At 37.0% G+C, this 60,948-nt stretch overlaps 2 protein-coding genes across 4 annotated transcripts in view; both read right to left on the bottom strand.

Moving 5' to 3' along the window:
- Positions 1 to 13,860: 13,860 nt before the first annotated feature.
- LOC121294948 (myocardial zonula adherens protein) lies at positions 13,861 to 35,527 on the bottom strand. 3 transcript variants are annotated; one of them, XM_041219192.1, is made up of 15 exons: positions 35,158 to 35,516; positions 33,913 to 34,002; positions 28,061 to 28,147; positions 27,132 to 27,290; positions 26,773 to 26,865; positions 25,817 to 25,930; positions 24,758 to 24,910; positions 24,047 to 24,172; positions 23,524 to 23,652; positions 22,660 to 22,757; positions 20,601 to 20,706; positions 20,047 to 20,130; positions 19,284 to 19,390; positions 14,898 to 15,126; positions 13,861 to 14,373 (listed from the first exon to the last, which is right to left on the bottom strand). In XM_041219192.1, exons 1-15 carry the CDS (start codon positions 35,224 to 35,226, stop codon positions 14,230 to 14,232), a joined length of 1,788 nt encoding a protein of 595 aa, XP_041075126.1. In that variant the 5' UTR covers positions 35,227 to 35,516; the 3' UTR covers positions 13,861 to 14,229. The 3 variants fall into 3 exon arrangements, with proteins under 3 accessions (XP_041075126.1, XP_041075123.1, XP_041075124.1); XM_041219189.1 differs by lacking the exons at positions 13,861 to 14,373; positions 14,898 to 15,126 and adding an exon at positions 17,665 to 18,955 and having other exon boundaries at positions 35,158 to 35,527; XM_041219190.1 differs by lacking the exons at positions 13,861 to 14,373; positions 14,898 to 15,126 and adding an exon at positions 17,665 to 18,955 and having other exon boundaries at positions 35,079 to 35,165.
- A 6,899-nt stretch (positions 35,528 to 42,426) lies between these two features.
- The window catches only part of LOC121294737 (cingulin-like protein 1), a 29,796-nt gene continuing 11,274 nt past the window's right edge, over positions 42,427 to 60,948 (bottom strand). Inside the window, exons 7-19 of the mRNA XM_041218786.1 lie at positions 60,164 to 60,305; positions 59,564 to 59,776; positions 53,848 to 54,054; positions 52,953 to 53,057; positions 52,601 to 52,753; positions 51,637 to 51,807; positions 48,708 to 48,869; positions 47,943 to 48,032; positions 45,775 to 45,858; positions 45,086 to 45,210; positions 44,580 to 44,688; positions 44,237 to 44,400; positions 42,427 to 43,977 (exon numbers count right to left, since the gene is read on the bottom strand). Of these exons, the coding sequence (XP_041074720.1) occupies positions 43,863 to 43,977; positions 44,237 to 44,400; positions 44,580 to 44,688; positions 45,086 to 45,210; positions 45,775 to 45,858; positions 47,943 to 48,032; positions 48,708 to 48,869; positions 51,637 to 51,807; positions 52,601 to 52,753; positions 52,953 to 53,057; positions 53,848 to 54,054; positions 59,564 to 59,776; positions 60,164 to 60,305 (1,840 nt within the window). The 3' untranslated portion in view covers positions 42,427 to 43,862. The remainder of the gene's footprint in view (positions 43,978 to 44,236; positions 44,401 to 44,579; positions 44,689 to 45,085; positions 45,211 to 45,774; positions 45,859 to 47,942; positions 48,033 to 48,707; positions 48,870 to 51,636; positions 51,808 to 52,600; positions 52,754 to 52,952; positions 53,058 to 53,847; positions 54,055 to 59,563; positions 59,777 to 60,163; positions 60,306 to 60,948) is intronic.

Below are 60,948 nucleotides of genomic sequence, written 5' to 3'. Positions count from 1 at the left end.
TTTTCATTTTGTTTCTAATTCTGTATCCGATGATACACATAAAGATATATAATAAGATATAAAACATCCATGCTTTGAGTAGCCTGCTTTCATTTCCATGCTGGGTTCCTTTATTATAAATTAATGCCATTTGGTTCCAATGAAAACAGCCTGCCAGATTACATAATATTTAATCTTCTCGGCAGTCAATCACGGAGGCAGACAATAAAAATGATCAAAAGGAAGGATGCTGTGTGCTTTTCTATTTGGTTTTATTTTAAGGTTGTTTAACAGGACCCTGTGTTGTTTCAGCTAGATCTCAATGGAAGATCTATGTCGTTAATGTATTTAGCCATTAAGAGTATTCAAGATGAGATTCCAAGAGTCGCAAAAAGTGTAACCAAAGAAAAAGGGCTACACATGTTAATTGAACATTTGTGTTAAAGCCCAGAAAACATAATATAGCCAACTATATGTGATGGACAGGCTCAGTGTTACAGTCATTTACTAAATGAACGTCCTACACCAGCACAGATCCAAGTGTAGAACCAAGCAGCTGTACTGTATGTTAGTGGAACAGTGGGGAAGCAATGTATTGTTGCCTGGTACCTGTAAGCTCCTTGACAGATTCCAAGCACTCCATGGTTACAGTACAGGTGCCATGCATGTGGATTGCAGTTGAAATGCAGGCATTACACAGTTGTAACGACTGGCACGTGCTTCAGTGTTCAACAAAAACGCTGAGCATCAAAACTGAATGAATAACTACTAGGATTGAAATCACCTGTATGCCATTCTTGAACTCTGTAAGCCCGTGGTTATGAATAGAAAGGCATCATTGGAAATGCCAGGTTTGTTTTATCGTCGCATTTTGTGCATGGGCATTGCAACACTAATATTAGCATAATGAAGAGGTAAAAACATCTGTTTATAAAAGGTTTTTATTTTTTTTTTCGTGGGTTTAGAAGAAACAAATCCAGGGCATAAGGTGGGGAACAAGTTGCCTGAGGGTTGTTTGTGTTACTAAAACTAATGCACCTGGGAATAATTAATAAATAGGCAAACAGCTATAAGCACCACAGTATTTCAATGATTAATCACCAGATCAGACCACTGGATATATAGATAAGGAGCTGCAGTACACCGTGTTCCAAGCCAGACTGGGTAAGTGGAACACTTTGAGCAGAAAGCATTTCGGGCCTACAAGCTTCTGATCTGGTGCTGTTAAAAAAAATCTGAACTTGACTACAGACTTTTTAGCGGTCGATATTTTTTCACCTGCTTCATTTTTCTGCTATTGTACCTAGAGTGTAAAACCAAGTGTTTTTATAGAATTCAAGATCTAACACAACATGTTTTCAACACATCTTGGTGTTTATTTGTAATTATTTGAGAATACTTTCAGACACACAGAAAACACCTAAAAAAGCATCACAGTGTAAATAAATACTAAAATGTGTTTAAAATCTGTTGCACAGGAGTCATGTTTATATTCTTTTACAGTACCCCCTGGTCTCTATAGTAACCAAGTTTCTTGAGCCATTCATGTTTTTATTTAATGCTTTTGTATTTAAAAAAAGCCTTCAAACACTGTTTGTTATAATGACATAAGGCTAATACATTAATTTAGTTAAATGTACCATTAATGCAGTGCTTTTCACTATAATATATCTCCTAGAAGCATTTTAAAATCCCTATCCCAGTATCTTACATGAGTCACCAATTAATTTGATTCCCATGATTCCTAGCAACAAATCTGCTGTCTGTACTTACAGAAATCAAATATAAATGGTAAATCTGATAAGACTCACTCCTCTGAAATTGTCATGTATATTTTTTTCTTAACACTTGTTCTGTCTGTAGATATTATAAAACCAAACAGACTAAAGTGTAGTCCAGTGATTAAAGTCCAGGGCTTGTAACCAGGTCACCATTTCAAATCCCACCACTGACACTGACTGACTCACAGTGTGACCCTGAGCAAGTCACCTAACCTCTTTGTGCGCCATCCTACGGATGAGATGTTAAATCAATGTCCTATTGTAAGTGACTATATATAATAGCTACAAGCTAACACATACTAATGGAGGCAAATATATTTCAGAAATAAGAAGAGAATAAATGTTGTATTTGAGTAAAGTTAGAAAGGTTTTAGGAGGAGGGAGATGAAAGTAAATCGAGACTAAAAGGTGAGAGAGCCGAGTTCAGAGGGTAGGATCGGCTGGGTAACATCTGTGCCGATGCTGATAAAACTTTGATGCAATTACAGCCATCAGGAAGTTTTTATATAATGCTGTTGTTTTTAAAACTATTAATTCTTTAGGCATGTGTACTCAGTTCTACAAAAGCCTTCACAATCGTTCTACTCACTGTATGAAGATTGATGAATTGTGCATTTCCAGAGCAAACAACACTTCCTTAATTGGACATATTTAAAATAATCATGTGTACTCCCTTTTCCTAAAGCTCATTCCTCACACAAGCCAAAATAAAGGAAAGATTTTGCCAAATAAAATGATTAATGGTTCATGTTTGCTTTCTCTTTCGTCTCTGCTACTTAGAAAGTTTTTTCTGTACCTATAAAACTTCTGTATAAAACTCACCTCAGATTTGCGAGTCAGTTTCAGTCAAAAATGGTAAGACAGTGAACCAGGCACTCAGCAGGACTGAACGGATTGCTGATTTCCATCTCCAGTTTCCCAGAAGGAAATATAGATGGTAATCATTGAGGGTTGGTCAAGTATCCCTCCAGAGTAAATTATTCAAATAGAGGAATTTGCAGACTAATCATGTGGAATCAGTGCATACAGTGGCCTTCCTCACTATCGTTAGGTCATGGCAAGTGTTTCTCATTTTTATACAACCCCTGTGTCTTCAAAACACTATCCTTATTGAAAAACAAAAAGGGTTTGGCTGTGCATGAAATACAATTTGAAAAGCACAACAGCTGGATGGTGAGATAAACAAATAAAAAAAACATAAACATTGCTGTCCCAGGGTTGCTATGAAAACAGCTGTACAGAACCATAGCATGGGAGAATGAAAGCCCCCAAAGACCTGCACAAAACAGCAGCGAAATCTAAGCTTGCATCCTGAGGCTGGGCCTGAGAATGAGCAAATAAATGGACTGCAATCTCTGAATGGTGACGAGCAGGACTGCCCTCAAAATATCATAAAAAAACACAACATACTAAGTGAAAAAAAGACACATGTATTTACCTAAAGATTAAAACTAACCTCAAAAGCTCTTACAAATTTACCTAAGGCCAGAGTGAGGTTAGCTCTATGCTGCTGATGATGTGTTTTTGTATTAGTCTGCTCAGTGTGAGAATTTGATTATTTTCATATAGCAACAATGTCAAAAAACGGCTGTTCACACAGTGACAAATACATACTATATATAGTCAAGCTGTGCCGTTTCAACTCCTGTGTGGTTAGTTGCATGTAATCCATTGCTCAATTCACGGCTGTTCCCAGCAAAAGCAGGGTATGAAAAGTATATTCGAAAGGGTAAAGATACCACAAGAACACATTGAAAAGCAGAGGTAACCAGATCTGGCAGGGCATATGGCGCTAATTAGGAGAGAGCAGCCTGGTGACATTACAGTCACAATATATTTACAAGGATGTTTTTGGCTATACAGAATTGTCTTTCTCTGAGAATAGGCAGATACATGTTTTATTTCAGTGGAATATATTAATACATATGCATGATTGAAGCATCAGCACCGCATTACCTCAACTGCTCTCTGGGTTCTTGTCCTAAATGAGCTGGTATGACTGTAAAATTAGACCTTATGTTACAGGCGATCCCAGACAGTACATGCTGTTGCATCTCTAATGCCAGAAACAATTGCATTTCAACATCAAATACAGGGACACATTTCTCTAAAACTAGGAAATGTTACAAAACAAGAAACAAACAACTTTAGCATTTATTTTATCATCCCTTAAATGAACTGTCTTGGTTGCTTCTATGCTTTTATTTAGTTTTCTGTTAGAGCTGGTATTTGTTTTTAGTTTTTTTGTTTTTAATCCGTGTTTGTTTTAACAAAATGTTTTGATAGACTGTGAGCTAATTTTATTTTGAAATGTGTTTTTGTTTTCTTCACTCTGATTTATTCTGGACAGGGCATGATTCATATAAACTTAACAGAAGCCTACTACTACTGCTGCATAGTAAACATCTTTATAAAGAAAAAGAATACAGCATATTAAATATAGGCAGGGCAAGTAATATCAGAATACAGTTTTTTAGAAGCCACAATAAACAAGACAAATGCAGAATACCAACACAAATATGTACAGTAGATACCCAAACATTAAAAGCCTGGTATTTCACACAGCTATATACTTATAGTCATGCATACCACCAACAGTGTATCTTAAAACCAATGCTGCAGTAACTAACCAACCTATAGAAAGTTAATTAAATTCTGAAACATTGGCATCCATTATATATATTGGAATAAATCAACATTAACACTGGTGAATTTCAATCCCCCCCAAAGGGAGATGTGTGTGTGGGGGGTGTCTTGCAATACATTGGCAGAAATAGTGTTGCAAAAAGGCTGGCATTGATCTCACTCTCTGTTAACCCGATCTCCCTGATTTCTACAAGTTTCAGTTCCTAGTTTTGGCAAGCCTTGCCCTCAAAGAACAACTGATGAAAAAATGGGGTAAAAGGGTTCCATTTCATCAGTTTATTTATCAAGTTCTTTTGCCACAGTCTTCCTGAATCTCGTCCACCATACATTCCCTTTGTGTCATGTGGAACTGGTTAGTGACTGCCCATTAAACTCAATGGGCTGACAGCTTCATCCTATTTTGTGTGGCGTGTTAACAGCTTGAATGTAATATGGAGTAAAAGGTCTGCTCCAGCGCCAGAGGAGTGCTGAACCACATCCGCGAAGCGCAGATGCTTTAAGGTACTTAAAAAGTTGATTCAATAAAAAGCAGCATGTTCAGAGATTAAAGGGGACAAATTATTTTAATTTCACCTTCAAATCTGCTGTTCTCACTCATGAATTTCCCAAGATCAGACAGTTTTCATTTTTCATGAACCTGGCCCATGTTTACACTGAAACACACAAAAGGCATACAAAATAGCTGAGAAAGTGATGGACGATGTGAGGTCCCCCAGTGAGCTAGAGGGTACAAAACTTCAAATAACTACAACATCCGAAAGCACAGTGGTTTCTCCGTCATTTACAATGAAAACATTTGAGTGTGTGGCCCTCCAGCCCTTCATCCTTCATGTCCCATTGTAAAAGCTGATTAAATAGCTTGCAGGTGTCAGGGTTAAATAATATTCTTTGAGAACCAAAGCACAGTCCCAGCTGGCTCCCTCGTTCGCCAGTTCTCGTTGCTTTAGTATCATTGAAAATATTCCTCTGGGCCTGGCCCAAGTAACATAGCAAACAGGATGAGTAAGAGAACAGATGTAGCCTTCTCACTCATCGTGTTTAACATACCTGCCTCCTTGAGTTACCCAACATAACTGTCAGGCTGTGCTTGTTGTTTAATCCCTGGTACACTTTTGTGCTAAAGTTGCAACACAGACAGTGAAATCTTTTAAGATTTCGGACAGGTTTCCGGCCTTAAAGAAAAACATTGAAAAGTATATTAAATCTGATTTCTGAACACCTCCTGTATAACATTTGGACAGACCTGTTATTTACATCAGACTATACTAGAGGTGTCCATTGTGTATCTGTGGAGACCAGAGGAACCTCTTCCAACCAACTTAATCTTAGTCAGTCTACTTAGTCTACTCGCTACTGTGCTCCTCGACCTATGGGATATCCTGCTTTCTGTGGGAACTTTCCACAATTCGCAGTACACAGGAGGTTTTTGTTTTTTTTGTATTTCCAGAACATCTATTTCTAAAGATGTTTCCCCTTGCTGGCTTTGAGTCCTTCTACCAGCACCTCCTAGCTTTCTGCAGGGAATGGGATGAACATGCAGGTAAAAAGAGATATCACCAGTAGCTGTGATATTTGACAAACAAGGAATTCATAAACATAATAGAATCGATTTAAAAAGCCAGGACCATAATAAGATGTAGTCCAGTGAACCATAATGTCTTCAGCAGGCTCGACTGTCAGCAGAAAACTTCTCAATGATTGTGTGGTATCAAGGTGTTCAGGTTGCAGTTCACACAAGTCTGCCCCCATGGAAAACAGTGACAGTCACACTTAGGGATGATACATTGTTTTATCATTATCTGAAAAATTACCCTTTATCCAGTTTCTTTAAAAAAGGGACCTTATTGTTTGTTAGAAGAAGTTTCTATGGCAGTGAGGAATAGATTAAGGTCTGAGAAGCCACTGAGATAATTTCTTACCCTAATTAAAACTTACAAGTAGTACTTTCAAAATACCAACCTAGGCAAGCATAGCCTTATTATACAATTTGTGTTCACTTTACTAGTAAGGGGTGAAAGGGGACACCATAGTGTAAGCATTATACAGCCAGCAATATTTAACAGAACATAATCTCTAAAACTACTTGACCCCCCTTTTAGCTAAAGTGCTAATTCAGGTAGATTGAGAAGACGGGAAAGCTCTCCTGTGGTTGATTTGATAAAGACCATATTGTTCCCAGAACGAGCTGATCGACGTTGTCAGGGAAACCTAAGAACCCTCTGGAGTATTGTTAGGGCCTGCCAGAGTTAGGATCAACTGAGATACAGTTTGTGAAATCTTTTCCACTACGAGCTGGGAAGTGCCAGACTGAAAGGGATAGCCACTCAGATTGTCTTGAGTGCGCAAATGTTTGACATTTTTGAGATTTATATCATGAACAGATGTAAGTTCAAAATGAATCGTTCCCTGTGGTAACATTAATCCAGCGGGGCGTGAAGATTATGTTGTGCCGTTAAAAGCACTTCAGTAACTGTCAATGTTGACATATTTCTTTTCCTGAAAAACCAAAAACCTGAGCAGTCATTCTTAAGAGGCTGCCATTGCCTTTCTGTGAGTATTTTATTTACCACCTGACAAGAAAAAGGACGGGCACATAAGTTAAAATTTCCCTTTTGCACGGAAACCAGAGAGATTGTGATTGTGGAAAGACGGTTTGCGTTTGGAAGGCAAGGTGGGTATAGGAATGAGCTGGCTGCACTCATATATATCTTATGGGTCCTCTGCTGTCAGGATTTCATTGTCAATGTGATTTCAGCAGAGCATTTCAATGGATGAGTTCATATTACCAGCTGCCTATGGAAAACTAAACCAGAGACTTCAGGACTGGAGCACAGGATGTGTAGAGTGTCTAGGGGCTCAAGTGCTATTCCCCATTGCTGCAGAAGATTTTCATATAAGTGCTCTTTTTCCTAGAACTATAATTCATGACACCTGTAAAAAAAATATATATATATATATATATATATATATATATATATATATATATATATATGTATATATATATATATTAGATGATTGGATGAATAGCAAGGGGAATGTGATTAATAGTAATTAAAAAACAATTTAAGCAGTTTGCTGCTAAATAAAGTTTTTTTTTCTTTCAAATAACCACAAATATTTTGCCAGATGTGTTAGAATTACACAATCCTGTCTTTCAAGATAGCACAATCCTGTATCTTTGCATCTCAGTCAAGAATAAAACCAGTCCATTCATCAGTCCACAATAATAAGGAAAGGATTATTCCCCCTGATAATTAATTGATATCTGGTAAGTGGTGTCAGTGAACTTCAACCCCTAGTGACACACACATTTCAAATATTGATCTGAATATTATTCAAGTGGCCTCTGGACATAATTTACTAGTTGTGTGACCTGGGTTGACACTAAGTGCTGTTAAGGATTCACATCTTTGCTTGCTAATGTAGTTTTGTGCTGAAAGCTCCTGTCATCCACCCATCATTTCAGCGAACGACCATCACTTCTTTAAGTCACTGAGGCTAAATCATTAGAGTGCATGCCAGCAAGGGCCAATCACACTCACTGACTGATCATGTGGTACAAGACGACCCATTTTGTGTACTCATTACTCTTAAAGCCTAATTTAAAAAAATACACATGAATAAGTACGTTTATTGCTGCCAGTCTCAGACAATTTTTTAACATTAGCAAACGTTATAATTGCAAAAATATGTTCTAGGTTTTTGGCAATGTACTGTAGGAAAGCCTACGTTAATATTTGCTTGCCAGTAGTTTTGACAGAGATCATTTGAACAAACAAACAAGACACACTCCTATACACTATCTACTCGAGCCTGCAGTCCCTGCTATATACAATTGTGTATATATACATTTAATACAAATGTATAGATAAAATATATTTCAAATTCATATTGTGATGTTTGTAGTACATGTCTGCAATAGTTATACAATAAGTGTCTTGACACACTAGAATACAGAACCCTTTATAGAACGAAAGGCAGCTTATCTCTTACAGTAGTCAACCAGGGAGAGGCGTGTTATAATACAGTTGATCTATTACACAGGACATAGGAATCTACATTTCCCTATTGTTTGATTACAGTACAAAGCAGGAGTATTTGTAGCTAGCAGCTGATTTCTTGTCCCCTGTACAAACATTTGCAAAGGAAGTTTGCTATGGCACAATGAGCAAATTACTTATTAATAAAGCATCTTATTAATTAAAAAAAAATGCATTATGAATGCCAAAGGCTTTAGGACTTCCTTTGGCTGAATAGAATTTTAACTATGCAAAACAACTACTCGGGCCAATAAGAAGACAGATCTATATATCTATACATTTGTATGTGTCAGATTTATGAAGGGGGTCTATTCTAATGCTATACAGAGTAGCAGATCTAAATAGTGCTGCCTTTTAATTCTGTATAAATCCCACAAGTGTTTTCCCACAGGGTTGATTTACTTATCACTTTGGAGGCTTCAAAAGGGAGAAAATACCCATTTGATTTAGTGCTAGCTCCAGTTCATTATATATAATGAATAATGCACCTTTAACTGGTGATTAGCACATAACTTCTCTGCATCACCATCGTCTCTCAATTTTAAATCTGTTTAAAGCTAACCTAACTATAGTAACTGTCACTGACTTTTCAGATTTTGCTTTTTCAGCCAGCAAACAGCATTGGGATATCTAGTATTTATGAGGGCTTCAACTGGGCCAGGATTACAGCAGTCCATATAGTAATGTTGTAGCTATGTCTGTAGCTGCTTTGAGGAAATATATGGCAATGGTCATCTGGAATAAGAATAATAAATATAAAATAAATAAGCGCTCCTATTCGACTGCAGGTGTCTTTAAAGAGTGCTGCGCAGGGGGTATGTTGACTCTAAATGAGGTTTTGAATTGAGCTGGCAAACTTCCCAGTAACATTCTCACAGATTTTTGGCCATGGTAAATATGCATACATGCAAAGTCATAGAAAATGTAACCGATAATAGTATTGGACGCTTTGCCTACTACAGTACATGCCCCCTAAAATGAATTGAGTGCTTTAAATTTATAATGTCTGGCTTGATTCCCTGAGTAGCTGTAAATTTACACTCGTGGTACGTCTCAAATCGCGTGTAACAAAACAGGGTACTGAACATGATTTCATTTCGGCTGATAATATTTACATATTATTTTCTTAATCTGATTGAAGAATGCATACATATATATATATATATATATATATATATATATATATATATATATATATATATATATATATATATATATATATATTTAAACAAGAACAAAAAACCTGAATGTATTCAAAACAATGTATGTAGGAGGCAAGTTTGGGTCCTGTATTATAAAATGATTTGGTTAATTGATTAAATATTACCGTACATATCATGTAATTGAATCATCAATATATAGCACTAGCAGATCAGATCCTGCCTGCCTGTAAGTCAGTACTAATTCTGCTGTGTATTTTCACAGCAGTGATTTATTTTACTCTCATTAAAATTATTCAAGACAATAAAAACAAGGTGGAGTGAATTTCACAAAATAATTAAAATATTTAGGGGATAAAGATGGGTTACTTTGGATCATTAAAATAGAACACCATGTTTATGTAAACACATATGAATATCTAAAACTTGTTTAATAAACATATTCAGCTTTTGTCAGGAGAAACAGACAGATAGTAAGTGAACAGGATCTTGGTGACATTGGCAATGTCATATGAAGCATGTCATCTCTAGGGTCTCTGCCAGATCAAGAGTGTTGTGGCTGAAAGACATTTCCATCTGTTTGGAGGCCTGGGTGAGGTTTTGGTTTGCCCTGCAATTTTAACAGCGGTTTAAATTACAAAACGATCAGTTTATCAAAAAGGGAACTATAGGATAATCATAAGGAAGATGAAACTGTACTAACCTATCAATCTTGGGAAGTAGATCTTAATAGACGAGATGACACCTGGAATTATTTTATTTGAACATGTGTGTCTATTGTGCATTTTATTTTCCAGGTACAGTGTCTATGTTTCAGGAGAAGTGTGACTAGGGAGGCTGTCTAGAGCACTGTCTTGGGGTGTGTCTGCAGGTAAATGCAGCATTTCAGTATCAGGTGTTTACAAAAAACAAGGCAGCTTTTTCTAAAACATTAAACCCATAAAAAATAACTGTCAATTGTTTGAGTTAATAATTTCTCACCTACATTTTATTGTCTATATTCAATTCCATATTGTACAGCATATACACAAGGTGCATATTTAGTGTGTTCTAGTATGATTTTGTGTCGCAGCAAAGAACCACATAAACCCAATTTGTGCAATAAATTTATGACTGACAATGAAAACAAAGGAAAAACAAAAAACAATACAAACCACAACAACAGATATTGCTGCTATTTTATACAAAATTAGAAATGGGAAGTTAAAGATACTGTTATGTCAATACTGTACTGGACTATAATCAATACAGGATTTATTCTGTTGCAATAAACCAAGTTTAAAACTTACATTTTCCTGTTGGAAACATACTATTACAAAATCATACAAAATATGTTAAGTCTTTAGTTTCTACCCCTTGCCATGTCTTGATCTCAGTGGTCCCAGCGATGCCGGCTTCCTTCAAGTGATGAGGTGTTGACAGTCATGAAACTATGTTGCTTAAAGCTGTGCCAGCAGAGACAGGGGACTGCTGGCATGTTGGCAGCCTTTTGGCTTTTAAAGGTTGAAAATCTCTGCTGGTTTAACCTGTTCATGATTGTCATAACAGTAGAAAAGTCTGCTTGACAAAAAGTATTTAGTCCTATTTATACACTGCTCACAACCTGTGTAAAACATTGCTGTGCACCTCTTTTCACTTCATGCATGCCAGAAACACAATGCATAAAAGGTCGCAGCATAACGGGCTTTTCTGGAATACAACCCATAATGAATTCCACATGAAAGGTGTGAGCATATAATATTTGAATGAATACAATCAGATGTTGAAGAGTGTTAATATTGTGTGATACCAACCAATAACCAAAACCTAATATAGCGTGCAGCATGTTGCAGATCCAAGAAAAAAACAAAACTCAAAAGCTATCAAATTGTTCTGAGGTAATTGTTGTTTTGTGTTGTGCGCATTATATATCTCTGCTTGCAGGTGTGATCAAGTAGAAACTAAACGGGGAATATACTTGCATAGGTGCATGCTTAAAAGTACAGCTGTCATCACGTGATTCAGAAAGCAGTGATTTCAGGAACATTACCGCCATCTGCTGAGTAACAAGGTAACTGCACAACACTGCAGTTGTTACCAATTACAGTACTTAAACAGAAAAACAAAAATACTTTTTACTTGCTTAACGGTTTCCTTTTGAGAATGTCACCTATGCAGCTTATGTGAAAAATGTCAAACACTCTGTGCTTTGGGTGTCCACTATTGTTGAGGTCTTCCTGTGTTTTTAACTTGAAAAGTTGCATGTAGGTCACAATTTATTTCAAGGTTGTGCAAAGAAAATACAACATGCCCTGAAACAGTCCTAGGTATGAACAGAGCATATGGAGCTGATAAAGATACAGCTGTTTAATGATTTCATTTTCACATGACCATGAACTATGTGACCTCCATACTGAAGACATTATGAACAATACAAGCAAAATGCTGATCTTTATTTCATTTTATAATTCAGTGTTTATATAACATGTCACTTAACCACACGCTGTTAGACACAGTTTTATTTCGCAAAGCTTGATGATTTTTATGGACAGATAAGACATCTGTTTAGTCATTTCCATTAGTCTACAGTCTTTAAATTCTGTCAAATTCAAATTTAAATTAATTTCAAATTAGAACTTACATTGTCTTGCATGTTAGTTTAGCACCAGACTATTAAAAAAGTGTGTTAATTCTAACTTTAAAAATATATGGCCATGCGAAGAATCAAATCTGCTATTTACCGCTGTACACAATGAACAGTAGGTGACTGGCCTGCCAATATCCCCATATACATGACTCAGGCAAAAACTATTTTCTGCCTACATTTTCACATTATGATGAAATTCAATAGTAACAGTTATAATTTTATATACATCTGTTTTAACCAAGACATGCCCCAAAAACAACTGAACATGTTATTGAAATGTCAAACATGCAGAACAATAAAGTAGCAAGGCAGTAACATTAAAGTACTGGATCTAGCAATCGTTAATTGAATTAACCAACGCTAAGAAACCAACAGCCCTGATAAGCCTCCATAAATTAAGATAGAAATGTTAAAGGCTAGCGTGACATTAATCTGAATTATGACTGGTTAGGCTCTTCACCTATAAATTACCTCCTGATGTAAAAGCAGCAATATTACTTAAGCATGATCACATAGGCCGGATGCTGGAAGCTTCAAAAGAAATGTAATACTTAAATTTGTATCAGTCACCATATTTCTATAAACACGATAATTAAGACCAGTATTGAAGGCAGATCCTTTTAGGCCTTGCTGAAATATTTATTATTGCAAGTCTGAAAGATATATCTGGGTTCCATCACCAGAAATGTCTAAACAGTGTCCAGATGTTTATTTAAGCTGCTCCCACAGTTCTTATGTCAATTATCAGGGGTTATCAAAGAGCATCACTGGCTATCTCATCTGAATTCTATATTCAGTGGTTTCTTCCTTCATTAAAATTAAAAGAAATGTCCTCATATCGGAATCAAAACAACACACAGAATTATCAGAAAAGGTCAATAGGATTCTTGTCATTTGTATCAGTGTCAGGGATTTAACTGGAAACTATGTAATCTAAGTGAATTGGGAACATAAGCAAAATGCATTCCAGATGTTAAACAAAAGTTTGTGATCCAATTTTTCTAGGTGTCTTAATTTCTATTAACAGGCATGTATCCAGGGTTCTGAAGACAATTCTGGGCAACCTCAGCATCATTTTAAACATGTTTGATTTTTTTTCTTAACAGCTGCAATAGTAGAAATATTACTGAATAATGAATGTAGATAAAGTCATTGTAGAAGAGAGGCCACCTTGCCCTGGATACTCACACTTTGCAAAATGACATCTACTATACAACAAGAGATATCCTACACAGGACATATTAATGTATTAATGGAGATTGTACTCAGGAATAGCTTTATAACTAAAAATTGTTGTTTTTATGTAAAACCTAACTTTTACCCCCCCCCCCCCCCCGGGTTATGAAATGCTTCAGTACAGAATGAAGTGCTGCAGGTATTGTATTGTGATAAGAATATTTATTTAGAACTAAAGTACAACCAGAAAAACTTGTGCCGTTTTGATGCTTAAACATTGGAATTAGGTGTGGTGCTCTATGCATGGGATGGCATTTGTACATAGGCTACTAGAATGTTGGCAAACACTTCACTGTGATTGGTTAGTTTCTGATATGCGATTTATAATGGCACATATTGGTGGTGTCTTGCTTTGTAACAAATCAAGGGTGACAGGATGGCAAACACATTACAAAAGGAAACTGTTCTTTTATTTAAATATTCTTGCAAAAAGGCAATACAAAAGTTTTTGTGTTAGTATTATTTATACAATATTTTCAATCATATTAAGTAATGTCAGGTTAAAACATATGTGGACTTTTCTGAGTTGCAGCATTAAACTCAAATGCTTTTGTAATAATAACTTACCCAGCTGTAGTTTTACCTCACTCCTTATTTTATAATAAGCAAATAAACACAGATAATGTTTTTATTGCTGAAAACAGAATACTTCATAGAATAAAATACGTATTTTAAATAATGTTTAAAGTTCATTTCCATAAGTGCCTGAGAATCTCTCAAATTCCAGTGTGCCAAAAACAAAGCATGTGCATTCCTCTGAGCTAATCATCCTCTGAAGAGTGAATGTCTCCATCATCATGAACCTCTCTGTATTTCACCATCGCTTCCCCTTCAGGGTTGAAGGGCACCATTCGGACATTCAGCTTTTCTGCAAGTTTCTGTGCAGCAACCTTGGCTTGCACCTCCTGCAAGAAAAAGCAGCTGTTACCTCTTTTAAAAAAAACACACTTAGTGAAAAAGAAATCTATTTTGATTCAAGTATAAAATAAATAAGCAATTAAAACAAACACATTAAATGACATGCGAGAAATGGGTTATTTATTTCAGGATGTAATTTAAGCATTACTTTCCGTTGCAGGATATCATTCATAAATTCTGCTCAATGAACAAATATGCATTGTTGCCACTGAATACATTTCAAGCAAACAAGTTTGTCTGAATATTTCTCTCAGCGCTATGATGAAATCCAATAGTCTTACATTTTTTACAGTGTTACTGATACAATTCTCATTAATATAGAACAAAGCAGAATACTCTTATTCGACAGGTAATAAAGGAGACTTCACTATTAGGGAAGTAGTGGCTTATAACAAATAAATAAATATAGCCTTTTTTTAAAATCAAACTTGTGAAAACAGAAAAACACACATTAATAGTTGAGTTAAACTAGGAAGATCATTCAAGTAGATTTGTAAAGAGGTCACCATACCTCGTATTTCTTTTTCTGTCTCTGCTGCAGTGCTGCAGACTCCTCCATGGACAGCAGCTGGGTTGGCAGGTGGTGAAGTGGAGGTAGTCTGGATGCTGTGATATCATCAAGGTGTTTCTTGTCTCGGAGGAGTCTCTCTGCTGGAGAAAGCTGGGACTCAGGTCTTCTTGGAGAGTGGCTGGGTGATGAGGAGCCAGCTGAAGAAGACCCATGACAGCCAGAGGGCAACCTGTAAAAAAACAAAGAAACAAGCAAAGGTAAGTAATATGAAGCCTAGCTTTTTTTGGAATGCAGTCACAGCAATCTATGAAAAAGTATCTATAAAATAGGCAAACTGAATAGACGACACCCTTGGCTGTATTTCCAAAAGATGTCTTTCTATGTGTCAGACCTTTTTAATAATATTACTTAACCTACAGCAATACAATACCAGTTTTGACACAGGACAATACTTACTGATTTGGTTTAAATTTAGATTTCCTAATAGCTGGATTCTTCTCTGCCTTCTCAAACACTTCAATATAATGAGGCTTTTTCTGTGGCTGATTTATTCCAAAGGGATTGCTATTCTGTCTGTTGTCACCAGCGGAAACCGTTTCCTGCCGTGTGTCACCAAGGCCAGCCATGACTTCAGTTTCATCTGCCAGCGTGACCTTTTCAAATACCTGTGCAAGTTCCTCATCATTTTTGAGGGCAGAGTTTATTTTCACATCATAAACTGGTTGACCTAGAAGAGCAGTAGTTGCAGTCTCCACATTTACCCGAGCCAGGCTATCTGCTGGTGTATCACAATTGTTTTGAGGCATGTGAACATCGATACATTCCGATATAGTTTCTGCTTTTGCCAATGTACGTCCACTTTCTTTTGTATATTTGCTTTCAGTGTTATTCCTATTAATAAATGTTTTTAAAAGCTGCGTTTGTGAGGTACTGATGTCTATAGCATTGTGTCCATGTTCTTTCTCCATTATAGGAGTCTTCGGCTGAAATCTAGACTCAAACTCAATATTCACTGTAGACAGCATATCGTTTGTCCTCTCCAAATCTTCAATGTGAGCAAGGGCTGATCGAACTTTTTCAACAAAGTCTGAAATCTTCTTCCCTTTATCAGGGAGAGTCTGAACAAATCTCCTAAATGAAATAAACCATGAACAAAGATTTAAGGCATTTAAGGGACATTTTTTTTTGTCACAGAAAACCTTTTAAAAATGAAGGATGCAAAAAGACCAGAATTTTGTACCTGCCCACTCAGTTGTCTGATATTTAGCTACATATGTGATAGAAAATGTCCACTCCCCAAAAATCAAAGAAAGAGTATTAGAAAAGGCACCACATTCAACTGAATTTAAAGCATTGCTTCTTGTTATATTTTACCTGAGAATTACCAGTTTCCTATATAAACTGTGTACAATCCAAGTCAAGAAACGTACACTACATTATCTATGCTGTATTCATGGACCATGATATTTCTCATAGTGAAAGCTTGCATAAATACCTTGAATTCAGTTCGTTGTGATGCCATACTGCTACATCTCAAGCTCTTCAGTGCGTCTTTAGTTAACCATTGCACTGTGATAAATACATTTCACCTACACAGTAAAGAGATATAGCAGTAGAACAATAAAGCACGTGTGTTTAAAACTTTTTTAAAAGCATTATATTTTGTAATTTCAATGATGGAAATATGACTGCTATTACACAGCAGTCTGACCCACTCCTGGTTTTGTGATGCGTTTAGTACTCAAGACGGAGCATGTTAGTACAGTACATCAAATGTGCAATAAAGATACTGCTGAACAGTTGCCTCCAATCTACCGCTTACAATTTACAGCTTTTACTGTTGGGTATTTTTGTACCAAAAAAAAAAACAGGTTTCCGTGTGTGTGTGTGTGTACATCTGCGTGGAGGGACGTGTTATGATTTTTTTGTTCATGTTTTTGTTGATGTAATTCGCAATGGATATATGATGAACACATCTAAATCGTGAACATATGCAGAATCTTTCTTACAAATAAATGATACGCAAAGTGAAATGAGTTAATAGAAAACTCGGGTGTCTGTGTCTAGAGCGATCCGTTCCTCGCACACTTACCTGTTTGACAGCAGTTTCACTTGACGACTGAAAATATCACGGAGTTCCTCTTTGCTTTTATTGTGCAGATCGACCAGATGACCCTGCCGCTCAGTCCACGAAGCCGCCATCCTATTTTTTAAAATCGATGTTAAACACAGAAAGCAATGAGAAATAATCCTGTTTCTGATTTTGTTTCTCAACGTTTGAAAACATAGACTGGCGGCGCCATTTTACAGGAACTTCGTCGCAGATGTAAATTTCATCAAACTTTATTGACAAACTCTGAGCGTCATGTCTGTTTAGGACAAGAAGCAGAGTTCGTTTTGTTCAATTGAACTGATTTGTTTGTAGGATGTGGTGTGTGTCCGTCCGTTATGTTTTAAAGAATATGAATTGATAAAGAATAAATTTAGAAATAATAATACTTTAAAATAATTGTTAAATACAGGGAAGCAGCTTAAAAAACATACGGGCAAATGTATAAAAAGCCAATATGTTTTGACTAAAATAATAAAATATAACACGTTTTTGTAAAAAAAAGTATTTTTATTATATAGTTTGTAGATACACATGCAATGATAACATTGCTATAGAACATATAAGAAAACAATTAATCAAGATGATGCAAGATGTACCTAGAATTATATATTAAACACAAGATTGAAATACACATTATTTACATGCTTTCTCAGTTATTGTAAAGTAAAAAAAAAAAAATACTGGTTACAAGTTAAGTTTAATCTTGTGAGAGGTATACCGTATTAAATATAAATATTGTTATCAATGTCAACATAACTGTTACTGTACAAAAATGCAGATGTCATTCAACATTATGTTAATATTCGTATTGCATGAGGTTATACTTAATGTTGTTTTGGAAAGCATCAATTAAACATTTTCTGCTTCAAACTGAAAACATGGATATCATATTGCTGAAACAATACCAGTATCAGATACCAGTATTAAGGCTAAAATAGCTTTCCCTTTAAAGTACTTTAAGGAGTATTTTGACTTATGATTGAATACTGTAGCTACACTCTTTAAAACATGATTCCATTGCTACTTCCACCTATCTTTTCTGCCTAGATACAAATTAATTATACTATTGCAATTTCTATACCAGAGTCACATGCTTTCGTAAAATACAGGGGCTTCAAACAGGGACTAGAGTATTTATTTATTTATTTATTTATTTATTTATTTATTTTTTTTTTTATGGTTAAAAAAAGTAATTTCTGAAAAACTCCTAGGTTTACACTGTCAAGCTGGATGAAGATTAGGGTTGTGTGAAACATGAACCTGGAAACCATTTGAAGCAGCAAACTACAATTAAAATATGTTGAGCTCCACTGAAATATTACTTCAAATGCAACTTAGAGGTACTTTAGCCAGTCAAGCTGGCAAGATCATTTCTGTGTCTTTGGATTGCAAAGCCAAATATTAAGGTAACTGCCACGTTAAGTTTAATTCCCCATATAAATAATGATAAACACATATATTCTCAGACATGGCCCTTTGGTGACCTGTTATAATACCTTGGTGCACAAAGGGTACTATTTTAATAATCCAGAAAGAGGCAGCATATCAACAGCTGATGTGATTTGGATCATTAAAACAGAGCTCTAAGACAGTTTCACTTTGCTTATATTTTGATGGCACTCAATTTGAATGCAATCAACTTTTTAAAGATATATAATCAAAGTGTCTTGCCCTGCATCAAAATAGGTGTGTTATATTTATCAAAAAGTCAGAATTATCTAACTGTTAGTAAACCAAGGTAAACACATGTATATATAATATTTAAAGCAATAGTTCAGTGCAGTTGAGGATAACAGTCTTGGAAGAACCACATGTTCATTGCTGTGGAGTCTTTCCTGTGAGTTCCATGAGTCTCATGTACGGTGTGTATGTCCTTGCTGGGTACTTTAGTGCTCTTTGTGTTGGTTCTTGTGCCTGGGCTTGCAGCTGTGCTTGTGTTTGTGTGCTGAAAAATAAAATAGATAATCATCAGACTGTTCTCTTTACCACAGTGGATACAAATGGTAATTCATTAAACATATGTATTAAAACACATAATTATACAAAGTATGCCCATTACATTCAGTAAAAGAAAATGCTAAAGAAAGCTGGAATGTTCACTCTGTATTGTAAATACATAGCTAATGCCATACACAGTACAGCCACAGATCCACACAAAACCTATATATAACACTACAGGTTATGCACCACCATCTACCTTATTTAAAATGATTATATCACTCTCTGCTTAATAATATATAAATCTCGCAAAAGCACGTACAGTATTTTCCTACCTGTAAGGGAGATCACATTCAACTCCAGTTTCCCTAGTTTCCACACGAGCTCTTGGTGTATTATTAAGAGACATCAAATAATTCAGTTTGTCTTGCAACTCCTTATTCTAAGAAACACAGCAAAATAATAACATCAGTGGAACATGCTTGGGGCAAACATATTTTTATCCTATTAACTCACATATTTAGTTTTTCATTTTTTCAAACCCTAAAGAAAAGCAAGTGACACAAACCTGAATTGTGGATGACTTTTACATCTTAATGCAACAGTAGCAAAATCTTAAATGTTCCATACTGGTACTCAAAGACATGAGATGATAATTCCCTGCGTAAGACTTACAAATAAAACAATTTTAAACAGGCCGCTGCTTTCCTCCTGTAACAATCGCAGAGAATGAGTAGGAGTGACTGTGAAATTGCTATAAATTTTATCCAGCAGGTGTCATTAGAAGGCTAAATTCTGAGAAGTAATGTGAAGAAAGATGGAAATCAAAAGGAGGAAATTGGAACCAGATTAATTAGCACACTTTGAACTACTTTCGCACCTGGCGAGAGAAAACAACAAATGGAGCCTCCTGTTTCCAGGTCATGGGGCCCTATTATCAAGCAGGTGCAAAGGCAGATACTTATGCACTGATAGACATCAAACTATTGTAATTTTATTTTAGTCCATTTTTTCCCTACTTCAGAACAGGGCCTGTGGAGATTACAGTAAACAGACAGAAGCAGCTAAAACAAAAAAAAAAAAGCTGGCAGACCTTACCTCACAGTCCACAACTGATACTCTTTCCAGTAGTTGTTCTATACACATGTCTTTTTGCTCAATCTGTCTCTTCAAATTTTCAATCTACATGGCGAATGATAAAAAGCCTTGTTACATTGAAAGGGAGTCACATTTGGGGGGGGGGGGGGGGGGGAGACAACTAATATTACGTGGAATATTCTATCACGGGGATCATTTTTTGCTGGAATAGGTAGTAAGTGTGGCAAACAATCGAATCTAAGCAAAAACATCAATAGAGACTCACACTCTGTTGGAAATGTCAGGTGGGGATATTTAGAACTGAACTGAGCTGAACTGACCTCCATGTGTGTTCTCAATGATTCCCTATTGTGTTCGATTTGATTGGATTGTTTGCCACACTTTCTACCTATTCCACAATATTCTGAAGAGGGGTTATTGTGAGAGAGTGAGATGGGGAAGCATATCAGTGTTGCTCAGGCTTCAGTGCACAATGCTACACTTACAGGTTTCAATAGTAGAGAGCAACACTAATATGCTTCCCCGCAATCAGCCCCAGTTGAACTGCTCCTCACCTCCCCAATCATCTGCTTGACTTTCCTCTGCTGGTTGTGGACCAAGTCATCCAGGTGTTTGATTCGTTCCCTCAGACTAGAAGCCTCCTCCTCCAGCAGCTGGGACCTGAATAAGACAGACTTCAATCAACAACTGCACCTCTACCTCCCCACCCACATAAAGCAGCACTAAGCTGGCAAGTCATTAACACAATGAGGAATAGTATTTCTGTGAAATGACACACACTCTTGAATATCCTATTTGTTTAGTACAGTATGTAACCTATTTCAATAGATACTGTAAGATTCTGTATATTTTGTATATTGAAATGTAGGTTACTCCCAAAATCAAAGATAACACTGAGTAGCATGCATACAGGCACCTTTCAAACCGCAAAATAAAATCCTATGTAAGGTTTAATAATATTAGGCTTTCACTCAAAAAAAAAACACTTCCAGTTTACCTGTAGGTGGTGTGTGCATTTGCAATACTGCTCAAAAATTGTTTGTACATCTTCTAGTATTTAATTGGAGCTGAGAGCAGCTAGGGAGGGTGTTACACGCACAAACAGGAACAAATAACCTGGCCAAGACTGACAATATGATAATGAAGTCACAGTAAAATGCTGCACAGCTTTTATTTGATAGACTAGCTGTCAAAATGATGAGGTGATGTGGTATGGCTGCAGAGCATGGGAAAAGGCCATATGAGGTTTGGGTTTATTGCTAGAAGATTGAATGTCATTAGTCATACAGTTTTTAACAATAGAGACCCGTGAGGGTCATTTCCAGTTGTGGATAGATTGTTTTATTGGCTCTTCTTGTTTAGCGCTGTAACAACTGCTAAGTCAGATTCTGAGCAACGTAAGTCTGACTTCTCATTTGCTGAACCACAACGGCCTCCAGTGTTGCTAAGAGACAAGACATTTCAGGTTTGCCCATTGTTTTAACAGTACCATAGGTGATCTATAACAACCTCAAGTCTCAGATCTCTATAAAGTTTGATGTTCCATAAACAGGTCCTGATGGCTGGCTTCTTTAAACCTTTCAACCCTGAAATATTTTTATCAAGCTGAAGAATGTGAAATGAAGGCTCTCCTTTATTGAGTATACATGAGAACAGGACAACATTTCTTTTTACATATATTTTGGTAAATGGTACTTTCAAGTCGTGTCAGTGCTTTAAGATAAGGTGGGACCTTCAGCACCCGCCAGGACTGAAAGGGTTAACAGATATCACAAGTAATTATTTAAATAATAAATACAGACTTTAATAACTCACAAAGTCTTCATTTTTTCAGACTGTGTTTATTCTTTTGTAGTTCTTATATCTACCAGTGCCAAACAGCTGGGTCAGACTCATAACATGTTACTAGTCCCAGGCACATTTTCCCTTCTGCAGTAATTTGTTTTGTGCAGAAACATCCAGAAAAAACGTGGAATTTTATTTTCCCGTTTTTACTCTGGAACCTTTATAGAAACATTATGTTCTGTGATAAACGCCCCATCACGCCAGACATGGTTTTCCAATGAGGCTTTAAAAAGAGAAGCAAATAGAGCAGGAGGGGTCTGAAGATGATCTCCGAAGGGTTGTTTCTCTGTGGTCGCTATTATTGGCTTTCATTCAGTTCTGTGAGATTCAAGAGAGTATCCACAGTAGATTGTTTGTATGTGAAGAAAAAAACAAATATGGAGTATGTGTGATGATGTGTAAGTGGTGTAAATAAATAGATGAATGATACCAGATGAGTGTGCGGGGTGTGTGTATAAATAATAGCCAGAGTATAATAGTAAGCTTCCCAGATGAATATATCTTGTACCCATTTTTTCATCATTTGGTTCATATTACCCTGCCCATATAATATACATTTACAAGCAGATGAGGACTGTTTTAAATAGATGTGTGTGTGTGTGTGTGTGTGTGTGTGTGTGTGTGTGTGTGTGTGTGTGTGTGTGTGTGTGTGTGTAAAAAGAGGAGTATATACAGTATAAACTGATTTATTATCAAAGAAATGCATGATTTAAAATAACATTTAAAAAAAGAAACCTCTTTGGTATAAAAAAAAAAGTTTTGGTCTACCTCCTGCTTTTCTCTGACCCGTCAATCTCATCTGTCTGTCTCAGTCTCTCTCTCTGCTGCTCATTTTCTTGTAAGCGCCTCTGAAGTTGGCTTTGCTCCTGCAACATCGAGAAATCTATTAACTGGAGGGACACTGCATTGAACTGAGAGCCTGAGGAAGAACAGTAACACTTTGATTATCTGAACCTCGATTATCCAAACACCTCGAGAATCCGAACAGCCCGTTATGAACCTTGTGTGCTGTGATCTTCTGCCCTGTTTTTTTATAAAATGCACTATTCAGCCCTCAATCTGTGGTATTTACAGAACAGTGTAGTGCTGTTGGTTATATATTTACAGGTACAGGGTTGAATTAAGTATTTTTTTGATTGGGAAAGGCATGTAAAAAAATGTCACTGTCATAATTCAATTATCCGAACATCTCCTGGTCCCAGTTAGTTTGGATAATAGAAGTTTTACTGTACTCAGATATTTCTTAATACATTCATTAGTTATGACAATAAAAAAACAGGTGATCATAAAACACATACTGTTTTTGTACTGTAAGGCTATCAAATTATGAGCTGTATTATTATAATACTGTATCATTCACATTCAATTACATTTTCCAGAAAGACTCGCACTACAAGTTTGGATGCATGCACTGACTAACCTCTTTATCTATGTGTGTATATAAATAGTAAGCTATTATTATATATACACAGCGGAATCTTCTATCCAAGACGCCTTGGTTACTGGCAGAGTATCCCTGAGCATTTTCCACTCCCACTCCCCTGCTTACAGAGATGTTTTCCAGATATTTGTGCACAGTGCCTGTGTAGGTTTTACAGTGTTGAATATGGGTTGACGGCAGTCTGTATTTACCTCTCCCATGCAGAGGATGAGCCGATCTAGTTCACCAATCCTTTGGTCTTTGTCATTAATCTTCTCCTCTGCTATTCTCACCTTCTCATTGGCCTCCTGAATCTGCCTAATATATTCATTGGCTTGGGCCTTTGCAGGGAAAACAATGTGTTTATGTTAAAATAATAATAATAATAATAATAATAATAATAATAATAATAATAATAATAATAATAATAATAATAATGACATAAATGGTCATCAAGTTTATTTACAAGCTGACAGTCTAAGGAAGTTTCAAATACTTTTGTAACTACATTGGTAATATACACATGGTATATTTTGAATCTATCAAATTTTGGTAATAACTGCTTGTTATTGAACTGAACTTCCCATTGTCTGCCACAGGAGGGGGTGAATTCAATGCATAGCAGAGATGCTTATTAAACAGGTCTGGCTGAACAAACCCAATGATCAAGACCAGCTGGCAAAACAATATCAAAGTCAGTCTCATAATTACATGCTGGAAACAATGATACTATACCTGAAGAGCCTCCAGTTTTTTCCTGTGTATGCGGTGCTCCTCTCCCAGTTTGTCTTCATATTCATTGTAAAGTTTTCTGGTCATATCTTGGAGCACCTGAGAATTCGCCTCTTGGGAGGATTCTACCTAATGCATGCAGTAAAAACACAGTTACACATTGCACAGTCTTGGGAGTGTTGTAAACAGATAGTAGCAGCAAACACAAATCTATGTCATAAAGCAATCAATGTAATTCTAATCACCCTATTAAGAAGTATGTACATTACCCTATAAAGGAAGAAGCAGTGGTGCAGGATTACTGTAGTCACATCTCACAAAGCACAAAGACTACATTGTTCTGCATTGTTTGCAATTGCATTCTACAGCTGGTTCCGATACTCTGAAATGCATGATCAGAGGGTGTTTAAGAACAAACTCTGCAAAGTATGCTGAAGAAGTGGATACAGAAGCCAAGCAGGTAGGAATTCTCTCATTTCTCCCATTCCCTCCAACACTGTAACGGAGCTGAACTGGCTGCCTGCTCATATACAGTCCCTCTGCAGTGCAGGGCGGTCAAGGCGTGAACTAAGTGTGTGATTGTCCAATATATTATCAGATACATTGGGACATTTTAACATAAAATGACCTCATGCTTTTTTTTTTATCAAAACAAACATTTTTTGTGTTGCTTGGTCTTGCAGATAGGATTGTGGATGTTCTACTCTTTTGTACCTTGAGTTTCAGGGTCTCGTTTTCTGCCTGGGCTACCTCCAGCTGTCTCTCCTTTTCTTTCAGTTTCTCCACAGTATTGTCATAGGACTCCTTCAGACTCTTCATCTCCTGTCTCATGTCGTTCCTCTCCAAGCTGCTGTCCACGAGGGACTTCTGGAATCGACAAACAAATTGCTATGAATGGCTGCATGGCCAGCTTTCTGGATCACAAGTGTCTGACAAGCAAGTGTCACGTTCCTAATGTTTTTCTAATGGCGTTGACTGTGGCAGGGGTTTGACCCTTTTTGGCCTGTTTTCCCTTAGTTGGTAAACTATTGAGATACAGTTATCCTTTATACTTTGGATGTATTTTTTTAAAGCTATAAGGATGATTTTTTGCACTCTTTACAAACCATAATCATAATTCTGTCAAAGCCAGCGGCCAGTTTTATCTCAGCTTGTGAAACAATAAACACAATCTCAAGTCTGCTTTCGGATTTCTGGCTTAGCCAAAATCTTATTAACATTCTTCTACATAAAGATTTATGACAAGGGGCGCAAATCCATTAAAAACATTCCAAATGTTTAATTAGGCGTATCCCGCTGGATACTTTTAAAAAGTACTTCTACTCAGGTTCCTAAAGTTTTATGAAAGTTTAAAATATATAGTTGCCATGATATGCTAAAAATGATGCACAAAAAATTCACAAAGATCTAACTCAAGTATTCATATACTTTTTTTTAAAGCTGTTTTGATAGATTAAATTAAGTTTCAGATGCATGTAGTTTTCTAAATTGTTATGAAAGAAACCATCAACAGCCGTTTACTGTTAACAGACTACAGATTCAGACTGGTACTACAAAATAGTACCAACACAACTGGTTCATACTATTGTGGTTTAATTGGTCTTTTAAAAACTTGCAATAAAAACTGCTTTAACTCGAAACTTATTTGGTTTGGAAGAACAAATTACACATGCCAACAAGTTTCTAATTTATGCAGGAAACAAAACTGATTTTGTGTTGTTCCTGAGCGCTCTGACAGTGGAATATGACAGAGTTATTAATCATGTACTGCACCTGCAAATCAATTGACGCCGATGTGAGCGAGCTGCTCATCTGGTCGTAGCTTTCAAGTGCTGCTGTCTTCACCTTCACTTCAGACAGCAAGGACTGCTGCTGTGAATTCGCAACCTAAACAGAATGCATTATGCCGAATTATACCGTCCAGCTTCAGGCAACGACAACACACAAGGTAGCTGCATAGTTTTCAGCATCAAAGTCAAGTCGAGTTTTTCAGCCACACTAGAGAATTTCTTTTCTGTTTTTGACATATTCTGGATTGTTTATAGATTGTCAGGTGGAAACTGGTGTCAGAGGCTTTTAAACCAAGGCTGAAACTCAATAGCTCATTTCACAACACTGCAAGCTAAATTTACTGCTGTGTGGCTTGGAAAAGAAGCTACGATGGCATTCTCATTAAATCAGGAGTCTGAGTCTGCCAATTGACAGCTTCAACCATTCATAATCCTGGATGTATGAGTGCTGTAAGGCAGAATGAAGATCACTGATTCACTGTATTGTAACTACCCTGGCGATGGCGGCATCTGGATTGTGTTTGTTTGTCTTGTTTGTTATGTCTCGTTTAATGTTTTGTGTATTGTACGGATACCGGGCACGTCTTTAGTGTGTGTGCGTGTAGTGGGCAGATCCCCCGGAGGTTGTAGTTAGGAGGGGGGATTACCGTGCGCGGGAGAGCGCGTGTGGACTTGAATGGAGGTGGAACTGTGATGAACAGAGGGAAAGGTGAAAGGTGCGTCTAAGGTCTTCAGCACCTATGCCCCGTCCTTTTATTATCCATAAAGGTACTTTTAATGTTAACAAAATAACAAAAAAGAACTACTGGGGCTTTTTTGGACAAAAAAATAGTCTCCAAAAATACAGCACTGACTGGAAGGACATATTATCATTAGAAAGCTGTTGATATTTTGTCACATTGTGGCATCACAAAAGAATCAACTAGAAACTTGACTTACTCTTATGTCCTGTGAAAGCTGTTGCATTTTCTGCTGTATTCCTCCAAATTCTCCATACATTCTCTCTCTAACCTTCTCCAAGGAAATTCTCACCTGTATTGAGCAAAGGAGAGCAAATGAAAAATACTGTTACACAGAAAGAAAGGGAAAAGGACGAGTACTGCTGGCATCAGGACCACTTTACTGGTCCCATAGTATTTAGGATGGTGGGAACAGACGGTAAGTACTTAAATACAGTATGCTTTCACTGACAAGTACAGTAATGTGTAGGTTGTTTTCAAGAGCAGAGCACATGTTAATATAATACAATAGTTTATTATGCAGCTATAGTATAACTGAGCACAGAGCAGGGCTCTCACCTCTTTGATGTAGTTCATCTCCTCTTTCATCTGATTGGCTGACCACTCACAGACCACTACTTCCCTCTGGCTGTCTGCGTCGGGCCTGTGTACCACCCCATAGACCATGCCCCTCTTGTGGGGCTCTGACGGGGCTCCATTCGACATACTGGAGAGATGCTGAAAGGCAGAGTCATGTTGTCACCGGACTGATGAATATGTGATGCATGAGAAGTGCTGCTGACTGTAAGAAAGACAGGACGCCAGTACCCAGTGGGCACAGGTTTCACACACACACATTTTCTACTCTCCTTTACAATTGTTTGTAACCTATTGTATTGGCTTCACATAAAAGAACTGTATCAATATTTTAGAGATAATGCTTCAGGTAGCATTACAAACACCACCATGGTGGTGGTTCGCCGTCATGCTGTGGGTGGTAATAAAAACTAATGTATTTTTGCATCCTTTTGTATTATGAATTTAAAATATAATTTATTCAAGCTGATTTGAATAATTTCTTACCACAAGCATGCAAGTTGAATATTAAAATATTTCTTGAAACACTGGTTTAGCATCAAACTTGGTAAGAGAATCAAGCTCCCCTTTGGATATTTCAAATGTACCAACCACAAATATCACAGTCAAGACTACAGCCAGACAAACACCCCAGCTGCCCTTTTCCATTTTCTTGTGTTCTATAAAAATGAAGGAAGGATAAAGAACCTATTGTTACTGCTGTATAATAAAGGCATTAAATTAATACCCAAGTAGGACTAACATCCAAATAGCTTAGAAACTAGGACTGGTAAATGTAATAATATCATATTTGGAACAACAGTTAGAGCATTGTATTGATGATTATATGGATGTGCAATCAATCTTTAAAAAAAATATAAAAAACAGAATTTTGCCAAACCAACAATACCAGGTATAATGAGAAATAGTACCAGTACGGGTGTCTCAATGATGGCCTTTCTCTCACTGTGGACATGTCCATACTTCCTTCTCCTGGTCGGGGTGGCTGGCTTCTCTTCCTGTAGTGCCATGAAATAACCATAGGATTAGTCTAGAAAGAAGAAAAATCCTTTAACTTCACAACAACCAATTCTTGTTTTAAAAAGAATTAACATCCAGAGAGTATGAGGACACTTGGAGAGCACAGGGAATCTTTTGTGTGGTCTGTTGTGGCTGGCGGCCCTTTTGTTCCTGTTGATGTTTTAGTTTTGTATGACCTACAGTGTCCTTTCTTGCTTGTATCTAAATACCCTCTCTCGTCATACATGCCTGTGTTTGTCTTTCTGTTCTTTTAATTAGATTTGTTTGGGATTGTTATTTTTGTTGTTGTTTGTAAATACAGAAATGTCTTTACTTTTAGTGGCACTGTATATAAAGCGAGCGTGCCTCTGGTGTCACAGGACTCAGTACAGGTATATCAAAATTGTTAACATGTTTTGAGCAGCCACACCAGGGAATGTAATGTTGCTATAGTATTTTGTTGTTTATTTACTTTATTTTGTAATTTGAGGGTTTTTTTTATTTTTAATGTAGGATCACAGTGAGTCATAATTCTCAAAAAGAATACATGTGTTCTTTAAAAGGTACCTAAATACAATTTTTTTAAGTAAGCAAACTACTGATTTTAAATATGTAGTTAATAGATAATGGCCATCATGAAGTTAATGGCCGATATACATTGTTTAAATTAATCTGCATGCAATATTGCACAGTTTTATCAAGCAATATGCTTTCTAACTAGATAACTCCTTACTAGCAACTTCATACCTGTGAAATCCCAATATGCTACACTGCTAAAGCATCCTTCCTTACTTAAAGATGAACAGCCAAACTAACGGATGTTAAGTGCAAAGGAGATGGAGCAGATTACAAGCTAAACAATAAAGTAAGAAAAATGAACTTAAATAATGATCTTTTTTCTCATATTAAAAGAGGATACCATTTCAGCTGAATAAATATTTAGACAATGGAATCTCTTTGCTCTACAGGATTAATCAGAGTAAAGCAAAGGTGAGATAAAACCAGCAGGACAATAGCACCAGTGTTTGAAATGTTTCAAGCAAAGGAAAATAAATGCTATCTTAGTCGCACAGAACTATTATTGTTTCATTTTCTGATACTTGATTAAACAAAAATAAATAAAAAAGGACACTACAGACTGACTTAAGCTACAATATGAATACAATACTTAGCACACAGTTGAAATCCTACTTGGTTGGAATTTAGGTTGAAGATCCTGTTTTTCAGTATATTTTACATTTGAACTTACTATACTAGTACAATAACCATACTAGTAAAGTGCTCCCTGTTCATAACCTGTAGTCCGGAGTGTGTTTCTCCAAATAACAAGAACGCAATTGATAGTGAAATGGAAGCCATGAACATGCTACCATATACATAACCAATGCTGTGATATAAAGGGCTGCCTGTGTATTTAAATGAGCAGTCACTCAGACACACTTAATATAATGTCTTTCAATTTAATACAAGTGTATGTCTTTTTTTAAATTTCTCCATATGAGCAATTCATTATTAAATGTAAAACAATTAGTAATCTGTTACATTTTATTAAAGATGTTTAAGTTCCCAAGATCACCCTTAAGATATTTTTCCCCTTTTACAATCGGGGCGTACAAAACAGAAAGCATTCACCAAAGAAGACAAGCGTTAATTAACATTTGTCTGTCTGACTGGTAATTCGTGCTATATTTGCATTGATATTTAAATAGCCTCTTAATGTTAGAGATCCTCTGAGTCCAGTTGGATGAGCTGGCACAAAATCCTGAACTTTGTAACACTCAAATGTAAAGCTACATGACAGTATAACAATGAATGGATATAGTGTCTGCTCCACACGCTATGTGCAAGCAGATGTTTACTGTTTCTAATAACATTGTCATTTAACACACCAGTGTGTTCTAAAATGCATAAGCTACAGGCAGCCTTCTAAAAATGTACAAAATAAAAAGACTTGCAAAGTTAATGATTACCCTTTTATTGGGATTTATTCGAAAATGGAAACACCTGATTTAAAAAAAAAAAACACACACACACGTCAGAAGGCTCTGTCACACACAAAGCTGCCTTTGATATCTCTTTAGTGTATTGTATTGTAAAAGATGAATTGTCACACAGCTAAAAGGAGGGAAGCTCATATTCACTATTGTAGAAAAACAACAACAATGAGGCACATGAAGCACACATCTGTCTATGACAGAATACCTGTGACAGGCCACAGCCTCTTACCCCCAGGCACTGCTCTCATGTATTCAGATAACTCTTTTATTACATGATCAGATCACACACTGAAACTAAAAACAGGTATTGCTCCTAAACATGGATAACGTTGGTGTCTCTTGCTTGCTAAGCTCATTCATTTCATATGGCTTCTAATGTACAGTGTTGGCTGATCTACTGAGCCACCAGTTCCATGTTTGTACCTGGTTGAGAAGCAGTTGAGACTTGACTGGAGATCTGCAGACTAAATCTGTCCAGAACTAACCCCATGCAACTGCTGAGATCTGATCAGAATCCAGGGTGACACGGACATCTCACAATCTCCAGAGTCATTATGAGATGCCTCTCCTCAACTGAACTAGAGGCTGTACTTTCCTTGGAGCTGTAATTTCCTTGAAAGGATCAATAAAGACCACATTAGTATTCCTGTTCCCAAGAGACCCTCTTGTTTATTATTTGCATGTAAATGAATGTGATCTGCAACCACCTACTCTTCAGTGTTCAGTTACAAGCCATCCTCTCTAACCTGCATTTGCTGTCTCATGCTATTGTCACTTATGTAATGTAATACCCAACTCATTCTCAACACAAGCTAATTCTGCTCGCCCAGCTTTGCTCAGTGTCATCAAGCCCACAAGTTTTTTCTTGTTCGCTTGTCATCCTAACAACAAAGTCTTTTTGTTTCATTCAGCTGCAAAAAAAAAAAAAAAAAAAAAAAGCGTAGGCTTCTGCAAAGGTAAAATATAATCATGAAGAACATTGGAGATGTATGAAGTACAGGACTGAAAGCACTATTTTCAAAACCATTAACAAATGCACATACTGTTCATACATGTTAAACACTATATCTCTACAATATACTGTAACCTACTGTTTTATTCTAATTTATACAAATTATTTTATACAGTACCAAGGGTAACTTGTTTAAAATGCAAATGAAATTGATCCAAGTTCACCTGGACAGCACACAAACAAAACGCTTTAATGTTTACGAAACAGCATCTCATTGTTTGTAATGAGAGGGGTGTAGAAGGGTGGCTTCCTGCCAAACATTTGTACAACCAATAGAAAGGTGAAGCCCACTGTATAATATGGTTCATGGATCAGCGGCCATGTTTTCTCCCCTTGCCAAAATCTTGTCTACACCAACTTAAATATTTTAACAACTGTTTGTTCTTCTGTTTGGTTGTGCCCTTATATCCTGTCATGTGTGTAATGCACAACTTCTTTCCCAGCAAGCTATTTATAAACTATTATAACAAAAATATAAAATAAGATTACAGGATATACTAACTGGCCATTAACAAAAGAAGAAACTATTCAGCTGAAGCATTTGTGTTGGTAAGCTAGTGGTAAACAGTTTATAATTAAAAAGGTACAGATTATTTTTATTCAATTTTATCTATTCATCCACTTTTTATTTTATTTAAATCTAAATGTATTGGTTCATGTTCAGTTTAGATTTAGTCATGCTGTACTGTAATAACAGATAGCCCTTATCCACATTTCCTTCATTCTGTGCTTCTAGTTATTTTTGAATGACTAAACTATGCACCAGAAATGACTTGCGTGAAATACCTTATCCAAAAACTATTTCAAACATTTCTTGTGTCATGAGATTAGTCGGAAGGTATTTCACAATGGTATCTGTAATCAAGTGTTTCAATGCCGTGTGTAAGTCAAGTATCTTTCTTTTAGAAGCTGAGTAGGAAAACAAGCCTAAACCTTTTCTTAAAGGAGAAGAGTTTAGATAAAAACACAATACCCATTTTGAACAGTACCTGCTTATACCTGAATGGGAGCAAAGAGTCATCAGAATCAACCTGCGCACACATGCTGCTGCTTTGCAGTCCTATTGGTAACTTGGCATTACGTCTGCTAGCTAACATCACAACCTTGGCAACAGTGAGCATTGTCATTAGGAAGGAAAGAAATCAGCACCAGGATAACTCCACCTTGGACGGCTGCATAATTCACAATGGGGTAAATCCTTTAAGGATGGGATGGTATCTACAGCCAGCAGTCAGCTTGTTTATCTCAAAACCTTTACTATGAAATACAGACATATCTTCCAATGCCAATGTAAAGAATAAACTTTCATTTCATTCTAACTGCAACAAATGATTGAAGACAGCACACTTTGCCATAATCACCAAACAATGCACTTGATCCCACCTTCCTTAATAAAATGTTACTGTGGTATATTGTCAACAGTCAAGTCTACTGTTTTTAAGCATATCCAAATTTGGTTATTGAATAGAACAGCATAGGGAAGCATTCTACAAAATGAAACCCCATAGGATCATTAGCTATGTGCCCTCCCCAATGTATGCAGCAGAATATGAACAACAAACCTTTCTTCAAATTCATGTGACAGTCTGATTATAGGATAAATAAAACACTGCTTTAAAACAAAGGTAGCCATTAGAACTGTTAAAGTCACTATACACATTGCAACATAACTAAAATGATTAACCCAAGATCATTAGACTTCCCCTTTAAAAGAGGAATTAATCCAACAAGGTGTTGATTTAAGACTGGGAACCAGAAAATCCTAGCAATGTAGAAGCTACAGCAAGGGAAAGATATCATCAGACTATTGCATATATGACACTACACAAACATTAGTGGGTGTTCTCTCAGTTTCAGTTCAATCTTCACCAGCAAGTCACATTTTTGGACATTCTCCCAGACTTTACCTGAAAATCAATTAAATTTGATCACACCCCAGGCCAGACAAAGTGAAACACTCTACCTTGCATAATTCTGTAAGCACATCAGCAGAAGTTTATGAAGTTAATGGGTTGTAATAATGAATGTCATGAGCAATATGTCCTCTTTGCTCTGGTATACATGCCTCATTAATTTACATCCTCTCCCTAACTTCATCCTTTCAGCATGATACAAGAAATGAATGTAAACAGCTGGCTGGCAACAACTGGAGACCAATTAGGTTCAAATTGACTGCCGATGCCCAAGAGCTGTAAATGTTAAATTCTCATCATTACTGCTTCAGCCTCAGAACATTTTTCTCCTCTGACTACTGCTGCTCTGTTCTTTATCAAAGTGCTTTGAATGTCACTGATAATTCAAAACCTGTATAGCGAGTTTTCATCTGTTACTGGTTTAAATATGCAGCTGTAGCAGGGAGGAGGTTGGATACAAACTGGAGGTCCGCACAATGCTAAAGAGCCAGGCTTGTCTGCATTCAGAGTTTTAAAGCTTTTAACCGCATCTCATCTCACCAGCAGGGGGCAGACTCTGTAATGGCAGTGTAACACACAACACTGCCCCTTACACAATTCATGGTTGAAGGATCTGGATAACACTCAATTGTAGGGTATATTTACACTGATTGGAGTCCAGTTCAGCACAAGGAAGTAGGTTCCCCAGAGTAGGTGGCTTCAACTTTTGACAAAATGCTTTTTGACCAATTAGGATACTTTGAATATGTGACCCGCTGATCATGTGACTAAGCAAGTTGACTGTAAGTTGTTTCCCAGAAATACACCTTGATAAAACCTTTGCTTTTGTTTAGATTACTTACATTGTCTGTTTTTCCTTTCTTCGTGGCCCCATCCTTTACCGGGGAAGAGTCGTGAGTCTGGAGAGTCAGTCGCATGGTGCGGACAGCCCTCTAGAAGACATTAGGAAAACACTGGTTAAATGCTAATCCCCATAGTTACATTATTCTATTAGATCTAGTAGTGATAATTTATTTGTCATTCTGTGCAAACATTAACGACCTGAGATGACAATACAATAAGAGCGACCCTACACAAAATGTATTATTGTGCTCTTAATTCGCAGGTTTTAAACTTGGACTCAGCAAGTATTTGTTGTATTCAAACATACAGGACAGATGTGTAAAATCTTTTTTTGTTTTGTTCAGTCACAATATTATTCAATTTTATGCTAAAACACAATTCCTGGTTTCTGTTTACTAGATCTCTCCACAGTCCTGTACACACAGATTGCAGTTTCAGCTGCAGGTAGACTCATGTGCTGTATCCTAGAAGCTCTCTTGTCACTCTAACTTTATCAACTAAACAGGTATGCTCCTACTATCTTACAAAGCACCCCTTGATCCCTGTGAATTACCCTAACACATAGAACGACTGCATGCATGCAGCATTAAAGCAGGGAATAGAATGTATTTGCACTGAACGTGGTTGTAAAAGCAACAATGCAATAGTGGCAACAAAAAAAAAAGGTTTATTGAATTCTCCTGAATTGGTATTCTGTAGATATTATCTTACAGTAATGATGACTCCCAGATGGTGAGCAGCATGGTCCTGTCCACCCACATGCTATTTTTGTTAACATTTTACAGGAAATACCAACATATCTGATACACTAAAGATGGAATAATTAACATACTATAATTAACATTATAACCATCGGTGTGGGCATGCTGTTTATTATAGAGATGCAAATAAAGGGCGCGATTATTAACACATTCATTTAAAAGCTAAACCCGACACATTCAAAATACTAACCATTAAAGAATCAAAGAATATTCAAGTCCCAAACAAAAAGGTGAGTTTCCAAAACAGAGCGTGATCAATTTTGGTTCATTTGATTAATCAAACAATTATTGAATTGATGCCAACAGTGGAAATATAAATAGAACAAAAACTTAAAACGATTGTAACACAAGTGCCTATTGGTTTTAGTAATATGCATACATACAAGTGAATGCTTTTACTGTACCTTTAAAATTTCCAGTGCTACAATGCTGTCAACATTAACACCTTCCATTCCTGTTAATGACTCTGTTTTTCATACTTACACTTCTGGCTTGGTCCAAGCTATCAGTGGTGGTGACTGTAGTGCCAGATGCAGAACTGTACCTTATCATTTTGAGAAGTAAATGTGATAACCTGCAAATTACAAAAAAACAATATCTGTAGAGCCTTCTGTCACCTGCTGCTGCAGCTTTTCCTGAGGCAAGAAAGGTTCCACCCTGAAAGTAAGCTTCATGTGTTTCACAATTGTATTAAATTCCTGTTTGGCTAGATAAGGGAAAAGGTCTACAGGTTAAGAGAAACCATGATGCTGTATCAGAGACAAATAGCAGAGCTGTAGAAATGTATTCCTATGTCCTCGCAGCGTTCGAATGTTGTACTGAGAGACAGCACCTGGGTACATCCCAGCTCCGAAAGATAGTGTCTCTAGTTGCTCGGCAACTAAAATGAACCTCTAGGCCTGGCTTCTCACCTGACCTGTCAGGTTACATTTTACCTGTGATGTCTGTGGTTTTGTAAAATGTTTTCCGAGGGTGTTTCTCATGCTTATATTTTCTTTTGCACAGCCAAAATAAAGTAGGATTAAAAACATAGAGAAATCCACAGTGGCCTCGTTTTGAGAGTCCTTTTATTTTAATTACAATTTTTCCTTTGATAGTAATAATTCATAACAAACAACTTCAAACATTAGGAGGCTGTTTTGTGTTTACACTTATAACAGTCGTCATGCATTGTGTAACATAGTGCCAGATATGGTAAATTTAGGAGCTGTAAATTAAAAAAAACATCATATTTTGCATATTTGTAATGTAATTGCTATTGCGATTAATCTTTTCTTCCACAGTCCCACCCTATTTTTTTATGTATGAATCCACCGGGTGCACAAACCACAAAGTCCAAGGCTTTCCGCGGGGTAGACAGAAAACCATTATCAGAAACACACACTTTCTTTCATTAAAAACAACCTGTTCTCATCTCATTGAGTTTAAAAATACAGACTTCTGAATCCCACATAAGACAATCGTGAACTTTATATTAGAACATCACAGATTACATTCAAACTCAAGGTCAAGTTTTAGCCGAAGCTATTTTCCCCCCCTTGTGTGTTTGAATTAGATGAGGTGCAACATGCAGACACATACAGTAACCTAATGTGCAAAACACCACTGAAAAAACATCAGAGAATCAAAGATTGATACTGTACATAGCGTCCTAGCTTTGATAACACAGGAATATTCGAAGAAATAACATTTTCTAATGGGGTCTTACGTCCTTTTAAGGTTGGAGAAATTTTAAGTAATCCGGACCAGGTTTTAAAATGACCGCAGAGAGAATTACAGCCTACTTTTATAAGCTGTTGTGAAGGTTCAGGTTACAGCTGCAAGGCTTGTTTCAAAAAGTGAATTGGATTTTAATCATTGGATTTTAATCACTCTTTGCTGAACAATATGAAAATAATAATGAAATAGTACAATTGGCTCAGAAAGAGGGAGAATACTCACCATACTGCTGATACATTTTATTTATTTATTTATTTTTTTACCTGGCATTACTTTTAAAAAAAAAAAACATGTTTAATGAATTGATTGCAGAACACGACAAAATACTTAATTAAAATAAATATACAACTATGGCCAAAAGTATTGCATCACCTAGAATTTTAGGATTGAGACATAATAAAAAAAACTAAAAAAACTATATGAACAAAATCTTTTATTTAATCATGTAATCAAAAAAACTACGAAATTATTTCGCAAAAGTCTACCAGAAACCATAGTAGCGGTAGTAGTACAATATTTCATGTTAGATTTTGAAATGTCACATTTTTTAATTTTTGTCAGGAAAACTAGAAAGCGGTATGTAATTCACTATGTTAACATAACATAATTCAACAGGTTTCGTTCGACTTTATGAAGCAAAAGTAGTTCATTGTACAGGGTAACGCAAAACCTTTGGCCATAGCTATACTATGAAATGGTATATATAAAACGAACTGCCATGACCATTATTCTAGAAATTGTCAGGAGCCCTACATTCCCACTTCCAGTATTACCAGTCATGTAAAAAAATCTCTTATATTAAGACTTGTGGTTATAAAGACCATGACAATGGAACCAAAACTCTTCACAAACTGGACAGCCTCATGTTGAAAGAGATATGGGTGTGGTTGTAAAGTACAGCAGGTACAGTAGTTGTATTCATTTACAGTGTAGTCCAGTAAGGGAGAGGAATCCCAGCCCTTGGCTCCTGTCCATGCCTTGATATTCAGAGCTTGATGTTCAGCTCATTGTATATTATTTAGTTAGGTGATGCAGCTCTCTTTATTCAAGAGGAGTGGTTCCATCCGCACACTCCTGTGGAATTGCACACACCAAAGAAGATACAAAATATGAGCACAGATAGGCGTGTGCTCTTTGGAAATGTTCTACCAGGAACCAAACCAAGAGCATTCCTGGTTCAATAATGCACAAATTTGGTTCACAAAATGTTATTATGCAGTACTTTTCCATGCTCTAATTAATTTTTTATACTCAGACATTTCACTGTTGCTTTTTTTTGTGCAAGCCATGTATTGTAATAACCAGAGATCTCTGTTCTTATAGCCTATACCTGGCTGCTGGAGTGTTTGAACACTAATACAAACTCATAAAACCGTGATTTTTACCACAATGGTCCAAACACACCTTGGTCATAAAATGTATAAAGAACACTTTCCTATATTTTAACAGTGATGTATTGTTTTTAGGAACAAACAGCTAAATGCATTGTGCACAGACACAAAAAAGGCCCTTCTTACTGTACCCAGTTTTAGGACATTCAGTTAAACAGGTCTGAGTTTTTCCTCTGTACATTTTTACACACATACAGTATTTCATATTTACGTGCACTCTGTTATGTGAGGTTGCCCATATGATTTGGACAGACAGGTTTACCACTGTAAGCACACATTTACCAAGTTGTTTTGTAACATGAATATTCTACAGACAATAGCTTCAAGGGGTTTGAAAAAAGCTAAACAGCTTTTTGCCCCAAAGGCAGCACAAGTTTAAAATGACAATAAAACTACTAAACAGAACTCATTATTAATAAAAATGTCACAAAGCCAGACCCTTGATTGAGGCATTTAATGGAATGATTTTATTATGACTGACGTAGGTGTCTCTAGTGTTAGTATTCCTACTGGTATAATAAATTAGTATGTTAACGCTATTAGAAAGTGAAACTATCACACAGCGTTAAAACTTCTAGTCAAGTCTTAATATTTTGAACTTGTAAGCAAATTTCAAATGATTGTAAGCTAGTTAGTAAAGATCACAGGCTGGGCCTGTATACTGTGGAACTTCAGTTTGGCTATTGACTTAATCGAGGCTACCTTGTCGGCAGTTGTCGGTCTAATGCATTGTATGATGATGGTGAAGGTTTATTTGGCTTGCTGCAGTTTTTGCTCTAGAGCACTAGGATCTGTGTGACATTAGGGAGCTACCTACTGCACTACTCGATGCACAAAGTGCATTGGTGCCCAGAGTGCAGAGCCCCTTAAATTCACCGTATCCCAAAACCAGTGCAGAAACCAGGGCTGTCTTTACTTCCATGGCTGAACAGAACTACAGAATTCAAAAAGTTTAGAATCAGAAAGCATTCGTTTGAAACAACAGTGCTTTCAATTTGTATTCCAGCTAGATATTTTGACATTTAAAATGAATTGTAGGGAAGCAAACTATGAAAGAATGCAAAAAGTTATTTTTATGAATGGGAAAATAGGATTCATATTTGGGGCAGCAGCTTGAGACTACATCAAACCATTATGCAATAGTGAAAACTGATAAAATCGTGAAGGGCCTGGCTTACAGTATATGATTTACTAGTCAACTAATAATACACACTCCACCTTGTGCAGCATTAAGGGCTTTTCAATAAAATAACATTAAGGGATATGTACAGTAAATATAAAACTTTTAAAACTTATTGTAAAACTGCATCAAACCTGCGTTTGACTATGTAAACACATTTGAGAGGTCTCTTTATGTGCAGGACAGGAGCCTTTAAGAAGTCTTCCACAGGCTGCAATTCACTTACTGCTCCCCACCAGTCAACAACTGAACAGAGCCTCAGGAGGTGCCCAGAAGAAATACACGGATTTAGCTGCTTCAAAAGAGAAGAGCTGAGCTGACTGGAGGCACAGTTCCACATGACTTGAAATGTGTTTCAAATTTCCCAATTTTCAGAATGAATAGCCTTCTGCAGTACAAAAGCACAAGATAATGGCTGCAGCAGCAACAGAGTTGTTTCCCTGTCGTTCTCATTACTTCAGGGCCTGATCAGGAGATTAACAGGGGGCTGAAACCAATCCAAACCATAGAAACCCATCTGCCAGTGGCAATGCCATCTTGCGCAAACAGAAATGCCCTGTACCCATATAATGGATACCAGGGACCTTTTCTTCTTTGAAGTTGCTTAACTGCTCTTTCAAATTAAATCAGACTGTTTTTAGAAAGAACCAACTTAATAAAACTGGCGTCTGATATCATCACTAGCAAGAATTACATGATCAGTCTATTGCAAGTGTAAAAATATATGTCCAAGTAGCGATTTTTGACCATTGGGTGCCACTGTGCACCTAAACTCTTATTCAAATTAAGCAGGTAAACTTAAATATGTGATTCCTCATACAGTAATACAGTAAGGTATACAGTAACGGTACAATAGAAGAAGTCTCTATGTACACTTTAGAATTATCCTTAAAAGCTGTTTGACCTGAAAAAGCTTACATTTTACATATTGTGTTCATACAACAAACAAAATCTGATGATCTTAAATAGATTGCATTACCTGCAGACAACAGCATTCTGGACACATTCCTTTAACAGTTTACAATACTGGTAATGCTTACAAACTACTTCAAAATGGCAAACAAACTAATACTGTACATGCAGTTTAAAAGTGTTTGGCTGTATGTGGAGGTCTCCTTTTCAAACAGACACACAATTGCAAAACTTGTTTTTGAAAATAAACCTGACTAAACCTTTGTTTATCTGCCTAGACCCACAAACTCTCATCGTTACATTTATCCCACAAAACCATTTTCTGTTCAATACCGGTGTTCTTGAATTGCGTGCCAATGGAAGATTTTTTATCTGACTTCATCTTTCATTCATTAGAAATTCCTTGATGTTGCTCCTTGAAATAATTTATGTGTTTATTGTATCTGATTGGACCAAGTTCTGGAACATACGATGAAGTCCAGTTGTTCTCAAAAACACATACAAATAAAAATAAACAGTTAGAGAATTTGCAATGTGCTGCCCTCTACTGCTTGAATTAAGATAATATTCTTGTTTTTTTCCTTTGGTTATTCCAATTCCAGAGCCAGAAGACTTTGTCACAGCGTTAATTGGTGTGAAAAGTAGCAGCAGCATCTTGAGTTTCACTGAATACACAGTAGTTTATAGCTGAAGCTTTAAAGTGATGTTGTTTAGCATTGGCATTACGAGATGCAACAAATACTAAAAGACATTGCATACAGTCCTGTACTAATATTTAAAAATGCAAGACTAAAACTGCCTAAATACTGTGTATTTACAGTATAATTGTAAATCTTAAAAAACTACTCACTTCTAAATCTTTTGTAGTCATTTTTGTATTACTTTAGTATAAGTACATGTTAATTTGGATTCATACGTTGTTTTTTTCTGACTTTATGTGAACGAAAAGACACACATTTGCCCGTTTTCCCATTGGAAATAGTGATATTTTGAAATATCACTGTCCTGGTCACAAAAGCAAAGTTTGTGGGGAATAATAGCCATTCTCTATACTTTTGAGGCATAAGCAATTAGGAAATAACACTTACTACCCAGGAACAAAAATTGTGTTACATAGTGTTATCAGGCAGCCTATTTTGTTAGGCACAGCTAGGGGGCAGCAGAGACTGCAAAAATATGTTATTTTCAGCGAAAGCTGCAAACACTAGGTAGAAAATGAACTACTGAGCCGTATAAAATAAAAACACAATTACTGGTATGAAAACCATTTATGAGCCAACATTTTACTGAAAAACTAGTTGAAAGGAATAATCTCAGCTAACAATACCCACATATTTAAGATTAAAATCTGTTATTTACTCAAGATTGCTACTTGCTTTTTAAACTGCTTCTCAAGGTGGTACCAGACATGCATGCACCCTTAAGAACAAACTTTTTTTCTGAGACATGGCACAAATATTTAAAAGATATGCGTTTGGCATCTCCAGTAATGACCTGTAATGCTGCAGTGGGCAGCTGAAGTACGTAGCGCTCCTTTTCTGTGCCTGGTTATTGTGTAGACCTTGGTTTTAATCATGCAACAACACTAAAACTTAATGTAATATTGGTGTCTTGGGTTACAGATATACAATTTCAACATCCTTTTAATAAAATAAAAAATGATCTTAGACGCTGTAGATTAGGTTAGGGTGAAAACCAACACAGTATTCACAAGCGCCAAATTCCTTTAACTAAAAATCTACTGAAAGTAAAATAAGTGGGAAATCTTAATTGAAAAAATTTAAAATGACAAAAAAAAAAAAAGAAATACAAATCTCTATGAAGACAACAACGCCTTCTTAGCAGCGCCCCATGCATCTTTAATAGCAAGATTACTCATTTACTGACCCACGGTCCTGCTGGAATTCAAAGAATGTACACTCCTTCACTTATGTCCAGAGTGGATTGAATTCCTTGTTGGTGCTGAGCTTTGGAGAAATAAAGAAAAGTTGGTCCCAACAGAAGAAAACACACTAAAAAACTAAACAATAAAAAGGTTGCATTTACTGTGCTCCACGGCTGAAGAGACGTAGGGCAAGGCTTCTGTGAGGTCTGGATTTTCCTCAGGAGCTTCAAAACCACTTACTTTATTCCTAAGATTGTGGTGTTCAAATACAACAGTGTCTGATGTTTTAACAAGAACGGGTGGATTTTAAAACAGACAAAGGCCACTGACCATTAACCCAATTCAGAAATGTGATATAGAGGCAGCTTAGAGTAGAGTAAAAGAAAACAAAGGAATTCTTTAGAAGAGGACTTTGAAACTGGCCGCAAATGAAGAGATGCAATTCTGTGCACACATGTATCAACTTCTACAACCCCAGCTCTGATCATTGAGCTAAAATCAGTCCCACTCGTACCTCAATTCATATCAAAACACAGCATAGACTTGAGCTTGCCCGTCACACTATATTAAATCCAATAATGGATTTTTTTTTTTTTTTAGTTCAGTTTCCTAAATTTCAAACATTAAAAAAAAAAAAAAAAAAAACCACACACAGCCAGTCAATGTGAGGGTTAAACTAATAATCCTTTACTTAAAATGACTTCCTGCTATACAGTACAGGGAGAGGTAGCAGTAGAATTATTTTGACCCATCCCCAATAGCTTGAGGGGCAGCAGCAGGCAAAGCAGTCACCTTTGCAACTGGAATACCATCAGTGCTAAAGGGGAGCAGAATATGCAAAACCGTGCATTGCGTCATGGCATGGTACAGTTTAGCGATTGTCAACACAATGCTGTGCAGTCAACGCATTTCAATGTGTAATCATTTTTAAAATGATGTTGCTGTATTTGCCAACACTATGGTTTCTAAGTTACTCACTTTGTGTCTAAAATCAACACTGATTTCCCCTCATACACCACTCAATCCTGTGATTTTAGACAGTCTAGAAGACAATGCAAAATTCTACAAATGAAATCACTTTTAAATATGTATGTGACTTGAAGAAAAAGGAGATGCCTGCAACGATGAATATTCAGGATCAGTTAAATCATTAAAGATGATATATGTCCATAAAAAGCTGCAACGTAATAATCACGAAATTGAAGCGTAACATATAAAACCTATATTGTTAACTGCATTAAATTTTATAAAGCCACAATTGCAGTAAACATAAAATAAATGCTGCATTAAAATGGCACACACAATATAGTATAGAGGGATTTGATGAAATAAACAAAAACATCTGTTTGGTCCTGTAATTTATAAATCTGAATACAAACTTAAAAAAAAAAAAAAAAAAAACTTTACATTTCATTTTCATTTTACACACCTGGCTATGCAGTTCATCATTTAAAAAAAAGCTTTATATTTAAACCATACAACTTAAGAAAAACTTTAAAAAGAAACACCTATTACCTACGATCCCACAAGCCAATTTCCCTTCATTAAAAAAAGCCTTCATTTGCAGTCATTGATGCACAATATATTTTCTTCTTCTATAATGACACACAAATAAGAACAGGTTCCTTACAAATCAGTTTAAGGCTAAAAGAACACTGGCAGCATACAAGTTAGGGGTAATATTAACTTTAAAAAAAAAAATCCCACAGAAAATTACATAATGAAATATAGGGAAGTATAGGGAATTGCATGAACAATGCCTACTGTCAGAGGGAAAGAGACTAGACTTGCCAACATTTTTTGTAAAGAACTCTAGTTAAAGAAAAGTTACAATGACCTGCTCAATGTGGAAAATGGCTGTGCTCTTACAATCTGGATTTAAATGCATCATTTGAAAGCGTGTTGGAGTGGATTTTTCAGATGTCCGATCATAACAATCGGGAGGCAAATTTTGTCAACGTGCTTCTGGAGCATCCCTGTGTGTGTGTGTGTGTGTGTGTTTGTGTGTTTAAATATTAACTGCTCAGTATTTTCTTCTACATTGTATCCCGCTGTAGAGAGAGATTCTACAGCGAGAGAAAACATTCAGAACAGGAGGTTTTCATAAGGCAGCATATCCCGTAGAAGCGCCACGGAAACTCTCTCCATCAATACTTAAATCATCATCCTCGTCATCGTCAAGGTCACCTAGAACATTTGAGGATGTGTTTTTTCGTCTGGAAAAAAATTAAAAAAATCTGTTATACAATATCTGGTGCAATTATAATCGTCTCTTTCTACTAAGTACAAATGATGTATAATAAATGCTCTATAGTAACTACCTACCAGGAAGTTTGGAATCCACCTTTTAATTCCCATGTGTTTTAATTGGCGTGCGCTAAACTGAAACACTAGAAATGTACAAAGCTACAGGACAGCTTCTGGTCCGAGCTGCTGCTTGCAGGAGGAATGTTGAATCCCGTGAAACAAGCTCACCTCATTTCGTTCCGAAGTGTATTGAGCTGCCCCTGTAGTTGATCATGGAGTTCAGTTTGCTCGTCTAGATCCCTCTGCAGCTTCTTCTTGCCGTGTTCCAGTCTCTCGATTTCCTCCTCTGCCTCATCCAGCTGCCGTTTCATAGCTTTCAAACGCAGTTGCAGCTGAAACATTTCGGATTCACCATACAATCCATAAAAAAAAGGCTGATCACTTTTACAGCTTCAACTCGTAATCTTTTTAAACATGTACACTGTTGTACAATTTAATCCATATAGTCAAAAATATGTGCAATTACTAATTTTGAATACTAAGCAGATTCTTAGGACAGATGCTTTCCTACCTGATCTTTCTGGTCAGTCAGCGAGGTGTGCTCATCATCCACTTGCATCATCAACTCCTTGACTCTCCATTCCAGCCTTCGATTGGTTAACTGGAGATTAGCCCTTTCCCTGGAGGAAAAGAGCAGCACTAAATGAACCCTGGATCCCAGCAATCCTCACTTCCTTTCCGGTTTAAAAATTACAATTACGCTATTAAAAAAAAAAACTTCAAGTACTGTTTTAAGGAGTGTTTCTAAACTCTTTGGTTAAACAGAGTTTGTAATGAAGAGAAACCCACTCTGTTGAAAAAAAAAAAAAAAAAAAACCCTTTGTTTTGTGAATATGACACATGATAACGTTTAAATCCGATTCCAAAAAAACCAAAAAACATATTAGTAGCAACAGTAAACTAAGGCAGGATGGGTCATTTATTTATCTGACTTTATAACAGTTAAAGTTGGTTTCAAAGGGAAATAACTCAAATCTCCCAATGCTCCTGTGCTTGGCAGGAGGCAATCAGCTTTACCTTTCTTCCCCTTCTAACCGGTCTTCCAGTTCATGAACTCTGGACTCCAGCTGAGATACAACTCCATCCTTGTTGGATCTCTGGAAACCTTCAAGATGTGCCACTCTGCTCCTCAGATCTTTGTTCTGCACAGAAAATAAATAAAATACATACATAAATAAATAAATTCTTCCCTCTGGGTATTTTAACTGAATTCATTAACATCTCAGGCTGTTTCAGGATGCTAAGGGAGAAAAACCTCAACGACAGAATGATAAAGTGTGTGTTTAGTATGCTCGTCTTGCTGGTTTGGCAATTCTTTAGGGACCACTGCCTCAGCTCTCCCTTGGTAACTGGGAATGGGTATCTGAGATTTCTCAGTCTAGTTTAAGCAAATCTGAGCTCACTGCAAGCCTCCAGTCAACCCAGTTTTATATGGGTACCTAGTGTAACAATATAGTCTTTATAAAAAAGGCGAAGAAAAGGGTTGGAAAGCGGACCTAAAGACTGGATTTATATATATATATATATATATATATATACATATATATATATATATATATATATATAAAATATATATATATATATATATAAATCTATATATATATATACTATATTATATATATATTATATTTCTACAATGTTCCATTTCATCCTTTATTTTCCCCAGGCTGTAATGAGATTAATAGGGTCCCTGACAAGTACTTTACCTGTCTCTCCAGTGAGGTCTTGTCACACTCCAGGTCCTGTCTCGCAGCTCTCTCCTGCAGAAGTTCATTCCTCATCTGCTCCAACTGTCAGTGAAAAAAAAAAGTGGAGTCATTATCCAGACATCCTTCACAAGTTGTGAGATGTCTCAACACGCCTGCTTTTCTTCCATTATATTTGTACAACAAACTTTTCCCTTGGTACTTCTAAAAAGAAATCTCTCGTCAGAAAAGTTCTTGTCAAACCTTTGTCTGATATTCCGTCAATGCATTGTATACAAAACATACTGAATAAAACTAATATTTTTGCACTACTTCCTACAGTAGCAAAATATTTTTAAAATCTGCAATGGCCAGAATAGCAAGCCTGAAATGGTACAACAAGCAAAAGGATTGAACATTATAATATGTCCCCAAAACACTTTCATTTACATTTAAGTACATAATGTTGTGCCTTGGGTCTTCTTTTATCAATACAAAAGGTCAATATGTGCATTTTAATCTGGAGCACAAGTCATTGTAAAATGCCCTTTTAAAAACAAGAACATTGCAATAAAGCAGTCTCATTTCTAAAGAGCAAGAACATGTTACACAATGTGAAGGTCGTAATAGCTATTAGAAAGTTAGCATTTAGCTTGCATCTTGCATAAACAGATTAGCAGGCCTAAGAGTTCACAATACCACATGGTGCAAGGCCACTATGGTACTTATTCCCAAGACTCTTTGGAAAATGTCCCAGACTGTGACAAATAAAAACACCAATTTTCATAGTTTACCCTTCTGAAAAACCTTGTTGGATATTCTAGTTTGTTTAAATTCCTGATCCAAACAGCTCACATACCGTGCAGCTGCAAGTGGTTATTACTGAGCTCTTCCAGCTAGCTCACAGCTTGGAGAGAAAAAACATTAAATAAATAAATAAATAAATAAAACCAGCCCTCCTTTCTGGCTGTTGGACAGAAACACCCTCCATAAAAAGCATCTTTCTGCCACTTTCCATTGATATTGAATAAAATAAAAGAAGCACATTCACGTGATATAGAATGGGCTCTTTTTCAAACAGGAACTTACTATAGTCAATATTTTATGCCAATTAGAAGCTGAATGGGGACAGTGCTATTGAAGGATGGCCTACATATTGGTGCAAACAGTTAAATGCTCCAGGGAGCAGAGTCAGCAGTGTGGAACGGGCTTAGACTCAGCAAAGCTAATCACATTTTTATCCTATATTCAGGGAAAAGGAAGCTTATTCCCAGACTCATTTAGCAGCACTGTACACCTGGTGCCAGCAGAGGAGCAGGTGCACAGTAATCCAGAGCCCTCCTGATAAAACACTAGCAGCTAGGCACGAAGTGCACTCTTCAAACTATCTGCACTGAACGAAGTGCACTCTTCAAACTGTCTGTATTGAAGGAAGTACATTCTCCAAACTATCTGTACTGAAGGAAGTGCATTCTCCAAACTGCCTGTACTGAAGGAAGTGCATTCTTCTTTCTGTACTACATGCTCTTTCCCTTGTCTGCTATCGGAACACTGATCATGCCTTTGGATACAACAGTTTTATAATTAAGGTAAAAAAATAATAATAATCCAGTATTATATTGTACCATTGCCCAGTAATACAAGGAGTAGACAGAGGAAAAGCAAGATTGCTTGAGAGTGAATCAGTAATGCCAGTAAGTGTTCTTTAGTAAAATAAAGTTTACTACAAATCAAGACCTAAATGTTATTTGCTACTAAAATATGTAAAGCTTAGGAAGGATGTTTTAATTGTAGTTTAAAAGACGGTCCTCTGTATTACAGTATGGCTCTCATGTGGCATTGATAAATAAGATGGGGTACGAATTCATTCATGGCAATCTCAGAAACCTTGCTATATGTCTGAAGTGCTGCAGGCCATTACATGTCTAGCTCCAATCATACTGTAAACGTGGCTTCAGTCCAACAGTTCTCAGAGCCAAGGTCATACACGTATGGCACTGTGGTGCATTGCTAGTCTCCTTTCATTCTCCAGTAAATTTCCAACAAACACAACACACACTCAACACCAAGATCAGCACAGTATTAAAGCATTGTAAACTGATAACCGTAAGCAAGAGATGTAACTGTACAGATCAGCTAAATTGATGCCCCTATGTGGGTTACAGGCAACTGCATCTCGCAATGCTTACCTGTTCTCTTCCCCGGTCTACTCTGTCCATCAGCAGATCCCCACTGTTCCTCTCCTCTTCCAGGTCAGTTTCTAACTGGGATATTTTGCCCTGCAGGAGAAAAGGTTTGAGAATAATAATTATTGTTGTCCACAGAGCACATAAATATTTTTGAAATGATTACCATATGTGCACCTTGTTTAGCATTAAAACGACTGACCTTTTAAGATATGGGCCAGCTTGCAACATAAAATTGCAGTGAAAAAAAATTAAAAAAATAAACTCTCCTGTGGAGATGACCTTTGAAGTTCTAGACAGGAATTAGGTACATGGAAAGATTTGTGCTTGAATGGGAAAAAAAAACCATTTCTCTTGCATATTACCTACAACAAAGTCAAGTGCAGTGTAAACGTAAACACAGTTCTATTTAAAACACGGTGCTTACCGATATATAAGCCTTTAGTAACATGTGAAATTAAAAGTTTACTTAATATGACTATTTATTATGCAAGTATAATTTCTTTACTTTCAGAAGTAAAATTTTTATATTGAATTGACCTAAAACAGAAACGGAAAAAACTGTCCGAATTACAAATCTGTATCAAGTATCTTATCTGACATGCTTCTGCTCAACACCACGATCCCACATTTTTTATTTTATATGGTTTTAAGACCCATTTCTCTAAAATGTGAAAAGAAATTCTCCAAAACCCACAGGTATCTATCTTGCCAAACATTCTGCAGCGTCTTATGTGTTTAAAAAGCAGTGGTGTGCAGAAGCAGTACCTCCATTAGTTTTATTTGTCGTGATCGGTCATCTTTGACGTGGGATTTGTTCTCCATTTCGACTTCCAGGTCGTAAACCTTTTGTTCCAAGTGCTGTCCTCTGAAAATCGCCTCATCTCTCTCTGTCTTACACTGTTTTAAATCTTCTGCCAGGATAGACATCTTTAAAAAAAAAAAATTAAAAAAATCAGGAGGAGAACTACATGGATATTTAAAAAACAAAAAAACCCAGGGCATTTGTTTGGAATATTTTTCCAAACTAAAATCTTTTATTACATTAACATAGGGTAATCACTTTGATCCCAAAGTGCTGTTTTCATATTTGACCACAAGATGGTGCCTTACAGAAACCTAAACATCTCTGGGGAGGATTTCTCTTAAAATCCTTATTCTGTTTTAACACTTAAACAGAGGAATCTCAGCCTTTGCAATTAACTGTATCCATAATTAATTTGAATATTTGTTTGCATTCCATCTCACAGATGTAAGCATATTACACTGCATTACATACTGGACTCAGAATACAATCTTAAAGAATACAAAATAATAACCCATTCGTAATAAGGATGTTCCATATTGGACAAGGCAAATGGAACAAGAAAAGATAGTGATGGGGGTGAAAGTTTGAAAACCAACTGAGAATTTTAAAAGTACTTGGCCAAAAAGAAATGGACTAATTCTGACTATCCCTCTGATAAAGACTGGAAACAATGACAACATTCATTAGCAACACTGGGGAAAAAGGAGCTGCATGGGTGAGCCAGAGTTGTAACCAAGTCTCATCATATATATATGATTACCACGACCTTTGCACAGAGCTAACATCACCAATTTTGAGACATTTCGGTTTCAGCGCCAACACAATTTACTGTAGTTGGGATACAGGGATGTTGCAGTATATCATGAAGGGCATTATAGGGGTGCGGTAATGCACTATATGCCCATTGTGCTCTGAATCTACGCACTAGTATTAATAATTACTGTACCTTGGTCCTAAATATTCTCTCTCTGACTGGTCCGAAAAACTGGTCAAAATGGGAGACTTGGCAGGTATGCATTACACAGACACATTTTTTATACTGCTCAATGTTAATATTAACTTAAGAGTAAAATTGCTTAATGGTCAAGGTACTTAGTCTTCAAATGTTGGGTGAAGTTAGACGATGTTTCAAGTTTTTTGCTTTACAGTCAATCAATCTTTGAAAAAGAACTCCACCACTGCAGGCACTTTCAGTGCGCTGCTTTCCATATTGCCGAATATACAGTTAACTTGCACCGATGTCTTCTTCCCGCCTCATATTATGCTTGATTCCAGCTTGCTGCTTATGACATTTTGATCATAGAACGGTGCTATAGACTAGAAAAGTGTTTCCTTAGCAACAGTCTTGACATTCACTGCTCGCGCCTGTTCTATTTATGCTACAAGATGACGGCTGCCGCTGCGCGCATTTTGATTTTTAAAATGTATTTTATCACAAAGACAATGATTCGAGTCAGATGGAGATTTTTGTGCGAGACTAGAGTCGAGTCACGTCTTTTGAGCACTGACGAGTCTTTTCTTGCAGGGAGTCGAGTCGAATCATTTGATGACAATGACGCGACTCGAGTCTGACTCGAGTCATTACAGCTCTGGGGTGAGTTTAGGGTAGCACTGTCAGATAGGACTAGTGGATGGAAAGCAGGCTTCCTTTAGCAAATTCTTTCAAAACAAGAACACCACAGCCAGTTTTTCCCAAGACATCAGTTTTCAGTTGCACAAAAGTCACTGCAAGCAGATGTTAAAACAGAAGAAAAACCAGCTCAAACCACTACACTTCTACAATAGGAATAACAGCCCCAGATGAAATGCTGTTAAATGTGCCAGCAGATAAATTTAAACTTCTGTAGAACTGTATTTTCACACTGGTCCAACCGTTTCATAAATGGTGAAGGTGCACTGGCGAGAAGTTCAAAATGTGGTCATTGCACGCTATGCGTTTGTCTATAACATCTTTCCACAAAAGGTGCACTGAAGAGCCATTAAAAAATCTAAAGTATAATGAAAAGCATGGAGTCTGGTGGTTTAAAATTCCAGAGTGGAACATGGCCATGGACAAAGCAATAGTGTTGAATGACAGACTTGGGTTCATTACCTGAACAAAAGTATCAGTGTAATGCAACTCTCAGAACAAGGCGTATAACCCTACTCTATATCAACCCATCTCACAAATATTCTCATTAGCAACAATAGAAATTCCATAGATTTTTAGCAGAGCCAGGGTTAAAGAGCACATGCATACCACACAGGAGGTGTGAGGGGTTAAACACTGACCACATGGGTTAAAATAGGGATAGCATGAGATAAAACAAGGCATTACTTTGTTATAGGAGGGCTTTGTAATGTAGTATTGTGTTATTGTATTCAATACCCTATATGGGACTGTCATCCGATTGTGCTTAAGTGCATCTCCCTGAATAAGAAACCATGCACTGTATGACGTTTTGCACTCATTGCTGTATAGGACGTGTTAAAGGACTACTGTTGTCTCTGCGACTGGTGAGGTAGTCCAACAGGGTATGCAATCATTTATGCAAATCAGTGCAAGACAAAAGATCTGGGACTTGAATACTGCCCCCGAGAAACTTTTTCTATTAAAACCTTGTGCAAACTTCACAATAGCTTCCACATCCACGCCACATGGTGCCTCATTTGACAATATAAAATGATTGATACAAATGTGTCAATCAGCTCATTAACCCCCATGTATTGTGAAGCTGCATCAATATGCAAGTTTGGAATTCCACAGCAATTACATCACTGTCAAGTGCGGTATTTCTTACAGAAGAACAGTTTCACACAAGGGATTTCGCCACAGATCCATTGTGTTAAGCATGCCTTCATTCCTTCGGGTTGGAGGTTAAATAGCTGGTCAGAAGAGTGCACCCCTACCTCATCCTGCAGCTTCTTGGTTGCCAGGCGAGACTTCTCCAGCTCTGCACTCTTGTCTCTCAGCTGTCTTTGCAAATCAGTCATCTCCTTGCGGTTCTTTTCCTTGTACTCATCGATTTGGACCTGCAGATCGAGTGTGGACCTCTGTGAAGCCTCTGCTATCTCATTCATCTGAAACATGAACAAAGAGGATTTCAAAATAACTCAAGGGACTTACCATGAGAACAACTTACCTAAAAGGAAACCTTTCAACCCCAGTATTACCACGACCTCCAGTGTCCACCTGCATCAGGAGTGAAGAGTCTCTGGTTGAAGGTCTAAAATTAATTCAAACCATTAGTCTGTACAAAACACAGAGTGCGGTAACATTAAAATGCTAAAAAGAGCTAAATTCAAAATTAAATTTAATGAACATCAATGCTTTAAAAATCCACTAAAAATTATCAGCACAGTACTATATCTCAATTGCAAGTTGTGGCATGGTCTAAAAATGCTTTTAATGAATGCCAAGCTGAATTTATCAGTTATTGTTTAATTTGTTCATGTCAACTAATTATGAAGATGGGCCTATGATTGTTAAAATAATTCCTCTTGGTAGTTAGACTGACACTGTCCGTTACAACTTAACACAGCAAAATTCACTAGTTTCAAAATACTAGGAAAAAACTAAACAGTCAACATTGTTTCAGACATTTTTTTTCCCCCCTTTCCTCAAAAAAGCAATCGTGGGCTCAGGGAAACTCAAGGATTACAGCAGCACCTTTCAGAACAAGATTCATTCATGCAAGATAAATATGAGAATCTGGGATCTTCTTGTTTTACCCTTATCCCCATTCTTTATTAGTAAGCTTCAGCTCCCATGAAATTCAGATAAGCTCAGTTTTCTGTGTGATTGGATTACACATGTCAGCTCTGAAGTAGCTAACCCCCCCATTGCACGCATCTAAAGTAAAAAGGCCCTCACCTCCTTCTGAAGTTTCTCAATAGTTCTGTCCAGATGCCTCCTCTCATCCTCTACCTCATTCTTGGTTCTCTTAAACTGCTCCTTCTGACTTTTCTCCTCCTTTAATCTCTCACTCAGTTCTTGGTGCTCGCGAGTCATTTTGCTAAGGCTTCTCTGCAGAAGGAAATGGAAAAGAAAATATCTGATATGAAATAGATTTTTGATACACTATGCACTGTCTGTCAACAGTTAACAGCTTAATATGTGAACACAACAATGTATTTGAAATACCGAATGGGAACACAAAGTATAGAGCACTAATTTTGTACTATACAAGCAATTAGAAAACGTTCAAGAGACACCATTCTTCTACCTGCACGTCCTCCAAGCGGCTCTCCAATACTCTATTGGCCATGGACAACTCCTCCTCTTGGTCTTTAACTTCTACCAGTGCTTCTTCCAACTCTTTCTTCTCTTTCTACAAAAACAAATACACCCTCTGTTGTGAAAACATGTGCTCCCTGTACTTTTTTTTTTTTTTTTTTTTTTTAGTAATCGCCAATTGTTTTTATAATTTTTTCTCCCAATCTGGAATAGCCAATTATTTTTAGGTTCAGCTTACTTTTACCACCCCCACACTAACTCTGGAGGGGCGAAGACAAACACATGCGGTCCTCTGAAGCGTGTGCCGTCAGCTGACTGCTTCTTTTTCACACTGCAGGACCATCATGCAGCCACCTCAGAGCTACAGCATCGGAGAACAACACAGCTCTGGGCAGCTTACAAGCAAGCCTGCCAGTACCCGGCCTGGTCAATGGTGCGCGATGAGCCGAGGACACCCTGGCTGACTTAAGCCTTCTCCACCGCGCTGGACGGCACTTGCTAATTGTGCACCACCCCCTGGGAACTCTACTCCATGATCGGCAGTGGAATAGCCTGGACTTGAATCGGTAACATCCAGGCTATGGGTGCATCCTGCACTCCACGCGGAGTGCCTTTACTGGATGCGCCACTCGGGAGCCCCTTGCTCCTTGCATTTTCTACTGAAAAGTAACAACATTCTTTCATCAATGCATATGGTTCATTTGTGTCTTACACAATCAAGCCTTTGCAACAGAAATGGTGGAAAAGCTGTTTTGAACTATTCAGAGTCAGTTATATTATTTTTGGCGTATATGGGAAGATTTCATTTGCATATTAGGCATACTTTCATATTAGGCATACTTTCCACCTGGCTCACCCATGCACAGTTATTCATTCAAAATCACCTCGAGTCTGCCCATCTTTTCCTTTGCACAGCTTTCTTCCCTCTTCATCTTGTCAATGATTTTGTTGAGCTCTGCAACTTCCGCCTCCAGCGTGAGAATCTTTCTCCTCAGCCTCTCGTTCTCATCCATCAGCTGCTTAGCCTGGTTCTGAGCAGCGTTCTTCAACTCATCTGACGCAACCTTTTCACTCGACAGGGAAACGCTGTTCTGTGTGTGGTGAACAGCATTTAAGAAAAATTCACTCATCTATTTTACAGCCAGTTCTTTAAAGGGAATGTTGGTTTTGAAACTGTTAGTATTCAAACATTAGGTCACAGCAGATAATATAGGGATTTGAACCTGGTTTGATTATACATGACCACTCACTTAGGTTAAGGGTTCAAGTACTTCAATACAAGGTGCATGTTAACATACCACTCTGCACTCTGCACATAACAACTGCACTCTCACGTCTGTTTAATTCAGATTGCTTAAGGAAGGTCTTATTTTCTCCTTCATTTAAAACGTTGCTTTCACTTAATTCAACCTAAAGTTTAGCAATTAGACAAGACTCCGTTGTTGGCCTTTCTGTTCACTTTGGCTGCTTTTCACAGGGTGCAGCGTGAAAAGGGGCCTCGTCTTCTCTGGGGAGCTCAGTGAATGGAATGATGTCTTAGCCAGTTTTTCCAGTCTCTTCTGCATGAACAGAATTTATACCGGAACTTCAATGTTTACTAAATACCCGGCTTTGTTACCCATATCAATTAACTCATGATTCACTTTTTTTTTTTTGTATGCACACAAACTTTTCATAGAATTGAAGCATTGCAACTGCAAGTAGCTAAAGACAAATCTCAGCTAAAAGTCAAAAGCAAGAAACCATCTGGTTTGTCACTAAATTTAAATCTCTGTTTTTATAGCACCTGCAAGTATGTTAAACTACATTTATTTTGTCATAATATTAAAAAATAAATAAATAAATAAAAAGGTTTATTTTTTACTACCTGAAAACTGCAGGGTCTAAAATTTAAAAAGTGTGGATTTAGCTTAGCTCACTTTAGATTTCACAAAGTTTGCCAACATTCTCATATATTTGTCTAGACCGATATATTTGAACACAGAGAATCAGAAGCAGCATGTACTGTACTGGACAAAACCCTTACAATCAGCACTGGTGATATTTTCATACAGATTATGGTAACAACTGCCCATCTTTATGGATGTAAATATTTCCTCTGCTCTGGTACAGTGTTACTACATTATAAAAAACTAGGTGATAAGAAATGGTATGTACTGTAACATATCATACCTTATCAGCAGATTAATGGTCTGATTTGCACATTCGGATTTTCACACACTGCACTATGATTAATTGAGATGTACAGCTGGTACTGTGTTAAATATGTCAAAGCTTTCCAGGTGATGGACTTTATAGAATCAGAAAAAATGACTTTCCCCCCAGTTCTTCTGGAGTACTTCTAAATTCCAATGCTAGCTACTAATTATTGGCAATGTTTGGAAAAGTTATAGTATTCCTAACAATACTGAAGGCATGCCAGTACTGGGGTTCACATAACTAATCACAACTACTAAGTGCTTAGTGTGTCTTATGTTTTATAATCAGCAGTCAGATGACTGATAAATATCCACATGGGAGGAGGTCAAAGTTTTTTTCTCACGTATGAGATTGCTGAACCTGGTTTTCCAGTAGAATTAAGACTTTTGTCCTTGAACTCAGTCGAGGTTACAGTCCTTTGAAAAACAGGAACGTAAATCATTAACCTCAAACAAACCCAAGCGCTTCATAGCCAGTTTAACAAGTTAATTCTTCTCTGGGAAGGAATGAATGAGGGTCAAGTGTACAGGGTTTACTTTAAGAGGGAGAGACAGGTACTGCATTTTATGTGGGTGTGAGAGAATGGAATTCTCAAATGATTTGGCCCATTCATTTGATGTGCGGGCATGGTAACTACTGCAGGAACAGCAATGTTTTCTTTGTACTTTTCTAAAAACGCTATCAAAAAGTTGACAGGCTGTATTGTAGGTTGCCCACTGTTGCCACTGCCAATGTTTGTGAACTGAAACAAATTTGGTGACATGTACAAGTGGGAGTCCAAGCACTCTCCACAAACATTTTTAAGCAGATTCACATTGTCAGAGAGGCCTGGCCGCAACTGACCCAGAGCTTTCAAGCAGGTGTCCATGGCAACGCCACTTGCCAAGATGCGACATCACCAATAGCACAACGCCACAAATCCCTCACTGCTCATTCCAACACAACGAAAAGGAGGAGGAGGAGAACAAGGGCAAGTTTTAAAAACTCCAGTTGGAAACATATCTTTCTACCAGAACAGCACAAATAACGGTGAGTAATGGTACTTCGTATTTTATTTCAGGGAGAGAGAACATGTTTAATATCTGTTAAGATGGATTCCTAAGTGGATTCTCTTCAGGAAAGAAAGAAGAAATGCACATTTAAGAATAGCCATTCGTATCCAAAGCTCTTGTAAAATGCTGCATCTAAATCAATTTGCCACAGCCATGTAGCAGAATTTCATAGGGCCGAGAACTGACCTGCCTATACACCAGTCTTGTGTATAATAAAACCTCTGGAAAGATAGTCTTACCGAATGAATATTACAAATGCTTTCTCTCTAATATATAGTACAACAAGTAGTGTTCTGTCCAGCCATCTGCCAGGTATGTGCTAGAATGAATCAGTTTCAGACACAAAAGGGGCCTAGCACTGGAATTGTTTAGTACAGGGAGGGAGTATTAATGGCCATAGAAAAGAGCTTGCAGTCTAAATTAAAAAGTGATGCTTGAGAGGTACTGGAGAGAGTCCAATCACCATCAAAAGTCTAGAGCCCAAGTGAATCTTACGCAACAATCCCAAACTCTTTCGAACTTCCTAGTTCTACGGGTGTTTCTTTTCATCCCAACTAAAACAAGGAAATCAAATGCTACTTTAACAAGAAAAAAGGAGGCAGGCAATCTCAAAGGATATTCATTATAGTCTAAATGCAGACTGATTTATACCGATCTAGCCATATTCATTCAATGACTCCAGTACCTTAAAAACAAGTCACACAAAACACACCCGCCTTTTTAATATCGAGACTAAACACATTCCAGAAATTCATGTCAAGTTCACTTTCACACATTCCTCTAGGCCCTGTTCTATATTTACAACAAACCCTTTGACTCCAGAATCAGGGCTTCCCAACCTTGGTCCTGGGGACCCAGTTTGTCTACTGGTTTTCATTCCAACTGAGTGCTCAGTAACTTAACTAAACCCTTTTAACTATTACATTTGCTTAATAGGACCTTTTTAATTGTTTGCTCCTAAAAAGTTGCAGGGTTCAAGTAATGTACAAAATGTTACAACTAACTGTACATATGCAACTGATGAAGAGCTGAAAAGTCTAAAAGGTCTAATTAAGCAAATTATTAGTTATATTAAAGGGGTCTAGTTCAGTAATGGAGAGCTCAGTTGGAATGAAAACCAACAGACACAGGGGGACCCCAGGACCAGGGTTGGGAAATCCTGCTATAGATGGTGGTTGCGACAGGGCAAAAGTTTGTTTTAGTCTGTTTGGGAATGTAAGGTTGTCAAGGATGGGGTTCATTCTGTCCCTGACAACACACAGGTATGAACATTTTCCAATGATGTAATTGAGTGCTAACTAAGGAATGGCCACCTGTATAAAGGGGTCAGAAAATCCTTTATTTGGGAGAAGGGAGTTAGGGGAATGGAGCGTATGAAACAGAGTGCCGTTAGTAACTGTTCAGCGAAGGTGAATGCCCAGCCTGATAGCAGCGTTTGGGTATAGTATTGTTTTGTTTGAACCTTTTGTTTTGGGCCTCGTGGCATGTATGTTTGTTCCTGTGTTTTGTGTAATAAATGTGTGCAACAGCGCTTCACTGCAGCTTTTGGTCTCTGCATCTCAAATTCGTGGCAGTGGTAAATAGTCATTTTCCATCCATAGATATTGATAATCCATCTACTTTCCATGTATTCTCCAATCCCCCTTTTAAGTTCTTAATTTCAAATCAGACAGTAAATCCTCGTCATATGATCAAGAAATACAGTTGCTCAATACATAATGTAATAAAGGCCCAGGTGAATACATGGTTTGGCATTCAGTTATCCAATGTATTAAACCTTAAGGGACCAATTCAATTAAGCCTTAGCTGGGAAAAATAACATGGATGTGGAGAACTGATTTTGATGCCTTATTGAGGCTATCAAATTGAATCAAAGAAATACATTTCAGATGTTATATCTTTTTAATGTCTATTATGGAAAAAAAAAAGATTAAATTTGAATCAAAAGTTGGACCAGAAAGAATATGCCACTACAATTAATGAGCAATAGGAACCATTGAGCGCTCTAGCTTCCACCAGCCAACTCTGCATGAGGATCCGGTGTCAGTGCAAAACGTGAGGAGGCAGAAAGAGCAGAGCGACATTTTATGACAAAGAAGGACAGCAAATCACAGCGGGGCAATCTCAGCAACAATAGGCATAACCTGGCATAATTGTGAAAGGGAAAATGCTTGCAAACATTTTGGAAAAAAATAAGAAAAGAAAATTGGAATCGTCTTCATATTTATAGGAGGGAAGAAAGAATTTTTTAATTCCAATGAGTTCAGTCCAAAAGGGTTGTTCTGAAATGTAAAAGAAGTTAAGAATTCTTAAGAGCAGACTAGTGATCACACACTTGTTACATTTAAATTTTTTGTTTTTAACTTTACACACAGTGAGAACCCTGTACAGGATTTGATAAACTGTATGGCTAATAATCTTATCAACCACTATATGAGTCATGCATTTAAGGAACACCCGTTTCATTGCTGTTAATTCACCCTCTCTTGTGCAGAACTGTATTTCACACAACAAAACAAACAGTTAAACTAGTTGCAGGTGAGGATCTAGCTATTCCTCCTACAAAACTTACATAAAGGTAGTTTCTTTATGAACTTTAAAAAAGTTAGACTACTTATAGAAGTGAAAAATCTAAATTATGGATATGGACAACACAAAAATCTGCTCAGATGTTTGTAGCAATTTTCAAATTATGTTAAACCCCCTGGTCTTTCACAAAAGAGTACCATATAACGGTCTGCTTTAGTTAAAGGAAATGACTTCAGTAAAAAGGAAATGATTTCAGGACAGATGACTCCTGTGACTGCTGTAACAGGAAGGAAATGGCAGAGAACATGAAACACCGGGAGTTGGGAACAGGAAACTCCTTTAAAAGGATCACACTAAAACACCACCAGGTCACACATCTTTTCATCTGAAGGAGGTAATAAAAGATCCAACTAATCACACACGCACACAGACACACACACGATTTAAAAATAATAAACTTACACTTGGGAATGCATTTCCATTTTGTGACTGGGATGTACTAGACAATGCTAAAAAACAGTGAAACAGTTTACAGAGAACAAGATTCAAACGAACAAAGTCAGTCACCTTAAATGGTCAAATTCCATCAGTTTAATCTTAAGTTATTCAAAACAGGCACACATCACAACTTCCTCTTTTCCCACAAGAATGTCTATTGTACATGTAAATACTGTGAAATAAACACTGCTTGTAAACATAGAACATTAGGCAGCATTGGGGAAACCTCTTCAAAAGAACATACCTTGTACCCTTCAAACTCATAGAACTAACATGCTCATTTTCCATACACAGCCTCCAGTAAGGGTCCTTCCATGCTTACCTGCGTTGCTTCTGCCAGCGAGGTCCTTAGTTTTTGTAGCTCCTTGTCATATTGCTCTTTGAGTTTGTCCACCTCCTGGTCATGACTGGACACCTCTTCCTTCAAGGCCCCTTTGAGGGCCATCAGCTCACGTTCTCTTCTCCTCAACATATCCTCCTGCTCTTCCTTAAACAGCATGATCTCCTGGAAATCTTGTTTCAATTGCAACAGGTCCTGAAGAGCACAAAGCAAATATATTGGTTCTCCAAACGCAGAAGGCAAATGTCTGGAACACAACGAATCAAAAGGTCCAGTAGTACTATCTGAAAATTTGAACAAACATGCATCTTTGATTATATTTTTTTTTTTTTTTTTTTTTTTTAAATTCCCCATTTCAGATGATTCACAGACAAAACTTCCAGTTGAGTCTATGTGATCACTGGTATCAGCATAAAACCCCCTGAACAAACCTTTTCAAATCCTGGCGAGAAATTCAGAGAAAACGGCTGATGCTTCCTTAAAATTAGAACGCATTCAACTTTGTCATACTAGTGTGAAATTCCACACAACGAGGAAATTGGAGCAAAAAAAGCCTCAAAGCTTTAGACAAGATAAAATCACCTTGGTAAGAGCATCCTTCTCTTCGTCCTCAGCCCTGGCTTGCTTTGCACCATCCAGCTCGTCATGCATTTCAGACAGCTGATCCTGCAGGTCCCGGATTTCATTCTGATGCTGCTCCTGCTCCATTTTTACCTGATACAATCTGGAGGAGACCCAAACAATCACATTAGAAAACAGCAACCATGCACCTCTGCATTCAAGCATCTAGGATCCCCACAACACCTATATAATAAAAACAGAGAATGGCAGAGACATTAAAACCAGATAAATTAAACATAAAAATGTAGAAGATTTATTTAAAGATATAGAACACCCTTAAAAAATGCAACTACTTGATTTCTGCAGGGCCGGTCTCAGCTTAAATAAGAGTATAGACTATTGTTCTCCCCTTGGAAGAATCAGTTAGCCATACTGAATGCTACAAGCCTACCAAGGGGTCCTTAGACACTCAAAACAAACAGATTAGAAAATGCACAGTTGTCCAGCTTTATCAGTTTATCTCTTAGTAGAGCACTGAAGACAGACTGAGGAGTTAAGGGGATAAGAGTAAATTGGAATTTCATCTCCCTGTACTACTTCATGATAGGCACAAGTCATACTAACAGCTCATTAATGAAAAAGAATAGAAACACAAACAAGCACCGTGTCTAACTAAAATCAACACAAGAAAGGAGACACATGTATTATTATGGAATTAAGTAATGAATAGGGGTTAGAAAGAGGAAATGTGATTACAAAGCTCTCTGTTTAGAAAGAAGAAATAAACAAAGAAACATTATACAGGA

Source organism: Polyodon spathula, chromosome 19 (genome assembly GCF_017654505.1).
Source record: "Polyodon spathula isolate WHYD16114869_AA chromosome 19, ASM1765450v1, whole genome shotgun sequence".
Lineage (NCBI taxonomy): Eukaryota > Metazoa > Chordata > Actinopteri > Acipenseriformes > Polyodontidae > Polyodon > Polyodon spathula.
The sequence above is the reverse complement of the archived record's forward strand: the minus strand, read 5'-3'. Positions and strand labels throughout refer to the sequence as shown.

What these genes read in the sequence shown, in the direction of transcription:
- LOC121294948 (XM_041219192.1), bottom strand. Translation starts at nt 35,226, where the DNA reads ATGATAAGGTACAGTTCTGCATCTGGCACTACAGTCACCACCACTGAT. An exon ending in AGATGAACTACATCAAAGAG is followed by an intron (nt 26,866 to 27,131) that starts GTGAGAGCCCTG and finishes TGCTCAATACAG; the next exon opens with GTGAGAATTTCCTTGGAGAA. An exon ending in CGGCGTCAATTGATTTGCAG is followed by an intron (nt 24,911 to 25,816) that starts GTGCAGTACATG and finishes TGTCGATTCCAG; the next exon opens with AAGTCCCTCGTGGACAGCAG.